Genomic DNA, 71,785 nt, shown 5'->3' on the forward strand with positions numbered 1-71,785 from the left:
CTTTCCGCTGAGCCAAATTATTTTATTAGGGAGTACAATTATATCTAATTAGGGAGTACAATGTAAAAGAAATACTCTATGTCTCAATATATAAAAGAAAAATAAATCACATTTATTAAAAAAAAAACATAATAATTTGAATTAAGTTTTTTTGTGTTTTTAAATATTTTTTAAAATAAGTAAAAATAATTTTAATTAATTATGATTATGGAGAAAACTGAGAGGGTATATTAAACGCAATTTACATTTTTATTTCACCTTAAAAACTGTAAAAATTAATTTTATTACTTATAATTCAAAATTAAATAAAATATTATTTTTCTTTATATTTGGAAAAGGAGGGATCAATTTATTAAACTGAAAACCCATATAACTTTTTAGGAAAAAAAAGAAACAATATTAAGATTATCGAAAAGATTATTTATATAAAATAGATTTTTACGGCAAAAACATGATATGCAAGGCACGTATTCAAATTTGCAATATCCCATGTATTCTTTCTTTCTTTTTGGCTTTCACACTCTGATTCCTAGGGAAAAAAGAGCCCTAGTAATTCAGAATTTCTGTCGAGAAGTATGAGCACTGACCAAGCATTGTTCCCACCTTAGAATTGAACTCGATATTCTCCGGATTGCGTCCTTAGCAGGACCATTTATTCCCCTTTAAAAGTTGAAATTCCGAGCACTTGATTTCCAGGGAAAAAAAAGAAAAGATTTACACAAAAAAGAATGAAGATTGATTTAAACTGTCAAGGACAATTTTTAAAATTGACAGCACCTATATCAATGCTATACTCAAAGGGCAATAGATTCATCTTGTTCAAAGTTAACGTCAATCTACACAAACTGAAAGAATGTGCTAAACAGTTTGTAGAAATCAAAGCAAATGATAAAAACTAGAGTCTTGTTCAAATAATTCATAGGAAAAATGCAAAAAACAATGGTTCTAAGATTTTCAGAGACAAGTACAGTTACACATATTTAACATAATATCCCTGACACTTTAGAGTAGCATATACTCGAAAACATTGCATATCAAATTGAAGCATAGAATACATAGCAGATGAAACAAAAATCATTCCCTATCTAAAAAAAGTGCAAACTACAATGGCAAAAGCATGACAGGACAGGGAATGAACTCAGCAAGCAAATTTGCATCAATATGCTTTGTATGAATTGCTTCCATGCTAATAACTACCAAATCCAAATTAAGTTCATCAGCAACATCACCAATTATTGCTGTTGGCTTGCTTCCATCACCGAGCCGCTCAAGCATTTTATAGTCTTTCAATCCACCTGTATTTTTCATTATTAAATACAAAACATCATGGTGTGACAAATCATGATTGATAACAACTCTTACACCTTAAGTCCACAATGCCATGAATATAACTTAAAAATGATAAAATTGAAACAAATAAATCTGATGGCATCATTCCTAATATTGCCAGCGTATTTGATTAGCTACAAAATAAAGGACTAGGATACCGCAAAAATAGTTGTTCCAATGTTTTAATCAAAAGAGGGTCATTGCATAAGACATAGTAAAAGTTGAAGCCCAGGACAAATTTCTTAAAATGTGGTACTCGATAAACTAGATGATCCTTTAAAAATGAAAATACACCCAACAATTTCTCCCTTACCGATTACTTTCATCCCAAAGTTACTGTCCTTCTTTCATTCCTCTTTTTCCACTCTCTTTTTCCGTTCACTTCCTCGAGTGGCTTTCTTACCCAAGACAGAGTTATGCATGACTCAATTACTTGTATTGTCTAGTTCATCAATGTGTATCAAATACATCTCATATGTCACATACTTATGATTGTTCATCAATAATTACAATTCGTGGTGTGTGAAAATGCTTTTAGGCTCTTAAATCAAATTTATGCTTTCACCACAAATCTATAGGAGTACTTGAACTAAAATACCCAATGAATTTACAACTTCAAAAACATTCTAAGATAATGTTCAAGGGTCTTAACATAACAATATTCAGCTCCTCTAAAGTGATTAATACCAATCATTGATATATAAATCAAGGGTTGATATAATATAACACACAAATACATGATAAATCATGAGCGTTTTGAAATATCAATCATTCCTTTTTACTTTACTAGTTTATTCTCTACTCCTATAGAAGAGCTAAATCCAAAAACAAAAGAGAACTCGGCAAATGATAAAAAGATAAAAGCATTATACAAACCTTCAGATATATGCCATCGGATGCTGGAAAGTTGAGTCTCATGCTCAGGCAGAGACTCCTTCTGCTGTTCATCAATAACTGAAAACCATATAAATAACAAAGCAAAAATGTAAAAAAGATTTTCCTTCACAACTTCGTACAAGCAACACAAGTAAAAATTCATGACATCAACATGAAGTATCCATACTTGCACAATTACACATGCTAACATACCTACAACTGTAATATCAGCTCCATACTTCTTAGCTAAGGCAATGGTAGTTGCTATAGCCTGATAAAAATAAAAAATAGCCACAACCATAAATCAGTGTAGAGTGAAGAAATGCACAAAATTAAGTCAAAGTCTTTATCAGTAAAGCTTTGTTTGGGAGTTTAAGAGGGGAGGAATTTGAAGAAAAATGAAGTATGAAGTGGAAAGAAGGGAGTTTTTTGGGGGGGAAGGGATTTGACGGGTTTATAATACAACGTTTCTTTAATTTGGAGAACTCAAAACATTATATTGCAAAGTGTTTTGGAGAGTTTGGATAAATTCTCAAAATACAATCTATATTGTTATAATACTCTCAATATTAATAAAAGTCAACGATTTATCTATTTTTCTCTCTACTCCTCTACCTCCAAAGTCCTTTACTTCTCTCCCTCTCCTCCAAACTCCTCCAAACTTTCAAACAAAACCAGGGTGATGTTTGGATTGATGAACTAGAACGGAGAGGAGCGGAATAGAACATGATGGAATGGAACATATATTCCATTCCATTGTGTATTTTTTATAATTTGAAAGAACGAACCATAACAAATTAGTTCATTCCATTGCATACATCCCAAATCGGATGGAATGAAAATTGAAGGATTGGATGGAATCAAGTTCCATTCTTCTTCATCCACTATTTACAAATTCAAATAATAGAATCTCACTATTTACCACTTCATTCCATTCCGCTCCATCAGATTTTAATGGATACAAACAATGGAACCTCATTGCATTCCTTTCAGCCCTATTCCAAAAATTTAAGTAGGAAACAATTAAAATAAACATCAAATAGAATGACCTGTTTAGTTCCCTCAGAGAGATAGGGTTTTCTATCAGTAATAGGCAAAAGCAGATGCTTGAATTGTGTAAACGCATCAGTAGCTACACTAACTTCAGGTTCTTGTGCTTTAGCCTTAACTGAATTAAGATACAACGAAACAAAACAAACTTTAGAATTTCTCAATTTTCATATTTTCAATACAAAAAGCGAGAATTACAGAAAACCACAACAATTGCCAATTTGCATGCATCAAAGAAATAACATTTGCTTAGACAGAATGAAGTAAAGTTAATTTTTGAATTGGAAATTTGATTACCGGTGATCCTGCGGAGGGTGGAAATTGAAGAACGGTTATGAAGTATGGAAGGGGAGTTGAAATGGTGGGAGGATGAGGAAAAGGATGGGTTGAGAAATAGGGAGGGTTTTGGGGAGTTGAGAGAGGGTTTAACGAGTTGAAGCGGTAGCAGATGGTTAGCGAAAGCCATAACCTGTTCTCGGAAGTTCGGGGAAGTGTAGAGTGAAGGACAAGATTCTGGTGAATTCCAGACAATGACACGGTGGACAATTATATAATTGGGTAAAGTATTTCTTTGTTTTTGTAAACTAGTATCTAGACCCGTGCGAGGCACCGGTTTTTTAGATAAAAAAATATTTTAAAAACATTTATAATTTAGAAATTTTACTTATAATTAGATTACTATTTTATAGATAAAATGCCATTGTTATTAATAGTATACATAAAAAAAGTTAATTTAACTATTTTTTTTTAATTATAAAATAATTTGAGCATTTCTAATTTATTAATAATTTGTGAAAATTTTAAAAAAAATTAATTCGTTAAATAAAAAATACCACAAAAACACATAAAATTATTTAGTTTATTAATAATTTAATTATATAAAAATATATTGATATAAATAATTGTGATATAAGTTGCATTTGTAATTTAAAATATAAATTAATTATTTTGATCTTTTATAATATTATTTAACTGTTTAAAATAAATTTAGATAAAAATATTAAATACAAAAATATCATTTATTTATAACATCAAATTAATAATTAGAGTATAAAATAAGTATAAATGTGAAATTAAAATAGAAAAATAAAAATTTTTATAAATGGTAAAAGATAAATAAAATAAATAATTAACTATCTTGATGTTTTAAATTTAAAAAATATATAAAATCCCAAAAAATCAGATATGGATACTTATCTAAAGTGGTGTAATGCAGACCTTCAAATATGTTTTATAAAAAATATATAAATTTGTTTATATTCTTTTAGGATTTTAAAATATGCATTAATGAACTTTTTTTTTATTTGTAATTCCTAAGAATTATTTTGACAATATACATAAATTATAACAATAATCAATATACATAAAGTGGTGTAATGCAGACCTTCAAATATGTTTTATAAAAAATATATAAATTTGTTTATATTCTTTTAGGATTTTAAAATATGCATTAATAAACTTTTTTTCCATTTGTAATTCCTAAGAATTATTTTGACAATATACATAAATTATAATAGTAATCAATAATTAGTATTTAATTTTATAATAATGATCATTAAATATCTATTGATTTTGTAATCAATTGAAATGGTGTAAATTTTTTTTATTAAATACTTAAAAAATCTAGCCCTTTGTATTTGAATATTGAAAAGACTAAAATTAAACCTAATTTTTTTTTTCAATCTACACATTTACGGAACATATAATTGACTCATATATAATAAAATAAAGTACTATAAAGTTAATAATAAAATTATTTTATGTTATTTTTAACTTATATTTAAAAATAATTATAGTGATAAAATTATTTGATTTATCCTCTATGATAAATAGTAGAAACTAATTTACCTAAAGATATTATTCATCACAGATGGAAAATACTAAGTGAATCTTGATCATAAATTTCTAAAATTATAATGTTGCATCAAAAACTAAGAGTATGAATATGTTATAAATGACGAAAGCATATATCGTTATTCATAAACAATTATCAAAACAAACACTTTATTGCATAGCAATGTAACATATATAAATTGCATTAAAATACATATAACATGGTTATCTATAATACTTTATCCTAACTGAAAATGCAAAATAAAAGGGAAGAAAATTCAATCAATCTGTTATACACCGCATACCATGTGCCATAAATTACACATTAACAGATTACAATATACAGAGACACACCGTTGTCATGCTTAGACACCCCCAAAGAAAGTAGAGATTCGGTTAATGCAAGGGCATACTGAACACCTGATTTTGCTTTCACAATAGTTGACTTTCGATGTGCCACACGACATATGGTGCCTGCAAGGATAAATTTCATTACCCGTTAGCATTAACACTCGGTTGATGATATAAAAGCTTATGCAATTATAATGGGAAACCTTTCAAAGTTCTGAATTCTAATGTGACTGAAGGCAAATATCAAAATATGCTAACTTTCATACATCAAGATCCTTCATTGAGATCTCGATCTTCACATCCGCGATTATAACCTTTGTTTCAGTCGCCAAAGGTAAACATGAATTTGTAACTAATTCAAACCCAAAATTATGAATTTGTAAGTGTTTGTGTAGCTTGACCCAAAGAAGGACGCTCGAGTCAGTCCTGACTCATGAGATAAAAATCAATACCTAGATTAATTTCTAACAGCTTCTATAATAATAACATAATATCAACGTATAGCCCAAGAATTGAATCACATCAATATATAGATAGAGTTTAGATATTGAAGATGCACAGGTACCTGGACTCAAATATAGAAATGACCATCACTTGATGCTGGATAAAACTCAGGCGGTCGCCAATCCTGCAAGGGTTCTGGTTTTGCAGTATAAGCTCTGATAGAAACATAGCCCTTATTATATTTCACAACATTACCCACATTATTTAAAAGTGTTTGCATAAGCCGTTTTCATCACTAATGGCATGGTTGGGTAGATCAGGGCCATAATTAAAGTAACAGGTAATTTTTTCACAGATACAATAGGCTCTATCATTTCAATGAACAACATATAGATAGAAAAACAATCACAAATGGTGTTCATGGCAAAAGCTAATGAATATTTTGAGAACATCTCAATTAATTAAAGCTTAAACATAAGGATTAAACAAATAATGTTAGTTCTTACTGGTTTTCTGAAGTTTTTAATCTCATCTGCCACCAAATTCAGGAAGCGCCATATTCCAATGCTTCATCATGACATACCTAAGGTTCCATGACATATAAAAAATCAGCATTACACAAAACATATATAAGGCAATCCATTCATTTTAAGAAACTACTCACATAAATGGAAATTAAAACTGAAAAATGTGAGAATTCAATTCAATACCTAACCGACACAATATTTCTTGTTGACAAAAACCACGAAAATAAAAGAAAAATAATAAAAATTGGGCATCGTCGAAGCTCCAGTGTTTATAAAGTTTGACTTTGATCTGTGAGGAATCTGAAACATCATTATATATTAGAATGAATATAGTCAGTTGAAGCATTAATCCTGAAGAGAGAAAAATGAGAGGCAATGAGTACAAACTATAATTAATTGATTGAAATTGATTGAAATACATATGAATGACGTTACAAATTTCATAATATTTATGAACATAAGTTGAAGATTTCAAAAGTTTCTGTTCATATGAAGGAAGACAAAACATTCTTCACTCCTTCATGTATCCAGAATCACCACATTCACTCCCCTTTCCAAAAGAATTTGGATTGCAATTCTCAGCAAACTCCTTGCCCCATATATGTAGGAATAACTATGTCTTCCTCTGTCTCTTTGTCTAGCAATACTACATCAAAACCATGCAAAACAAAAACTTAAAACTACAAATAATACTAACCTTGAAAGGTATTTGGAATACTGATTGACATGAGAGAAAGAGAAATACAGAATCTGCGACGGTTGGTTCATAGCCCTTTCCATCTTATACGAAAAATCGAAGATCCCATTCAGATTCCCCTCGACAGAATGAATCTCGTAGCTAACAAACCACATGATACCTTTGAAGTCACTGATCAGATCCGTTATCGAAACGTGGCTCTTCCGATGAATTTGTCGCTGAGGATGACAACGCCGTCATGATGAAACTCGAAACATAGGAAAATCTCAGTGGGACCTTAATTTGAAGAGAGGAAGGATAAATTGAAACGCATATTGTGGTTCCATTCGGGTTGGTTCCATCTTCGTCGGAGTTTCTGTGCGTTGGTGTTCTTTGTAGCTGTGTTTGTTGATTAAGTTGAGTTGGATTTTAGCATATGAAATATGAAGGTTTAGTTAGATGCAACATTTTAATAATGATTTTGCATAGGTAATGTAAGACACAACTAAACTTTTGATTCTCTGCACGTGAACAACTCTCCATTTAATTTGCCTTGGTTTGTGATATTCAGTATTGATAATAGAGTTAGCAGTAAAAAAAGTATTGATAATAGAGTTAGCAGAAAAAAATTAATGATGGTTAGACAAAACATTAAAATATTCAAAGAATTTAAATAATTTTGAAATAAGGAATATAAATAGTTTTAATTTGGTTATTTTTTGAAAATGATGGTAATCAGTTTTATTATATTAATAAATAATAAAAATAGATTATTATATTAATAATAGATTTAATAAAATAAATATAATTATACTAAATAAAAGTTTCCTTTTATAGCATATATAAAAATATAAGAATGCATGAGAGAGTGCCAAGTGGCAAACTTGCCAAAGTACTCATCTTGCATTATTCTATTGTATGATAAGATATTCCGCTAATTTTAGCAATATAAAAAAGATTTTTCAAGGTTAATTTTGATCTTAAAATGGAGTTTTGAGTATGCTATCTTCTAATATTCCGCATAATTGCGCTTAGTGTTCTATCTTGTTTTTTATAAGATAATTGTAAGTGAAACAAGTGTTAAACGATAGGCTAATGATCTAGAGGGGGGTAAATAGATCAACATAAATTTTTACGGTGTTTTTAAAACTTTTGGTTAACGGAAGCGTCTTGGAATCGACTCTCGTCTATTCCGAACCGCTATTGGTAAGATCAGATATGCTACAAAAACACGAAGAAGTTTGATGTGCTAAAGGATTTGAATAATAATCAATTATGTTTTTCAAAAGCTTATTCGTTTGAATTGATACACTTGATTACCTACTTCCAATGAGAACAAAATTGATAAATTGGCTAAGATAATTTATCAAACAACTAATGTGCAATCAATTTGCTGCACAGACAAAACAATAAACACTTGGTGTGCAGTAGTTAACTTGTCAATGCAATTTAAGTGTGGTTGATCATGATATCCAATTGTAATTACCAATTACAATTATTTTATACAAAAATAGTTTTATATCACAATTTAACACTTAGACTACTTTCCAAATTAACATTTGAGAACCATGATTAATAGCAAATAATAGAGAAGTAAAGGAAGAAGAACACAAGGATTTGTTTAGGCAGTTTGCCGTTCGTCCTAGCTACGACTATGCCTGCCCCCAATTTTAAACGGGAATTGAGATAGTTTTTATTATTACTTTGAAAATGTTATTACAAGAGAAGTTAAAGCAATGAACAAACAAAATCAGTTTAATGTTGATTCTTTATCTTCTCTCTCCTTGATCCTAAGCAAGATCAAGTCGACCCAAGAGCTTTCTTTGATCCTCCGTCTACCGTGACTCACTTAAATGAACTCGTGTTCTTCAAGACCTTCACTCGGCAATCTTCACCAAAGCCTCTTGTTAATAACCCCCAAATCACCTTGATCTTGGATAACAAAATCCTAAAGATTTTATTCAATGGAGCCACCACAATCTTCACCCAAAGTAATACTCAATTCTAATCCATGGATGTTATCAAACTTGATCGTGTACCCGCAACACAAAAATGATTGTGTAGTTGTGTTATAAGTAGGAAGAAGAATGAAGGTGGCAAGACTTGTGTATCTTTCAAGTTCTAATGTTGCTTGAAAAGTTGTGTAGAAAAAGTATGTGTGCGTGTGTGTGTGAAAATTGGTGAGCTTAAACAACAATCAAATGCCCAGAAAGTTTGTTTTTTCCAGCGATGCGTCGAACTCCTATGGGTTATGCGTCGACCAGAATTATGAAGAGATTTGCAGTTGGGTGTCTGATAGTGATGCGTTGACTTACCTCTGCTGTGAGTCGGCCAAATTCTTTCAGAAAAAACAAGGTTGACATCAATGTATTGGAGGTCGACTTGGTGAAGCCAATGAGTTGATCTAAATGAGGCAATGAGGCAAGCTTATTTTTCAACGTATTCGAGGTCGGCCTGGTGAAGCTAATGAGTCGACCTAAATGGGGACAGTGAGGCAAGCTTGTACTTCTTATCTTCATGAGTCGACCTAGCCTTGTTATGAGTCGACCAGAGTTGACAAAAAGTTTTACTATTGGCTTTGTGTCTTCTTAGATGGACTTGTACGAGATTTGACATCTTTGAATATTTGACATCATTCAAAACACATTTATGAGGTATTCATGCACTTACAACAAGAGTAGGCCTTGAGGTACTAAAACAATGCTCACGCGCACGCATACACGCACAATATTTTTAAAACTATCATCTTTTTGATATAACTTCTTAAAACCCGTCAAATTATTTCATAATACTAATTTTTAAATTATTTAATAACTATTTATTTGGCATGATTTGATTTGTTGAATCTATAAAAAATATTTACACATTAGTGCATAAATATTAATTTCATATTGAGATTAACATTTATGCAATTATGGTGCAATTTGTTTTACAGATGCTTAAGCTTTTGCTATCTCTATTGATGGTCTAGACCATCATTTGTCTCCAATAGAGTATTATATTGTCCTTAAATATCAACTTATGACTTCTTTATTTTCTATTGATTAGGTTTGTTCAGTTTGTCGTAAGGCGTGCTTATATACATTAGGGAAACACATCATTCATTGTAAGGAGTTTCGAGGATTCAAATACCGACGTGAATTTGTTATGGGTGCCTCATTGTAAGGAGTTTCTTTTTTATTGCTTATTATTATTATTATTATTTAAAAATTTATTCTCTATAATTTTATTTTTCTTCACTTTTTAATAATTAAACTTTGAATACAATATTTAAAAAATCTTAAATATTTCATTCAACTTATGCGTAATTGCAAATTATTTTGACAAAACAAAATAGACCACTACTTACTTAAAATAATAAACTCTTTGGCCAATAACTCTCTCATAGTTAAGTCTCAAAGTTTAACAATCATATTAATCATATAAAATTTTAATTTTTTATAAGAGATATTGCATGTTTGTCCGTATATTTTAAAATTAATGAAATATTTAAGATTTTCAAAATATTACTTTCAAAGCTTAACTATTAAAAAGAGAAGAAAAATAGAATGGTAAAGAAGAAAATTAAAAAAATAAAAAAACAACAAAGAAAAAGAAATTTAGTCTACATGTCATTAGGGGACTATCAAATGTAAAAAGAGCCATACTTGAGGGGCCAAAATCAAATAATTGAAATTTAGGGGGATAAAATTAAATAATTAGAAAACTTAGGGGACCAAAATCAAACAATTGATAAATTTGGGAGGCCAAAACTGTATTTAAGTATATTTACTAATAAGAGTTAAAAGGTAGTGCACTGACAGTGTAAAATAGTTTTACACTGTCATCCAATAAAAAAACCATCAATCTGCCATGTCATTAAACTTTTTTTTAAATAAAAGAATGGTTTAATTGGATACATGGTGGTGATTGGTTGACAGTTGTAGTGCATCACCCCTTTTCTCTTCTAATAAATGGAAAAGAGTTATTTTTTATTCGATAAAGAATATTAGTAGTTGGTTGATAAGTTAACTAATAATTTATAGTTTATAACCGATGGATAATGACTGATAGCTTATGACTGATTGATAAGTTAATTAAATAATTTGATAAAATTAAAGGTTCAATTAACTTATAAATATAAAATAATATAAAAAATATTTAATACATAATTTTTTAAATTAAAATAAATTATAAAAGATAAAAGTGGACTTTTGTTAAAATAATAATAAAAAGAAGAAAAAAAAAGAAGCTATAAGCTATAAGGTACAACGCTATTTGTAATAGCGTATGATAAATAAATTATAAGTTAACAAAATAAGCTATAAATTTATGATGAAAAAAATAATTATCAAACAGATATAAATTGTTATATAAGCTTATAAACTATAAACTCAAAAATGTGTCTTATCAAACAAAGTCGTTATTGATTTAAGAAAAGGCTAAAGATAGAGTAAGAGAAGAGAGAAATAGAAAAAAGCGACGGAAGAAAAATTTCAATAAAATTCATGTTTGGTTGAGTTCAGAGATTTTTAAATGAATTTATCCTTTATTTTTAAAATTTTACAATATTTATAGAGTTTAAAGATAGAGGTTATAGGTAGTGTACTAACAGTGTAAAATAATTTTACACTATTATCCAATTGGGATTCATCAATCAGCCAATGTTACATAGTTTTTTAAAAATAACAGCGTGACTTGGCACTTAACGTGATTGTGATTGGTTGACAGTGTAAAATTATATCTATATATATATATATATATATATATATATATATATATATATATATATATATATATATATATATATATATATATATATATATATATGAGGAGGGATCAAATTACGCCCGAAGAGTTACACCACGAGTTACACTCGTTCAATAACTACATCTCGAATTAATATTTTATAAATTCAACCGTTGGATTGAAACATAATATCATATAGATCATACCTATAAAGTTTGAGCTTAATCTATAATGATTTACTATGTCATTGAATTACATTAAAATTAACGTTATATAAAAGCTCATTTTGACGTCAATCTTTGGATATCTTGATGATATAGTAAATCATTATAGATTAAGCTCAAACTTTATAGGTATGATCTATATGATATTATGTTTCAATCCAACGGTTGAATTTAAAAAATATTAATTCGAGATGTAGTTATTGAACGAGTGTAACTAGTGGTGTAACTCTTCAGGTGTAATTTGATCCCTCCTATATATATATATATATATATATATATATATATATATATATATATATATATATATATATATATATATATATATATATATATATATATATATATATATATATATATATATATATATATATATATATAGGAGGGTTATATTGACTCCAAGAGTAAGTTATAATAACTTACTACACATCTTGACCATTAATTCTTTTCAATCTAATGGTTAAAAACAATGAGGAATAGTTTTCTCTTTCCACATTTAATGACTTATTATTTTTAACCATTAGATTGAAAATAATTAATGGTCAAGATGTGGAGTAAGTTATTATAATTTACTTTTGGAGTCAATATAACCCTCCTCATATATATATATATATATATATATATATATATATATATATATATATATATATATATATATATATATATATATATATATATATATATATATATATATATATATATATATGAAGAGAGATATTCTTCCTCCAAGAGTAAGTTATCAAGAATTACTCCTCATCATGACCATTGATTCTTTTCAATCTAATGGTTAAAATTAATAAGTAATTAAATATGGAGAGAGAAAAATAATACACATTAACTTTAACCATTAGATTGAGAAGAATCAATGGTTATGATGAGGAGTAATTCTTGATAACTTACTTTTGGTGTATGAATATCCCTCATATATATATATATATATATATATATATATATATATATATATATATATATATATATATATATATATATATATATATATATATATATATATATATATATTCTCTTAAAGATAATGCTTGTAAAACAATTTTTCATATTTGTCATGTCATTTTAAAATTTAAAAAATGGAAATATGAGTTGTTGTGATACATGTCTCTCATTAATTAATAGTGTAAAAATATTTTATATTGTGAATTTTATTTTTTATTTTCCTTCATATTTATATTTAATAAAATAGTTATACAGACCAATATTTTTATTGTTAAATAATTATTGATTCAAAAAAGTTAAAAAATATAATGGATGTAAGTTGTTAGCTCACTTTCAACTTTTTTTAGTTAATTTTTAATTTTGTTTAAAAAATATTTTTTATTTTATAAATAATAAATCATTTTATGGGTTTAAAACAGGGTATTCTTAAAGCCACTGAGGGAAGGGCCTCTCCCTCTTAGATACTTAGGTATCCCTCTTAGTAGTAGAAAGATTTCTATTAGGGTCTGTTTGGTTGGGAGTAGATGGAGGGGAGGGGATATTTATAAAAATATGTGTTTGGTTCATTTTTTATAAGGGGAGGGGAGGGGAGGGGAGCAAAATCTCTCCTAGACTCACTTTTTGCTCCCCTCCAAATTGGAGGGATTCGGAGGGGAGGGAAGATTCAATAATCAGAATTTTATTATTTTCCCTATTTTAACCTTAATTATTTTTTAATTCCAAAATTGTCCTTATTGACTTATTAAAGACTAGATCTTTTTCTCTGTATTATTTCACGTTTATTTTTTTTCTATTGTGCGGTTGTTATTTGTGCGTTGTTGTTCTCAGGTGAATTTTTTTCTTTTTTTATTTTGTTGAAGTTCCCTTTTTGATATTAGGTTTTTTTTATATAATAATAACATACTTATACTTATATTTGTACTTATTTATAATATATGATAGTAATAAAGTTTTTTTATTATACTATTAATAATAATAATAATAATATACAAAATATGCAAATATAATATATTTATGTTATAAACAAAAATTTTAACTCTAATATTATTTGTTCAATTTTTTTAATATTCTAACATTATTTTATTTATTTTTAATTATAAAAATTGTTTTATTGGGTTAGATGAATCATATGATCAGATAAAGGTTTGATTTGCGTTGAAGATATATAGTTCAACTAATGTGTGTTGTTGTTTCCGGTTATATTATAGTTTATGAATGAACAAGTTTTTATTTGGTGAAATTTACTCAATACTATTGTTATTTAGAATTATTTTTACTAAGTACAAATAATAATATTTATAAGAATAAAAAGGTTAATTGATTTTAAAATCCCTCCCCTCCCCTCGTGAACCAAACATACTTTTGTTAAAAATCCCTCCCCTCCCCTCCCCCTCTTTGAACCAAACATATATTTAGTTAAATTCCCTCCCCTCCCTTCCCCTTCATTCCCCTCCCTTCCCCTTCATTCCCCTCCCCTCAATTAAATTCCCTCCCCTCCCCCCGTTGAACCAAACGGACCCTTAATAATTGTATGACTCTAGTGGATTCTATTGTAAGTAGAATTTGGCACTGGAGTGTCCAATTACTGAGTATGGTTGGTAGGGTTCAATTGATTAACAGTGTGCTATTTACTGTTAGCAATTTTTGGTTGCAGTGCATTCCAATTCCTAATCAGGTTATCCAGAAGATAGAAGCAACGTGCAGGTTGTTTATGTGGGTAGGGTCAGATGTGATAACCCGAAAGTCTCCTATTTCGTGGCAGCAGGTTTGTAAGCCTCGAAACAAGGGAGGGCTCAACATTATTGTGCTGCAAGACTGGAACAAAGCTAGCATGTTGAAGAATTTATGAAACATGCACAAGAAGGCTGATAGCCTTTGGATTCAGTGGATCCATAGCTACTATTTGAAGGGGGATATACTGGATGTTAATGTGAAACAGTCCACATCATGGATCATGGATCATGAAATATATGTTGAACCTTAGATCGCAGGTAAATAATATTCAGAATTGGCATATGATTATGAACCAGCACCAATACAATACAGTACAGGAAAGGTCTACAGGTTAATTAGGGAATTGGGACAAGATATGTCGTGGAAAAAAGTTATGTTTGGGAATGCTGCAAGGCCCAGATCAATTCAGGTGTTGTGGATGGCTTGTCATGTGAGGCTACCCACGAAAGCGAGGCTGCATAGGCTGGGATTTATAGCTAACACTGAGTGTATATTTTGCAGGAATGTGGAAACTCAAGATCACCTATTGTTTGAGTGTGCTGAGATGAAACAGATATTGGGTAGCATTCTTAGATGGTTGGAAGTCTTACATCAGCCTGAAGAATGGAAGAAGGAAATACACTGGATAACTAGCTTGTGCAATAACAAAGGGAGTATAATGAAGATTCTTCAGTGTTGGAGGTTTAGGAACCAAATCTGTTTTGGGGAAAAAACCAGCCATGAAGTTGTTGTCTCGAAGATAGTTGATGCCACGGTGTACCGATGTTGGGCAAAGCCTAAGCTTAGAGTTTCTCTTAATGTTATTGTCTTAGGTCTGTTTGTTGTTTATCTTGTAGACTGGCTTGTTGGATCCATTGGATCACTTGGGTGTAATAGTTTTTGAATCTATTAATAAAGTTGTTATTTGATTTTAAAAAAAAAGAGTTATATCAGTATTTTAAAAATAAAAATGTGATTTAATGAGATATACATTTTTCATTGATTCATAGGATAAAAATATTTTACTCTGCCTATTCCATTTTATTGTATTATATTATTTTAATTTAAGAGACTGTAAAAGAGGATTAAGTGTGTGTTTGTTTCAGCTTTTTTTCTGCCGCTACCGTGCGTTTGCCTACATTCCACCGTCATTTTGTGAAGCCACTATTTGTAGCTTCCCTTGCAACGTGATTTCTGACCGTGGTTTTTAGTTTTTCCAAACATACCATAAATAAAAAAAGTAAGGAATAAATTGAAAGAAAAGACCACAAACTATAAGCTTAAAATTATTTCAATATAGCTTCTCAGACAAACTTACTCCACAAACTATTGAGATAAACATAATATCATACCTCAACTAGAATTAAACTAATTAAGAAAAGCGTCCTAATTAACCATTCTACAGTCCTTCCTAATCTCTTGGCCACCATTGATGCTACTCATTTTGACCATAGACTTCACAAAAGCCTTATAAAATGCATCTTGTGAGGTAGCAAACTTTGACACAAGATCTTTAGTATATGGAGCATTAATAAGAACTTGATCAGAAGAAAATATGGCCTTCCCTTGGAGGATCAACTTGTAATATGTATTGTCAAATGTAGTTGAAGAAGCATCCAAGGTGGTGCCTGCATTCTTTATCTGATTTTTGATTGGACAAATTGATTTTAGCTTTGATGCAAATGATGGATTCAATGAAGGGTCCACTTCATGTGTAGCATTGAAGTTATGGATTCTGTTTCTGAAGGATGAGCAGTGAGAGAAACCTAAGGTGTGTCCTCCTACATAAGGGTAAAAAGAGACATCACTATAAGCCATACTCATGTATATGCTTATTCAGTTTATCTTAGTAAATGGAGAAGTTTTGGTCTATGAAATTTGTTACCTGATAAAGCTACCAAATCTTCCAATGACAGACCTCTTTGAGAGAAGCTCTTCTGTAATTGCGATACGTTGAAAGATGGCGATGGTAACTGTATGGTTTCACTGGCCTTGGATATTCTTCCATCCTTTCTTCCTTTAGGAACATCCCAACCTGGACCTCCAGACTGTAACAATATCGCGCACATGTAAACCATATAGGATCATTAGTTAGTTATGTGATGATAGTTTTTCGAAGTTATTATTTTTCTTTGTTTATATTATACCAGAAATACAGCATCCCTTGCTGCTAGAGCTAGGATATCAGCACAAGAGACTACACCAGGACAAGCAGCTTCTATTGCTTTTTTTGCGTTATCAATGATAAAGAATGCATGCAAAGATACATTTGGTGGTCCATCTTTTTCTGCTTTGTTGCTTCCTTTTGAGTTTAGCAGCACAGATGCATCACATCCCTTCAAAAAATTTGGAAAAAGCAAAAAAATCAGATATAATACAATGTGTATATATGCATGCATGATTCACTTTCTTTTTGTAGCATTACCCGAATGAAGCAATCGTGGAAGTGCAATCGGAGAAGCGCTGCGGGGACAGTTTTGTCTGAAGCAGTGGCATCTCTCACTGTCTTGGCAACAATGAACTCTACATCAGGACATGTCTTTTGATAATAGTTATAACTAAGTGAATTCCCTGTTGAAACTAATGAAAACAAGAGAATGAAATTCAAGAATAATGCAACCATGAAAGCCATGCAAGCCAATTAAAACTACTAATTCAATGTTTTTTAGCTTATAGTTGTGGAAATAAAATATGAACAAGTTGGTTTTTATAGAGTGAAAAAGAGAAATTAGTTAGTTATTGACATGATGTAGAACAAGACAATATCAATTTGTTAAGCATGATTGTCAATGTAGTAATGTTAAAGCATTTTCCTTACCAAAAGGCAATCATGTTTTTTTCTTTCTGGTATATATATTATCCTATTCCTAATATGAGAAATGAAAAGTTATGTGTGTCTGTTGGCTCATTTATGTTAATTTGATATTAGGCCATGCCAAAGTTAGATTACAATTTACAGCCATCTTAGTTGTTGCTTACCAACAAGGCTAGACACACTTCAATTAAGGAAGAATCTAAGATGGTTATGGTTGAGCTATCTTTGTTGTTGCTTTTGCTTCCTAAACTTGCATTCTAAGCCTTTTAACTTTGTTAGTTATGATGTTGACAAGGTATTTCTAAAGACATAATTATTGGAGCTTAAGTGGTAATTTGGATTGTAGTCCAAAGGGTGCTTATTAGAAACACTATTATTGAGAATACTAAATAGGAAAAAAAAGACAAAAGTAATTGCCTTTCGTTGGTTCATAATGTGAAGATCTTTTAGATTGACAATTAAAGATATAGATATGTAAAGTGTTTTAAAAAATCTACCATGTTCATATATGAATGAGACTAGTTATAATTATGTGATTAAGCTGCAAATTAAAATATGCACATTGGGTTGTAAATTTTTATATTTGTTTTCTCTACTTACTCTAGTCTCCTTCAACGTGATATGTCTAGTACTTCTCTAGTCACTCTAGAGAATTGGTTCTTCCTCTTATATGGTAAATGTCATCCTCTAAAGTGACTTTTTTTCTACCAATTTCTTTAAGAGAGGGTTCCTACTAGAGATAATATGTTTAGGCGTAAGGTGTTTGTGGATCTTGAGGGTGTTTTGTGTCCGATATGTAGAGAAGAATAGAGTAAGTTACTCATATAAATGTGATATGTGGTCTTACATCGTATGTTTGATATGATATATTTAGGTGGTTGGATCTTGAGGGCGTTTTGATATCTTAATTCTATTTTTTCTAATCCTCATGAGATAGGCCTAGGGTGAGGGGGTGGTTCGGTTTTGATATGACACACAGTTGTTTTGTCGATTTGAAAACTATATAATGATATCGTTTTTTCAAGTTCTTCTAGCAGTGTGAAGGATGTTGAAGATAAAAGTATTATTTTTTTGTTTGAAAATGATATTTTAGAAGACATATTTAAATCTCTTGTACTTTTCTGTGTAACTTGGGAATCCTATTTTTTGTCTGAATCAATAGATAAGTGTTGTTTAAATCAATAGATAAGTGAGTGACTTTGACCTTAGTGGAGGAGAGTTCTTGATGATTACTCAATATGCTTTTTTTTTTTTATGATGGTGGTTCTTTCGGACCGAACGAACTTTATTTTCTTTATTTGTCATTGAATTCCCGCTTTGTTATTCCTTATACCTAAATGGATTTTTAGTTGTATCTATGTTTTAGTTACCTCAATATTTTTTTTATTTTTTTATGTATATACTATTATTTACCTTTTGAAAAAAAGAAATTGTTGAAACTTGGAAATGAAGTTAAAAGTAAAAGTAATATAATTTATTTAAAACGTCTGAATTTTCTCCATACACTAGAGTCATTTATCAAACTCCTGATCACTTGTTTAAAGGGTCTAAATTTCCTGCTACTTAGATTGATTTATTGTTGATAGATATAATGTCTTTTATTATGGGTTCATGTGAAATACATACATTTGTTTTTACCTTAACTTTTTTAAATTTTTTGCCAACATTTATTAATATTGAATATGTGCTATTGCAATGTATTAATATTGAATAAAAAAATTTTAAAAAAAAATGTCAACAAACTGTCGTATAATATATTAATGTACAGTAATATATAACATGAGAATGGGAATTTCTGTACTTTACAAAACACAATAAGCTATTGCTAGGTGTTATTTACAAACCCATGATCCAATTAAAGCTATTAAAAAAAGGAAACAATATTACTTCTCCTATACCAAAATTAAAAAGCCCTATTAATTTAAACAAATGCACACATAATGGAATGCCAGAAAGAAGCTAAAAAATGGCTATAAGTGAAAAAAGGAGCACCATATATGCAAAAGTAGGCTTCATCCTAAATGACTGACTAGGTGAAAATCTGCTAGTATTGCTTGATGATGGTTCTGATCTAGCCACAGGATTCACAGCAATAGCAGGGGAAACAGCAGGAGAGTGAGATTTGTTTATAGATCTTGTATTGGATAGCACTTCATCAGTACCTGAGAACAATTTCATGTCTTAGATTTTCAACTACAATCAATGTAGAAGAGATGTAAAATATGCCAAGATCTTAATGCTTAAGAGGTGAAATTACTCACAGTTTGATTCCTTCCAACCAAGATTCATGTTCTCGCGATCAAAAACTATACGGTAACCAGTCATGAAGTTTTCTGCATCAAGTCATACATGTTTTTATCGTAACATTGTTTCAACTAAGAATAAAGGATTCGTTTGTATTCAAAAAAGGTTTTACACATGCATATGTTTTTAGCACATCCAATGACGTGATAGCATGTGTAAAACCTTTTGTACAATGACGATGTATATATAAATTAAATCTTTATCATATATCCGCTATGAAGAAATGTTTTTTCTGTTATATACTTACGTCCGATGATATTCAAATTGTCACTTTTCTGTATTCCCAAACAAAGAAGATTTCCTTCAACCTGGATAACAGAAAAGTAATTTGAATTTAAGAAGGTAAAAGAATCATTACGAATGATAAACCATAAAATTTAGCTTATGTTCTCACCTCATTAGAAACTGGCACTACTGGATCCGTGACATAGTAATCATCTCCACCTTTCATGGTTAGATTTAAAAAGGGAACTTCAATTGCCTGGTCTGGACTGCAGGTAAAGTGGAATTCAGTACCTAATAATTGTTTGAAAAGAACCAGAAAATTTGATGGTTTCTTTCAAACTTTTATTACCTTATGTCGTAACAATATTCAAAGGGGAGTTCGGAGTCAGGTGACAGGGGTGAATGTCGAACAGCTTTGACTAGAGAATTAAACTGAAAACACAGTGAATTATTTTAACAAATCGAATGGCATGAAACTCCTTATTCTGTATTAATAAACTATAAAATTGACTACTTACCTTCTCAGAAATTAGTGTATAAGCTGGGTCGTTTAGGTACGTGAATGAGGTACCAGAGTCAAAAATTGCATGAAACTCACGATCTGTGGCATATCCTCCCACAACGATTTGTGTAATGGTGACATTATATGTTGGACTAGCAAGAAATATGCAAGGTCAATTAAGTACTAATAAAGTTAGACCCATTTTTTTTCCGTTTATATTTTCTTTTTCTTAGTTTAGAGCACAAGTAAGTGATGATAGCTTCTTGTTTAAAAGAGAAATGAAGATAATCAAAATATCCACTTACTGTGATTCCCTGAGGTTGAATGGAGTTTTTCCTTGACCCGAGCTGCCTGTATCCCCAAACGTGATTCTTCCAGAACCATCAGATCCAAAACACATTGAAAATGAGTCTGAAATAAGCCCCTTCTGAGCTAGGATGCTTGGAACAGATAGATTTTCCATACCAAGTCCAAATAAACCATTTGGAGCTGCACCATTCAGAAACACACCAGTCTGAACCTGGCCACAGCTGCGATAGAGTCAACCCCAAATTTTGTAAATTGAAGTTAAGAAAACACAATCTTAAGGGTATTAATATCAAGAATATCATAAACATTGTAAACCAAAAGGTTTGTTGTAGAAACAAAAGTTCGAAAGAGAATCAAACAGAAGCAATGATGTTGAAATATTAGTAAAAGAATCAGTGCATCAGCTTCTGTATACCATTTCATATTCCAACCTTGTTAAAAGCAAACTGAAAGTGATTTGGCCAAGAATTCAATGACGCTTCAAAATATATACACAGTCAATAAAATTTCTCAGTAAGATTTTGAGTATCATACCCAATAGTAATGTGTGTGTCGACATCTTTTGTTTGATCATTATCTGTAATCAAGTGTAACACATCTTCTATCAAGAACCCAGAAGATGAAGTATCATTTGAAAGATACTCAACTTCGTACCGACAGCTGCTACGAGATGAAGGGCATTGTGTTTGTTTACACAAGTTGCTACTGCATGGAACACTGCTCCTCGTAGACGACTTATCAAGCTCATAGACATTAAGATCAATTACCTGCCAAAGAAAATTTCGTAAATATAACAAAATTAAAGAGAGACAGGTTCAATTTAGGATTCACAGAAACCATAGGCAAAAGAATAGAGAATCCATTTAACCAAGATCAACCATCAAGATATCTAACAATTAATTAAGATGAAAAAAAATGAAGTTTCATGTAAGCTCTTCACTATTACCACCAATCAAACACAGCTCTAATACAAATATTTTGATCAAGAGTTCTGCTATAATCAAAAACGAATCTAAACCGGCAAAATAGACAGTGCAAAGTGCAAACCTTTCCAGTTTGTGTCTTTAGACCGCGCACGCAGCTGGTACAATTACAAGGTAACCAGAACAAGTCACTGCCAGTATCCAATGCCACCAAAAACCACAAAGGTGGCGTCCCAACCGAAACATTGGCAAAATGCAAACTGAAATCCAAATAACCAAATGAAATTGTTACTAACATACACAACAACATAGAAAATACTCACCATTAACTCAAATATGTATAAGCAAAAAAACATGCCATATTAGGCAAAAATTCTAAATAATTTCACCCTATTTAATGTTTTCATTCTAAATACTTGATTATTTTTGCTATTATAAGTACTTTATCATCTATGTTTATGAAGCACGGATATCCCAAACACCATACCAACACTAATCTAGTAACACCAGTAATAATTTAAAAAAATAAATAAACTAATTAAACTTAATCACAAGTGGGATATGAGTTGGAGATGAGCTGGCATACAATCCGAAAGCAGCAATCCGATGAGTTTCATTGCCGGCGGCGAAAGTAACCGGCGTGTTGTAATCACCAGCAAGTCGACGACCGTGAAACACGCGATCTCTATGAACCATAGCAGCGTAGTATTGAGGAGTTCCTTTATGAGGCAGCAATTCATGATCATCAATGCCTAGAATCTCGGTAACTGGATCCGAGAATCTGTGATGGATATCCAAACCGAATGTGCCGAAGCAGTTACAGCTCCGTGAAGATAAACTCAACAACAACAACATGAACAGTGATCTTCTCTGTATAGAGCCATGGCTATAGTTACAAGCCATGAATTCAAATTGAAGGTGAATTTTGTTGGAATGAAAGAAGATTTAATTTAATTTAATTTGTTTGGTAGAAAATTTGCATTGATAAGATAAATGAGAAAAAAAAATGAAAACAGATTGTATTTGAGAAATGATTGTGTTTGGTGGAGGATTTTAATTGTAATTAAGTTGTTGATTTGTGTTGAATTAAAGTAAAATAGGTTGTTAATGTTAATAAGACTTTAGTCTTTTGGTCAAACAAATAGTAAGTCTCTCGTTGTTAGTCCTTACCCTTATGAAATGGGACTGGGGATCATTCTTGACTCCACAGTCCACACGTATAAATGTGGACCACCATTATTGAGTACATTCAATTTATTTTGTATTTTTATGCTATTATTAAGATGTTGACCCTATTAGGTAAAGATTAGGAATGTAATTTAAAAATTAAGGGACAGCTAAGTTTTCCATATGAATATGATGATGTCTTGAGTTTAACTTTAAATTATCATGAAATTGAAATGATCGAATCTAAAAATTGAGTTTAATATGATTAAATCTATAATATAAGAAAATTATATGTTGTGCTAAATATCAAAATACTCCTATTGCTTTTCTATTGTGCCACATGGATGGTTTCTTCATCCAACTTATCTTTCTTTCTTACTTTTTTTCTTTGTTTCAAATTCACAAATAAATATATTTAATAAAATAACTTTTTGTATCAATCAAATCAATCTTCACATTGTCAATGCATATACCAACTTTTACTATACATTGTCAACTCATTCACCTATACATATATAATTATATTATTAAAATATTTTATTTCAATTTTCTCTTTCTTCATAAATTCCAAATTCAAATAATATTCTTCTACTCTTAATGAATTAATATATTTTCCTATCTTTTATTCTTATTTTTAAATATTCTTTTATTTTTTATATTAATAAGATTTCTCTTTAATTTTTTTCATACTTTTTCATTCAAATTTTTTTAGCTTCTATTATTCGCATATTTTATAACAAAATTATATTTTTTATTAAAAAAATCTTATTGATATAAGTGTTTTTACGGGTATCAGACATTTTTTTATACATTCAATTTTTTTATGGGTACCGAAAATTTTTCTATACATTCAATTATTATTTCTTCACGGGTACCAGATATTTTTCAATATATCTTCCTCTACTCCTAATGAATTAATATATCTTCCTATCTTTTATTCTTATTTTCAAATATTATTTTCTTTTTTATATTAATAAGATTTCTCTTTAATTTTTCTCATACTTTATCATTCATAGTTTTTTTAGCTTCTATTTTTTATTACATTTTTTTAGCTTCTATTATTCACATATTTTATAACAAAATTATATTTTGTATTAAAAAATCTTATTGATCTAAGTGTTTTTACGGGTACCAGACATTTTTTTATACATTCAATTTTTTTTACGGGTACCAGAAATTTTTTTATACATTCAATTACTATTTTTTCACGGGTACCAGACATTTTTTAATATATCTTCCTCTACTCCTAATGAATTAATATATATTCCTATCTTTTATTCTTATTTTCAAATATTATTTTCTTTTTTATATTAATAAGATTTCTCTTTAATTTTTCTCATTTTTTTTTCATTCATAATTTTTGTAGCTTCTATTTTTTATTACATTTTTTAGCTTCTATTATTCACATATTTTATAACAAAATTATATTTTGTATTAAAAAAATCTTATTGATCTAAATGTTTTTACGGGTACCAGAATTTTTCTATACATTTAATTATTTTTTAAGGGTACCAGACATTTTTCTATACATTCAATTATTATTTTTTCACGGGTACCAAACATTTTTCTATACATTCAATTTTTTTTTACGGGTACCTGACATTTTTCTATATATACATTCAATTATTATTTTTTAACGGGTATCAGACATTTTTCTATTAAAAAATATACATCTAAAACAAATGCGCGTCCCGTACCAGAACCCGTGCGAACGCACGGTTTGTTACTAGTTAGTTTTAAAAAATTGAAATAAGTTTTTTTATGTTACTGTATTTATTTTATGTCCGTATCACACGTATGCTTTTTATGCTGCCTGTTTCTGCTGTCCATATGAGTATGACCTACCGGCACAGCCAAACTCCATTTCTATATAGGTTGGTTGCGTTTCTTTAAGAGGTACATAAACTACTCCCTCCGTTCCTTTATAAGTGTCACTTTTGGCAAAAAAATTAGTTTCTATTTAATTGTCATTTTATAGGTATAAAGTCAATTATATCCCTGCTTTTTTAATTGACACGTTAATTGAGGAGTGTTTATGAAAGAGAAATGATAAAGGTAAAGGTAAATTAGGAAAAAAGTTAGAAATAATAGTTCTTTTTTGGTTGTCTTGGTAATATAAATTTTGGCAAGTGTGACATTTAAAAAGGAACAGAGGGAGTATTGAACAATCATGTTAATTTTTTATTCTTATTCTTACAAGATCATTGACATTCATGTCTATTATATTATGGAATTTCAACGAGCGACACCTTCTCCTGTCGTTTATGCTGAGCAACCATGTAGTACTCCTGTTGTATGATGAGACTCTGACAAATGTATGGCTTAAATATCAGCCATTAAATATGCTAAATCTAATCAATACACCATGATGGCTCTTCAGCAATCAACACTCCTAACTGCCACCGCCACATTGAATTTAAATTCCATGCATTCAGCTCTCTATCTCTTTCTACCATTTTTATTTATTTTATTTTTGTTTCTTTTGGAGTATTATAACTTTTCTTTCTCATTTATGATACATTAATGCATCATAAAATGAAAAGTGAAAGTGATGGTGTGGTTGCTTATTTGAGCCACCGCATTCTATAAAATAGACCTTCCAACTAAAATGTTTGCGTGACACGAATACAAAGGTAGAAAACTTTCCCTTTCAATGATAATAGGAAAGAAAACTTAGATATGGCATTTACACTCTTGTATGAGAAAAAATCTTACACACTTTCTACACAACTAAACTATAGAGTAACCTATAGAGCAGGGAAAGGAATGGTGCTCTAATATCAACATGTAGATCAATCATTATATGAGCTGAATTTATCATATACTATCAACGGCTCATGCAAATGAATGATCATAGAACATATAAATAAAACCAAATACAAGAAATTAGAAATCCAAAGCAAGTCAGAAGCAAAGTGTGGCTAAAAAGCAGCAACGACGGTGATGCATTTGACTGTTGAGATTTGTATTTGGAATTTTTACTTGAATCAGGAGCAGGGTAATGGCCAAGCCCAGCAGCGATTGCGGGAGGCACATTGTCTGAGTGTGGTCTTGTCGGGACAGCATTGTTATGATCCTCAATGTCATAACCTGTTACAGGCTCAAAGTATATGAGTATCAATCTCAGCATATAGCCAATAAACTGAAAAACAGTAACAATGAGATGAAAATAGACTTACAATCTGATTTCTTCCATCCCAATGTGAGCTTTTCCCGGTCAAAAACAACACGGTAACCAGTCATGAAGTTTTCTGCAATCAACATCAAAAGGTGAGGAATTAGAATGAATATATATTACACATCATGCTGATTCATGCATCATTTCAATTCCGGAAGCCACAGTTAAAAGAAAACTTATTTCTCAAGAAAGTACAAGAGACTTACGTCCAATTATGTTCAGCTCAGCACTCTTGACCACTGCTAGACAATATACAAGTTCACTCTGTAGAAGCAATAGAGAAAAGAACATGTTTGTTATATGTATATCCCCAAAGCTTAACAATTGTTAGATTCATAGATTTAAGAGGTACCTGCGTAGAGATGATAATTATTGGATCATAAACAGCAAAACGGCTTCCACCTCCCATAGTTAAACTCATGCTAGGTATCAGGCTAGTATTTGCATCAGGACTGTCGAATCGTAAGAGAGAATATTAAGATTTGTGTGAAATAATAACAAATGATTAAAATAAATAGTAGTACTAGTTTTATAACCTCATATCATAACAATATTCAAAAGGGATCCTTGAATCGGATGGACGTCGTGTATCTTCCACTTGGGAATGAAACTGCAACATAAATACTTCAATTGTAAATGTTATCTTCAAATAACATCTAGCTAAATGAAATCAAACTTTGTCCCTTTTTAGCACTTACACTCTCAGATAGCCTTGAATAGGTTGGATCAACCAAATATGTAAAAGAGGTTCCAGAATCAAAAAGCGCAGTGAATTCCACGTCGATTAGAGTTGTTCCTACACGGACTTCATTGACTGTGATGTTATAGGTAGGGCTGTGAGATGCATCCAAGCATAAGAGATGTATTCGCAAGCATTAAAATATACTACTTCAGATTCAGATTATCAGAGGAAAGTAACAGGGAATTACCACTTACTGTGATGGGTTCATATTAAATGGTGTCTCGTTTTGATCAAGACTTCCTTTGTCTCCAAAACTTATTCTTCCGACGCCATCTCGTCCAAAACACATGGAGAACGAATCTGCTGTAAAGCCCTCCCTTGATAACACGCTAGGAACTGATATTTTCTCCATACCAAGTCCAAACAAACCATTTGGAGCAGCAACATCTAAGAACGATCCACTCTGAACTTGTCCACATCTGCGAAAAACATGTATTGAATTTTATTCCTAGTGTTTATCATCAGATTACATGATAAAATACGAGCCAGAAATCTTAAAGATATCAGATAAGCATAATACGAATCTGTTTGAGCAACTTAACAAAGAAACTTACCCAAATACAACATTTGCCTCAACAAGGTCATGATGATCATCTTCTTGGGTTAAATGCAGAACGTCCTCCACAAGTATTCCAGACGTAGAGGTTTCAGCGGAGACATAAGAGACCATGTAAGGGCAGTTGCTAAATGTCCCAAGGCATTGATTGCGATGCGTGCAGAGACTATTGTTACAAGTGACCTTTTTACTTGTCGAAGATCCATTAGGATTATACACGCTGAGGTCAAAATCCTACCATAAGAATGCATTCCATCAGAAACAAACCAAGGGTAACAAACACACAGGAAGCTTTTCAGCTTATTTTTATAAGTTCTTCTGGATAACTTATGAAAATAGCTTATATGAAAAAAACTTAACTATATTGTATCTTGCTATAGAAATAGTTTATGCATAACCACTAATATGCTAATGGCTTAACTAAGTTGTTTATCCAAAGCCCAAACAAGGCATTGACATAACATGGAAATCTCACTTAACTGAATAGGTAATCATTAATTCATTATAGTATTTCTAACATCAAAGAATCTAGGAAACAACGTAACTTGAGTCACAAGACAAAACACCAAACAAAGAGAAGAGTTGAGAGCATACTGAAGCCAAGGCAGAAAATGCAGAACTATCCGTGGCTGCACATCTTGTGCAATCACAGGGTACCCAAAAGAGGTCACTTCCTGTATCAAGTGCCACCATGAACTTCACTCCAGGTGTCCCTAGCTCAACTGTTGTATAATGTAAACTTCATTCAAAGAACACAAGACAAAAAAAACTAGTTAAATAAAGAAATTCAAGTAGCCAATTCCAAGAACAAAGACTGATCAAAACAGTTTCCAAAATCAACACTTTCTAAAAAAGGGTTGGCTAAATTTAAACCTAAATGCAAAACCATTTAGTTTCTTTCCATTCTCCTTCAAAACAGTTCAATTTTATTCCAATGTAGAAAATGATAAAAATTCAATTTTTAATAAGAAAAACGAAGAATTAACTGTGAGAATGAAATGAGAAAGAGGAAAAGGAAGAGGGGTTTACAATCCGAGAGAGCTGATACGGAAGGTGGAATTTCCGTCGGAGAAAGCAAGACCAGCGTCGAACTGGGAGAGTCTACGGCCGCGGAGGAAGCGGTCGCGGTCAGCTAACTCGGCGTAGTATTCGACGGTGCCCTTTTCCGGCCATGGATGAGAAGGAGAGGGTGCGGAGAGGGACCATTTCTTGACAGGTTCGGAGTAACGATGGTGCATCGTGAAGGTGAATATGTGGGCATCACAGTAGCTCCAATGGAACAACAGCAAGATGATTATGGTGATGGTGATTTTGCTGAAATTGAGCATTTTTGTTCTTTCACTTTGCGAAACGTAAAGCCCCTGGAAGAAGAAGAAGAAGAAGAGAAAGAGAGGATCTTGGTGTTGGTGTTGATGTGAAAGGGAGTGAGATCTTGTGAAGTTTAGAAGAGAAAAAAAGACAGAAAATTGGATCTTTTGATTATTAGGCTACTTTAGATGTAGTAATGTGTAGAGTGAAGTGAGTCAGTATAAACTTGACTGACCCACATGCATGTGTGGGTCATATCCATGTGACTGGGCCCCACATAACTCCTTTTGTTTTCACAGTTGTTGGCAGTTATGCCATTTCTCTTATTGATCTTCTATACATGCCAATCCAATTCTGCGTCGACGCGGCTATGAATTAATCTGTGTGTAAAAATTTTAACGGTTTTGTCTTTTAGAAAAGACACATCGATGAATTTAGATGTAAGAGTGTTGTATATGATCAAAACAGTTGTCCTCTAATCGAGGCAGGGAGACACAGTGTGAACGTTGAGTTATAGTCTTCTTTGGGTGTGAAAATTTTCACAGCTTTATCCTTTAGAAAATATATATTATTATCAATCAATTAAACCAGTTCAATTGATAATTGTATAAAATTGATAGGTGTGCGAAGAGATTTGACTACAAGGATGTGAGTTAAAATACCTGACATTTCATTTAAGGGTGAAATTTCAACCACTATGTTACTATACAAAAGATAATATATTCGAGTATCAAGATTTCCAAGTTTCTCATCATTTTATTTAATGAAATTTATTTTAAAGTTTTTTATAAGTGAAGAGTCACTCAAGAAGAGTTATTATAAGAAAATGTTAAATTGGAGATGGAAAAGAAGTCTAACATTGAAATATTGGAGATTCGAATTACTTGGTTTCGAAAACAATGTTGTCATATTGGTTTACACAACAAAATTTGTTATATACAAAAAAGGAAAAACATATCTTGAGTATATGAAACTCACATATGTATTTACATTTATATTTATATACTAAGCATTACTAATTACTCTCTACAATATAATAATTTCTCAAAATTTAATTTCTACACTACTTAAATTAATCATAAACTCTTCTTCCCTTTTAACAAAAGCTACTTTCCTACTTTCACATCGTAGAAGCAGGGGTAATACTAAATTTATCAGAAAATTTAGTTCGTGATAATAATGGTGAAACAACTTCCATTTGATGAAGAAATTCAACATCATGAACCAATGGATTCTCTGTTCTTCGTGGTGGAGAGCCGGAATAACAACATGGTAAGCATCCATTACATATTGATTCCATTCTATCTACATTCTGCATAAATTTTCACAAACTCTATCACCAACCATTCACACCTAATAAAAATTTATTAAGTTAACAAAATCAAAACCTTTTCAATGATCATATTCAGTACTCCATTCCTTTCATCAATATTTTGCTGACTGGTGAAAAGGTATAGCAAATCATAAGCAAGTTCACCAAAGAAAAAAAATTAAATATCATACACAATACTAAAATTAACGTGTGAACACATATGTGTATCTGTGTCAGAAATTAGATATGCATTAGATCAAAAGTGTCAATGCTACAACACCATACTAGTACTAACAATATTATACGTTGAAAGAAATAGAATCAAACCTGTGCTTAGAACACTTGATTGGTTTGAGGAAATCAGGTATGGAAGGTGAAAGCCTAATTGGTTTAGGGCAAATAGGTTGATCATAATTTCTTGATCCAATCATTTTTCTATCTGAACTCAAATCAACAAAATTGCTTTTCACTGCTTGACGATGCATGTTGTTTGTTTTTTTTTCTCTCACAAGTGAACGAAGCATATGTAACTTGTGACTCGTTATTCAAGCTATTTATCCTCACGTTGAATTAGTTTTAGTGTGTAGAGTATGAGTAAATACAATAAAAAAATAATAGCCACACAATTTTTAAAGAAAGTTACATGTAACATAACTAGAGATTAGTTGAGCCACAATGTGTCAGAATTCATAGTATATTTGAGTGAAATGAGATCTATATTTGTTTGGATGAGAGTAAATATAGATTTGGCATTTGACTAAACTATATTATAACATCAAAATGCTTAGGACCTTAACTAATACTTTTTTTAAGAATTAATTAATATTTTCTTAAAAAGTACTAAATAATTTCAGATAAAGTACATTTGATAAAGTATCTTTTATGCATGTTTTTATGTATTTAATGTAATTAATTAACTATATTTAATCAATGAAAATATAACAAATTTTTCATGACAATCAAATTTTCAATAAAAGATTAATATTTTTTGTGAGGCATGTTAGGTATACCTCGCTGAATTATGAAAAATATGAAGAAATACATACTATCTAAATATTCTATTTATATTTCGCTATACAGAAACATATATATACCTAATAGTACATGTTAAGCAATTTTGTTTGACCGAGACCAAATATAATTGTATTAAGAATTTTGAGTTGTAAATATTTTATTTAAATTTTGAGTTGTATTGATATCCTTCAATACATCACTGATTGTATCCGTTTTTTTTTTTTGTTTAAAAAATAAAAAATAAAATTTTGATACATTCTGATATGACAGTGATACAACACGATACGCTTACGACACGTCTCTAATATACTGTGGATAGCGACACGTCTCCAACACGTTGCTGATACAGCTAGTTAATCTAATGACTATTCATATTTCTAGAACATGAATCAATCTTCCTCATCCTTAATTCTTCTTCTCTTAAATTTAATTACCTCATCACTTTCAATTTTTTCTATTTCAAGAATCAAACTTTTCTTTTAATTAGTTTTCTCCCAACTTTAACTATATTTTCTTTTTCTCATAATTCCTTTATCAATTATTATCAAGTTTTGCAAATTCAATATGATTAACGTATCTACGTATATCATATCTGATACACGTACTATATCCGTGCTTCATTGTTTCTAAGTGTACATCTTAGCTTTTTGAAGACATCAACACTTTTGCCTAAAATATCTCTTCTCTGTGTAACTTATGCTTAGGATTGTGTGTATTTCAAATCTTTTAGGCAGTTATAACTGACCAGATTCCACCTTTTTTTTTTCATAAGATCAAATTCTTTAACCGCACAAACCTGTTAGAACAAGATTTGTTCTTATCAATTATCTTAGTTTTGATGATAACAATAATATGAATTTTGCTTAAGATAATATGGTACTCTAATCCAATGCAATTTCCCTTTCAGGAAATATATATAAAGAGTACGCATAATTCAGCGCTCAGAAGATGTGTCTCAAATGGTTCAGCATGCAACATCAGAACATGGTCTGGCAAGACATCAGAAGATGGTCGAAGCAGAATCAGAACATGGGTCTATGGAAGCATCAGAAGAACATGAGATCAGAAGCACTGAAGATCAGAAGATGGTATCACGCTCAGAAGCACTTCAAGGTCAGAAGATCAGAAGATGCTGTGCACCAAGCTGTTTGACTCTGATGATATTCAAACGTCATATTCACAAACATCAGATCAGAAGGAAGTACACGTGGCAGACTACGCTGACTGACAAAAGGAACGTTAAAGCTACTAAAGGCTACGTCAGTAGACACAGCGTGAACAAGGCTCGAGGTAGTTGACAAAAGCGTATAACATTAAATGCAAAGCTGTACGGAACACGCAAAGCATTAAATGCATTCAACGGTCATCTTCTCAACGCCTATAAATATGAAGTTCTGATGAGAAGCAAGGTAAACGATTTTCGCACCAATACAATTCAAATTAACTTGCTGAAACGCTGTTCAAATCTAAACTCAGAATCTTCATCTTCATCAAAGCTCACTACATTGCTGTTGTAATATCTTAGTGAGATTAAGCTTAAATTGTAAGAGAAATATCACAGTTGTGATTATCGCTTGTAAGAAGCATTTGTAAACTCTTGAATAGATTACATTAAGTTGTAAGGAACTAGAGTGATCAGTTGATCAGTATACTCTAGGAAGTCTTAGCAGTTAGCTGAGCAGGAAGTCTTAGCAGTTAGCTGAGCAGGAAGTCTTGGCAGTTGGCTGAGCAGGAAGTCTTGGCAGTTGGCTGAGCAGAAAGTCTTAGGAGTGAACTAAGCCTAGAGTGATCGTGTTGATCAGTAGACTCTAGAAAAGTCTTAGGAGTGAACTAAGCAGTTGTTCCTGGAGTGATCAGGTTGTGATCAGAAGACTCTGGAAGACTTAGTTGCGGCTAAGTGGAAAACCATTGTAATCCGTGCGATTAGTGGATTAAATCCTCAGTTGAGGTAAATCATCTCTGCGGGGGTGGACTGGAGTAGCTTCGTTAACAGCGAACCAGGATAAAAATAATTGTGCATTTTATTTTTATCGCTCAAGATTTTAAGTCACACTTATTCAATCCCCCCCTTTCTAAGTGTTTTTCTATCCTTCAATTGGCATCAGAGCGCCGGTTCTAAGGTGCAAGCACTTAACCGTGTTTAGAAAAGATTCAGGAAGAGAAAAACGCTTCATCTAAAAGATGGTTGATGAAAGTGAAAGGACTATACCTACACCTGCATCTACATCTGGCTCTGCTGAGCAATACAACGGTAACAATGGTTATACTAGACCGCCGGTATTTGATGGTGAAAACTTTGAATACTGGAAAGATAAACTGGAGAGTTACTTTCTGGGTCTAGATGGTGATCTATGGGATCTTCTGATGGATGGTTACAAACATCCAGTAAATGCCAGAGGCGTGAAGTTGTCAAGGCAAGAAATGAATGATGACCAAAAGAAGCTTTTCAGGAATCATCATAAATGTAGAACTGTTTTGCTGAATGCTATCTCTCATGCTGAGTATGAGAAGATATCTAACAGGGAAACGGCCTATGACATATATGAGTCCTTGAAAATGACTCATGAAGGAAATGCTCAAGTCAAGGAGACAAAAGCTCTTGCCTTAATCCAGAAGTATGAAGCCTTCAAGATGGAGGATGATGAAGACATTGAAAAGATGTTTTCGAGATTTCAAACTCTGACTGCTGGATTGAGAGTTCTTGACAAAGGATACACCAAGGCTGATCATGTAAAGAAGATCATCAGAAGCTTACCCAGAAGATGGGGTCCGATGGTGACTGCATTCAAGATTGCGAAGAATCTGAATGAAGTTTCTCTGGAAGAGCTTATCAGTGCCTTGAGAAGCCATGAGATTGAGCTGGACGCAAATGAGCCTCAAAAGAAAGGTAAGTCTATTGCATTAAAATCTAATATCAAGAAATGCACTAACGCTTTTCAGGCTAGAGAAGAAGATCCTGAAGAATCAGAATCTGAAGAAGAAGATGAACTGTCCATGATTTCCAGAAGGCTAAATCAACTCTGGAAGACCAAGCAAAGGAAGTTCAGAGGCTTCAGAAGTTCAAGGAAATTTGAACGTGGAGAATCTTCTGATGAAAGAAGATTTGACAAGAAGAAGGTCATGTGCTATGAATGCAATGAGCCTGGACACTACAAGAATGAATGTCCAAATCTTCAGAAGGAAAGTCCCAAGAAAAAGTTTCATAAGAAGAAAGGTCTTATGGCAACCTGGGATGAGTCAGAAGATGATTCAGAAGATGAGCAGGCCAACTGTGCGCTGATGGCGACAGAAGATGACGGATCAGAATCTACATCAGAATCAGATTCTGAAGAGGTATTTTCTGAACTTACTAGAGATGAGTTAGTTTCCGGTCTAACTGAACTTCTGGAACTCAAGTCTCAGATCAGTCTCAAATACAAAATGCTGAAAAAGCAATTTGAATTTGAAACAAAGAAGCTTGAGTTGGAGAATTCTGAATTAAAAGAAAAACTTTTAAAACTATCCAATAATGTTGGATCTCCTTCTGATTCAGAAAAATCCACTCCTAGTCTGAACCATATTCTGAAAGAATATGATTTAAGTTTCAGAAAGTTCTTATCTAGAAGTATTGGCAGAAGTCAGCTAGCTTCTATGATATATGCTGTGTCTGGAAACAAAAGAGTTGGCATTGGTTATGAGGGTGAAACCCCATACAAACTTGAACCTGTTGATGAAATGAAAATTACATACAAGCCATTGTATGATCAGTTCAAGTATGGCCACTCACATGATATTAGGCACACCTCACATGCACAAAGTTTTCACATTACACACACTAAGAAGCATGTGACACAACCTAGGAAATATCATGAAACTCACATTAAGAATTATCATGCTGTTCCTCCTATTGCTTACAATGTTAAACCCAAGTTCAATCAGAACTTGAGAAAATCTAACAAGAAAGGACCCAAAAAGATGTGGGTACCTAAGGATAAGATTATTCCTATTGCAGATATCCTTGGCTGCAAGAAGGACAAAGCACAACATGTCATGGTACCTGGACTCTGGATGCTCGCGACACATGACAGGAAGAAGGTCTATGTTCCAAGACCTGGTGCTTAAGTCTGGAGGAGAAGTCAAGTTCGGAGGAGATCAGAAGGGCAAGATAATTGGCTCTGGAACTATAAAATCTGGTAACTCTCCTTCCATCTCTAATGTACTTCTTGTAGAAGGATTAACACATAACCTTTTATCTATCAGTCAATTAAGTGACAATGGTTATGATATAATCTTTAATCAAGAGTCTTGCAAGGCTGTAAATCAGAAGGATGGCTCAATCCTATTTACAGGCAAGAGGAAGAACAACATTTATAAGACAGATCTGCAAGATCTTATGAGTCAGAAGGTGACTTGTCTTATGTCTGTTTCTGAAGAGCAGTGGGTCTGGCACAGGAGATTAGGTCATGCTAGTTTGAGAAAGATCTCTCAAATTAACAAACTGAATCTTGTCAGAGGACTCCCTAATCTGAAATTCCAATCAGATGCTCTTTGTGAAGCATGTCAGAAGGGCAAGTTCTCCAAACCTGCATTCAAGTCTAAGAATGTTGTTTCTACCTCAAGGCCATTAGAACTCTTGCACATTGATCTGTTTGGACCAGTCAAAACAGCATCTGTCAGAGGAAAGAAATATGGATTAGTCATCGTAGATGATTATAGCCGCTGGACATGGGTAAAATTCTTAAAACACAAGGATGAGACTCATTCAGTGTTCCTTGATTTCTGCATTCAGATTCAATCTGAAAAAGAGTGTAAAATCATAAAGGTCAGAAGTGATCATGGTGGTGAATTTGAGAACAAATCCTTCGAAGAATTCTTCAAAGAAAATGGTATTGCCCATGATTTCTCTTGTCCTAGAACTCCACAGCAAAATGGGGTTGTAGAACGAAAGAATAGGACTCTTCAAGAAATGGCCAGAACCATGATCAATGAAACCAATATGGCTAAGCATTTCTGGGCAGAAGCAATAAACACTGCATGTTATATTCAGAATAGAATCTCTATCAGACCTATTCTAAATAAGACTCCCTATGAATTGTGGAAGAATAGAAAGCCCAACATTTCATATTTCCATCCTTTTGGATGTGTATGCTTTATTCTGAACACTAAAGATCATCTTGGTAAGTTTGATTCCAAAGCTCAAAAGTGTTTCCTTCTTGGATATTCTGAACGCTCAAAAGGCTACAGGGTATACAATACTGAAACATTGGTTGTAGAAGAATCAATCAATATCAGGTTTGATGATAAGCTTGGTTCTGAAAAACCAAAGCAAGTTGATAATTTTGCAGGTTGTGATATTGACATATCAGAAGTTGTTGAGCCAAGAAGCAACGCATCAGAAGCAGAGCTCCTCAGAAGCAAAGAATCTGAAGATCAAGTAACAGCTTCTCTGGAGGATCTAAGTATTTCTGAAGAACCATCTGTCAGAAGATCATCCAGACTCATCTCTGGTCATTCAGAAGATGTCATTCTTGGAAAGAAGGATGATCCAATCAGAACAAGAGCATTCCTTAGGAACAATGCAGACTGTCAATTAGGTCTTGTATCTTTGGTCGAGCCAACTTCTGTTGATCATGCTCTAGAAGATCCAGACTGGATAATTGCTATGCAAGAAGAACTAAATCAGTTTACAAGGAATGATGTTTGGGATCTTGTTCCTAGACCAGATGGATTCAACATAACTGGTACAAAATGGGTCTTCAGAAACAAGCTCAGAATGAGAAGATGAGAAATTCTTACGTATGAGTATCCTTTGATATGAAATTTTTTTAAGAAGTTCTGATAGAAATCAATTAGAAATTGTGATTCAGTTATTACTAACGTTTCAGTGTCTAAGTTGATTCAGAATCTCTCTTCAAAGCAAAACAGCTGTAACTGGCTATCCAGATGGTAAACACGTGTTCACTATTCCTGGACAAGCGTGCGTGCAGTTGAGGGGACGTCTTCTTAGGTAACTGTGCAAATCACGTCTTTTGTCATTATTATCTCTCCTCATGTCACGTAACATTAAATGCTTTTCATCATTTACTCTCCTTTCAGTTTTCTTTTTATACTCTTCAAACGTTTCTTTTCCCTCTCATATTTCTCTCTCTCTGCATTCGGTTTCTTTTTCATCTCTCTCTTTTCATATCATAAACCCTAGCTATTTCCATTATTTGAAAGTTCATCATGAATCCATCGTCAGGCTCTGGAAATCAACACAATGATAAGAAACAAAAGAGAAAGGCTTCTGCTGAACCTGAAACCAAACCTAAAAGAGTTAGGATCTCCTATGACCCTCTCAAAATATATCAACCCCTTGACGATTCTCGTCAATCACCTCCCTCTTCAAAGACCTCCACCACCTCTTCCTCCTCATTCATCCTCTCGGAACCACCTTCTTCACCATCTGATATCTCCTCTCCTTTAACCCTTCCCTCAGATATTTCTTCATCCCTCTCATACCCTTTTCCCACCAGAACACCTAATCCCTATAGTGTTGTTCTTCCCGACTCAAGGATCACTGTCAACCCTCCAACCCCTACCACTCAAACATATCTGGAGCTCTTACATGCTGATGTAAGTGGCTGGTTGGAGATTCTTGGTGCTGCTCACCTTAATCATCTGGATGAGTATGCTACAAACAACCTCTGGAATACCTTTCGTCAGGATTTTCTGGAGAAGGCTACAGACACTCAGAGAAGGATTATGTCTGAAGCTCCTGGTGTTCGTGGTCTCCGGTTGGAAGTTGGTGAGAGCAGTCATCACTGTCTCATCAGGAACAGAAGAGTTCTTGAAGAGAAGATACCTGCAGATGAGTTGGAAGAAGAAAATCTCTGCAGAGATATCGTGGTGTGGAAACCCCGGTCTTCTGTGCTCTGGTTTCCTGTGCTGACTGGAGATTTTCAGTGGCTGTTCAACTGGTTCAGAATGAACCCTTCTGAAAATGCACCTCACATGGTCTTTCCAGTAGTGGTTTATCGTGCTGAAGTTGCTGGTCCTACTCCTCCAACAAACCTTGCAGCTATTCTTCAAGCATTGGAAGATGGAACTTCTGAGCTGCCTGAACCAGAATATGCTAAGGCTCTTTCTGAGTCAGACTCAGATGAGGAAATGGGAGATGCACAAGCTGAAGATCTTCCAGAAAATCACTCTGCTGAGATTGCTGTCCCTCTGGGCAGAAATACTGGTGCCTTTTCTTCGGGTGAAACCTCAGCTCTGATGGAGACCTTGGAAACTCTTCATCAGAATCAAGATATGCTGGCTTCTCGTTTGGATGCGCAAGAAGCAGCCAATGCTGAGTTTCGTTCCTTCATGACAAGGCAAGCTGCAAGCACTGACGGGATTCATGCTGTTCTGGCGCGGATTTTGCGTAGGCTAGGATCTTAGTCTTTTAGTCTTTGTAGTCTCCTTTCCTTGTTGCATCTGTTTTCCTGCATTCCTGTCTTGTAAAACTTTGATTTATCAATGAAAAAGTTTCCTTGTGTTTTACATTCCAGTAAATGTTTTCTTTTGTCGTCTTATACATCTGAATCTTTTTATATACTTTTTGATGTTATGACAAAAAGGGGGAGAAAGATAAATGATAAATGATTTGATTAAATCTATCAGTTGCTGGGTAAAGGCTCCCACACATTCACTAACATGAACTGCAAGTTCTATATGGTTTAAGTGTTTTGCAGGTACAAAGAAGTGAAGTGAATCTTCAAAGCAAACACTAGAAGCAAAACCATTGAAACTGAAGCAAGCTGAGTGCTGTCAAGCTTCAGAGATCAGAAGCAAGAAAGAAGAATGAATCAGAAGCACTGATAATAGAATTTGAATATCATTGTCTATCCTGTTCTGACAAAATTCTATTTGCCCTGATACACATAATGTTATGGCTCTGATACATTATTTGCTCTAATACATGTTTTTAGCCTAAAATGCTCTGATACATTTGGCTCTGATACATATCATGTATTTGAATATACATTTTATGTTCTAACTCGTTCATGCTGACTTTTGTCGTTTAGTTTTTGTTCTGTAACATTTCAGGATGTAGAGATGCTCAGATGATGCTCTGGCACATTCAACAATGTTCTGATACAAATCTAGCATGAAGTGATGTTAGTAGACATTCAAAGTTCTGAAGCTATCCGAGGGAAGCAGAAATCAGAAGATGTGAATGTTCTGAAGATCCAGGAATTCAAGTTCTGAAGCTGTCCTGAATGGAAGCAGAAGTCAGAAGCTGTGAATGTTCTGAAGATCCAGGAATTCAAGTTCTGAAGCTGTCCTGAATGGAAGCAGAAGTCAGAAGCTGTGAATGTTCTGAAGATCAAAGAATTTCAAGTTCTGAAGCTGTCCAATGGAAGCAGAAGTCAGAAGCTATGGATTCTCTGAAGACAGAAGCTCATATGATCGTCTCTACCGAAATAATCAGGGAAGTCTTTTATCAAAGTTCTTCGAGTATTTATTTCAGGGGGAGATTATTTATCTCAGGGGGAGATTGTTAATCTCAGGGGGAGACATATTCATATGCTTATGCTATAGCTGTGTAATTTGTCTTTTGCCGTCTACTCTTTCTGATCGCAAATTCATATCATTTATATATGTTTTTGTCATCATCAAAAAGGGGGAGATTGTTAGAACAAGATTTGTTCTTATCAATTATCTTAGTTTTGATGATAACAATAATATGAATTTTGCTTAAGATAATATGGTACTCTAATCCAATGCAATTTCCCTTTCAGGAAATATATATAAAGAGTACGCATAATTCAGCGCTCAGAAGATGTGTCTCAAATGGTTCAGCATGCAACATCAGAACATGGTCTGGCAAGACATCAGAAGATGGTCGAAGCAGAATCAGAACATGGGTCTATGGAAGCATCAGAAGAACATGAGATCAGAAGCACTGAAGATCAGAAGATGGTATCACGCTCAGAAGCACTTCAAGGTCAGAAGATCAGAAGATGCTGTGCACCAAGCTGTTTGACTCTGATGATATTCAAACGTCATATTCACAAACATCAGATCAGAAGGAAGTACACGTGGCAGACTACGCTGACTGACAAAAGGAACGTTAAAGCTACTAAAGGCTACGTCAGTAGACACAGCGTGAACAAGGCTCGAGGTAGTTGACAAAAGCGTATAACATTAAATGCAAAGCTGTACGGAACACGCAAAGCATTAAATGCATTCAACGGTCATCTTCTCAACGCCTATAAATATGAAGTTCTGATGAGAAGCAAGGTAAACGATTTTCGCACCAATACAATTCAAATTAACTTGCTGAAACGCTGTTCAAATCTAAACTCAGAATCTTCATCTTCATCAAAGCTCACTACATTGCTGTTGTAATATCTTAGTGAGATTAAGCTTAAATTGTAAGAGAAATATCACAGTTGTGATTATCGCTTGTAAGAAGCATTTGTAAACTCTTGAATAGATTACATTAAGTTGTAAGGAACTAGAGTGATCAGTTGATCAGTATACTCTAGGAAGTCTTAGCAGTTAGCTGAGCAGGAAGTCTTAGCAGTTAGCTGAGCAGGAAGTCTTGGCAGTTGGCTGAGCAGGAAGTCTTGGCAGTTGGCTGAGCAGAAAGTCTTAGGAGTGAACTAAGCCTAGAGTGATCGTGTTGATCAGTAGACTCTAGAAAAGTCTTAGGAGTGAACTAAGCAGTTGTTCCTGGAGTGATCAGGTTGTGATCAGAAGACTCTGGAAGACTTAGTTGCGGCTAAGTGGAAAACCATTGTAATCCGTGCGATTAGTGGATTAAATCCTCAGTTGAGGTAAATCATCTCTGCGGGGGTGGACTGGAGTAGCTTCGTTAACAGCGAACCAGGATAAAAATAATTGTGCATTTTATTTTTATCGCTCAAGATTTTAAGTCACACTTATTCAATCCCCCCCTTTCTAAGTGTTTTTCTATCCTTCAAAACCCATCCAAATAGTGCGAATAGGAGTGCGGAGCACATGTCCACTGAAAGGCAGGTAACAGTTCAAACATACTAGTGGATTGAGTAGAAAGATACTAATTTTGTTCACATAAGGGTCAATCATTTACCAACATATTATTCTTATGATGTGAAGACATTGTTTAAGTTTGCTAAGCATGTAGTAATTTGTGAATTACATGCGTATTTAGAAATTTTAAATAATTACTGAAAAATTATATTAATATCATAAAAACATGCAAAATAAATTAATATTAAATATCTTGATAGTACGTAACATACATATTGGTAGATTGAGGCTTATGTGATGCTCATGATGTCTCGTATGCAACAAATGGGTAGTGAATGATAATTTTTTTATATACGTAAGAAGAAGAGAGAGCAATAAAATCAAATGGACATGCTAATGGTATTGCTAAAGGAGACCATCAATTTCATGCTCCTTATAGATAAATAGGAGTGAATAAATATTTATTAAGAAAATGATTTGGATAATTTAAGATACGGAATTTAAAAATAGAATGGATTTTAAAAAATAGATATAAAATAAATAAAAATTATTAAATATTTATTGAGCAAATGAATTGAAGAATTTGGATTAGAGAATTGAAAAATTGAATGGATTTTGGAAGGTGTCAAATAAAAGTGAATAGGGAAAAGGTTGCGAAGGATTCAGGTCCTAGAACTTGTATTTATATGATATTTGATTGATGAGGTCTCTCTTGATGATTTGGGATCTAGTGTGTGTTCAAAAATTTTGCCCCTAACATTACTTTTTTTTAAACAAAGAGGGCCTAAGCCCAAACAACTGAAACTACGCACAAATGACTCTAGCTATCAAAATCCCTCTAGCATCCTCATTTAAAAGTTGCCGCAAACAAACAGGACTAACTCATCAGGGTAAAATCCTGCCTAGAATTACAACCAATATTAGCTAAAATATTTGCACAACGGTTAGCCTCTTTGAAGGTGTTCCCAACATTTACTCTCGCAAACTGACTCATCAACCTTTGAATATGGGAAATAATCGCCAAACTTTCTCGAGCATTAGAGTAACCTTTATTGATAGCTCGAACCAATAATAAAGAATCCAAATGGATCTCAACCTCCTGAACTCCAAGAGAAATAGCAGATTTAATAACTTCAAAGACTCCCCACAATTTTGCCATAAAGATGTTACTGCTACCGAGATTTTTAGCAAAACCCCTCACCCAACTACCCTTGTCGTCTATAATCAATCCCCCACAACCAGCTTCCTTATTCTCCTTACAAGCTTCATCGACATTCAACTTCATCCAATTTCTATTAGGCAGAGACCACATTATCCCCTTAGTGATCTTCTTTGTTTCCATAACAATATTGTTCAACTTAGCGGCTTCTTTGTATTCTTTTGTTTTCTGGTAAATAAATTTTGCCGGCGCATATAATCGATCAAAATCTTCAACATGCTCCTTTCTATTGCGCAAATTCCAAAGGAAGTAACACCCCATCACCCAATAACAGTTCCAATCAATATCATTCCTCAATTTAGCATTAATATTCACTTTGAACCATCTGTTAATGTCCAGGTGAAAGAACTGGTCCGCTATGTCAATTGGGACAACATGATTCCAAATCTGCATAGCTTTCATGCAGTCTTGAAACACGTGAATTGTATCCTCACAAACATGACCACATAAACTACACGTTGCAATCCCTAATCCTTTTCTATTCTTGTTGAAATTGGTTAAAAGCTTAATATGTTTTAGCAGCCACAAGAAGCTTCAAACCCGTTGAGACACGTTCAACTTCTAGATTTTCATCCAATCGGGATCGATATCATGATTCACACTATCCACAGCTAGAACTTTATACATGTAATTAACTACGTACTTCCCTGAACTAGCTCCTACAATAAATAATTTATCCTCTTCATAATCCTCATGTGGAGGAATAATAGCATGCAGCTTATTCAAAAGACTTGGCGGTAACCAATTCTGCAGCATACTCCAATGCCACTCACCATTACCATCCAACAAATCCCATAATTTGGCACCATGCATATCAGTTGGGATGGTAATGTCATAATCATTAATACAGTCCCCATGAATTAACCAGCTATCATTAATATTGTTTCCGTTCCCCATGCTCCAAAAACCAGTCTTAAAAATTGGATCTAGAGTCTTGTAGATGGTCCCAAACACCTAAAATAATACTTTTGTATCTTGGCATCTCATGAAATTTGACAGTCCCATACAGATCTTGCAGCACCCGGATCCACAAGTCACTCGACCTATCAGCCATTTTCCAACTTAGTTTTATCAAGCAGGCTTGATCAATCACATCAAGTATCCTTAAGCCTACACCACCCATACATATTGAATTCTGAAGAGTAACCCATTTCACCGCATGCAGCTTATTTTTCTCGTCTGTATCCCCCCAAATGATGTTTCATTGCAGCTGGTGTATCTCCTCTACACAAGCTTTAGACAACAAATTCGTCATTATAGGATATATGGGAATTGCCTCAATAATGTTTTTCGCCAAGGTTACCCTACCTGCAAAAGACAAAACATTAGTTTTCCAGCTCGCAAGCCTTGTCGAGACTTGATTCATCAATTACTGGTAATCGGCACACTTGATATTTCTTCCACTTAAAGGCACCCCAAGATATCTCCAAAAATTATTTGTTTCTCTAAATCCCGAAACCTGACACATCTTCACCCTCACACTTCTTGCCACATTCCTAGAGAACATCACGCTTGTATTTTGATACTAACCTCATGGCCTAACAAATGCAGAATTTACAAAGAGTTTGCATTATACAGTGCATCTGATTCTTTGTAGTTTATCCAAACAACAGTAAGTCGTCCGCGAACATAAGATGCAAAATGCTAGGCCCATTCTTCCCCATTTTAATCTTTTTCCACTTGTTATTCATCACCTCTTGCTTAATAGGATGCGAAAGCTTATCCATGCATAAAACAAAGAGGTGTGGTGAAATAGGATCACCCTGGAGGATTCCTCGTTGAGGTTTAAAAAACTCACTTCTTGCTCCATTCCATAAAATGTTTGTCTCGACACTGCTGACAGAGTGCATGATAACATCCAACATATTTACAATAATATTAACTTCAGTCAACACTTGAGCAATAAAATCCCAACTAAGCTTATCATAAGCCTTGGAAATATCAATTTTAATTGCCAAGACTCCCTCCTTTCCCTTCTTGTTATGCATTATGTTCATGGCCTCCTTAGCAATAACTATGTTCTCATGTATCAATCTATTCGATACAAACCTTGATTGATACGAAGAAACCAACTCAGCCATACAAACCTTCAGTCTTTCAACTATAACCTTGCTAACAACTTTGTAAATCGTGTTGCATAGCGAGATAGGCCTAAAGTGGCCAACTGTTTGGGGGTGATCAACCTTTGGGATCAAACAGATATCGGTTTTGTTGACATCCGCAATGCTCCCAGGATTGTAACACACTTTCTTCACAAAATCATAAACACTCTGACCCACTGTATTCAGTGACTTCATGTAGAAGCCCGCTGGAAATTCGCCGGGCCCAAGTGCCTTCCATGACTTCGTCAAGAAAAGAGCACGTTTCACTTCATCATCTATTATAGGGGCTTTAAGAAACTCTATATCTGCCTCCTTCAGGCTAGGGAAAGAGACGTTGGTATGCTCCATGTGCCTCCAGTTATAATTAAACCTGAAAAGGTCGCAATAGAAGTTGTTAACTAACTCTTTCAACTTATCTTTATCCTCAATCCAAAGGCCACTTTCATCCTTGAGCATGGTAATCCCATTCCTTTTCCTTTTGTTTATAGTTTTTAAGTGGTAGTATTTTGTGTTTCTATCCCTATAAACAAGCCAATTTGCCGCTAGATCGTTGATGCCACACCAGTTCTTCAATTTTAAGGATGTTATTAAGTTCATCCTAAAACTTCTTTTCTAATTCCCTGAGCCCTTGCCTATGAAAAGATCTCTGCAAGCTAATTTAGATACCATTCAATCTAGCCATAAGCTCTTTCTTCTGCTTGATAACTTGATTGAATGTATGAAATTTGCAACGTTGAATTTCATCTTTGATAGTCTGGAGATTCGTATGTACATTCTCATTAATCTTCCAACAACTATTAATCATTTCCTTGTAGCTCTCTACAGTCATCCATGTACTCTCAAAGAGGAAAGCACGAGCAACTATATTGCAAATAATTTTCACCGGAGTAATTAAGAGAGGATGGTGGTCGGAGAATTCAACTCTATGAACCACTTTAACCTCAGCATCATGGAATGCTAAATTCCAGAAATCATTACTCAAAGCCTTATCAAGCTTCTCATAAATCTGCAATCCACCAAGGAATATTGGACCTTTCCAAGTGAACTTAGGGCCAACTGCTTCGATATCAATAAGTTTACAGTAATGAATTCTATCTCTAAAATTTTTTCACTTTCTCCTCAAAGCTTGGGCACCTCCCTTCTTATCAGCATTGCTAGTAATATCGTTAAAGTCACTGCCAACAGCCACGGCTCCTTAGCATTTATCGCAATACTTTTAATCTCCTCCCACAGGTCCTTTCTATTATTCTCATTTAGGCATGCATATATGGCTGTAAACAGTCAACCACTTCCATTAAACTCATTAATACTGTCATGGATATATTGGGCCTCCTACTGCCACAACTGCACAGTTATAAGGCTCTTCTTCCACGCCATCGTTATTCCACCTGAAAATTCTTGATTTTCCACAGTTAAGATATCATCATATCATAACTTCTTGAAAATTTTACTCAACTCTGATGGATCACATCTAGTCTCAAGAACTACAAACATTGTTGGCTTATACAAGTCAATGTAATGCTTAATATATCTATAAAATGCTTTACTGTCAGCTCCCCTACAATTCCACACCATAATTTTAATGAATTCACTAATCATTAAAAACAACTATATAAAGAATGGATAGACCACAAATCCTCTCGAACATAACATCCCGACATTTGGGTCTCCTTAACAACCTCTCCCATTTCAGAACTTGCAGAAACTAAGATTTGATTCCCTCGAGAGTTCAAATCATTCCCTGCAACTCCAAATTCCATTTTGTCCTTTATAGTGTCAATCAATTTCGTAGTAGGTGTGGCTTCCAAATTGTCATATGGAGATCTGTTTCTATTATCATAATTATGGGCTTCATTATTCGCCCCACTACAACTTGTCATGATGTTCTCTTGTAATATCTTATTTTCACTTTCATGTTTTGATCCTTTTTTTTACACTGATAGTCTCATGCCTGTCTCTCTTGTCAAAGCTGAGAAATGTTGACTGCTTTCTTTGTTTTTTGCTCATTTCCTTTTCACATGTCAATTCCATGCCTTTCTTATTAACTTCACTAGATTTTTATTTAAAGCAGACTCCTCTATGTGCCGCTAGTTTATTGGTTATATTTTTTTAACCCTACCACACTTTTCCCTTTTTTCTCACGTGTTGTACTTTTCCTCTGCCTCCAATAACTGCCTGCACCTCTTCCCTATTATTGTCCACTTCCTTATTTAGATTAAGCCTAATCATTGATGTCATAAATCCATCATTGACTGCCTCCACACCCGCACTTTCTCTCTCTTCTTACTCAAGATATTCTCCACTTGTACCTTATTCAAATCCACCAATATTCTTGCCTCAGTAGTCTAATTAAAATTATCATTAATGATTGCATCATTATTGCAATTATTACTAATAACTTCTTCATGGATTTTTGGTATCTCAGCATTTATGGCAATAAATCGAGACTTTCCCCATCTATGCTCCTCATTAACTTTCGTTGGCATACTGTTTTTCCGGCCATCCACAACTTTCTTTCCCCTCCTTTGTTTCTGCACCACCTTCCAAGGACTTTCTCCTTCCTCTACCTCTGTATTCTTCTCCTTGGTCATTGAAGAACCAATACCTGCTGCTCGGTATTTTGTTTGTTCCTCCATTCCAACCATACCCTTTCCTCTAATAATTATTGGACAACCTTCCTTGTAATGTCCATACCTTCCACATGACAAGCATAGTAAGTGAAGCTCCTCGTATTCAATCTTGTATTTCCTACCCTTAATGTGGAACATATCAAGCAAGGGTTTGGATAAGTTAACAACAACACAAAGTCGTGCATACTTCCGCCTCTCATACTGCATTGTATTCTTATCAACTTTTACGGAACGACCAATCCTGTTACCAAAGGCCATAACTTTAGCATCGTAATATTCTATTGGTAAGCCAACTATCCTTGTCCACATCGTAACTTCCTCAATAGTATCAGCACCTGGTTGGAATTAGGGTTTCACTCCTTAACAGTAAGGTAATGGTCATAGATGAACCATGGGCAATCCACCAATGTCGCCCTCTTATCATCCTCATGTGAAAACGCCACTAGGTAGTATTCATTACTTAGATCGATTATATTGATGACCCCCTTTCGAACCCACGTTTGTTTAAATTGTGTCTCAAGAGCTTTATATCCAATTTTCTTGCCCAGCAGCTTGACTATAACTCCTCTTTTCCATGGTCGATGGATTCTTTTTTCCTTTATTTCAGATAGGATAAAAGTGGGACATTCATACCCTCTTATGCTCTCCTCTTCCACTATCAGTTCTCCCTCCTCTCCTTGTGAGATTTGATTCAGAAAAGCCACATCCGTTTCTATCATACCTTCCTCTTCGTTCACACTCCTCCCAACAACCATATCTCAGACATGAGTTTCATCGACAATTCTTATTGGTCAATGATTGCATCGTTGGTACTTTTGGAACTCCCATCTTTGAGTGCATCGTCATTCAACTGGCTTGCATGGTTTGCATGAGTTTCGTTCACAAACCCTAGCAACCCTAGCAAAGGGTTTGAGATGGACATTTTATCTATAAAGTATTTTAAATTCACGATTTGATTCCAAGTTTCGAATACCTAGGCCCCTAGCATTACTTTTTTTTTGGTTTATCAAAATCGGTTTAGTCCGGTTCGGGGGTCAGTTTTGGCATCAAGTGGTTCCAGTCCCCTCCCGATCACAGTTGCGGGGGATCGAACCGTGTTTCTCCCTACCAAGTCTAGCGTCAATCACCACTAGACCAATCATCACACTCTATGCACTAGCCCTTTTGTCAATTCATTAACGGGCAGAAGCAGACATCATTCAATAAGAATGTGTGTATGAGTTACGCCCTTCCGAGAAGAAAGCAGAAAGCTAGTCTTTGAATCGCTTAGGATATGCATTGGTTGTTCTTCCCTCAATAGACAGATGAAATATAGAGTCCATATATCCTTGTGGTTAGTGGAGAACAGCCATCGGACCGGATTTGTCATAAAATGGAGATTCTTTTGTTTCCTTCCTTATCAGAGAGGGGCCCCTTCTTAGGGAGCGGGGCTTCCTTCTTGAAAAAGGGGGAGTGAGAGGGGAAGGGAGAATGAAAAGAGGGGTGGGGAAGGTCCGGAAAGCCCTAACTTTATTGATGGGAAATTTTGATCCCCTTTTCTTTCCTCTCCCCACCGGTTCTGGTTCAGGAAAGGGTCAACGCAAGGATCTTACTTCGAAGCAATCTCTGGAGTTTTCCCTTATCCGAACGGGTCTTGATTTCATATTGAGCTCCAAATAAAATCACCACATAAAATCACCACTAGACCAACCGTGTTTCGAATACCAAGGCCCCTACCTAGCATTACTTTTGTAAAAAAGAACGTCACTTTGATTTATAATATGTAGCTTTAATTGTTTATTTTTCCAAAATTATATTCTGATCATATAACACTAGAGTTATTATTCTCCATTTTACATTTATTATATTTATGAGAATGAAATTACATCAATAATTAATAAGAGTATATTAGTAAAACCACCATTATCTTTTTTTACTTATCACAACATGCGTGAAATTAATCTATGTAAAATAGGGGTTATCACAAAACAAAAGGATCATATAACACAGCTAAAAAAGAAGCATGTTGATAAACGTGTCACTTAACTGAAAATAAATACTTCTATACATTTTTTCCCAAATCTATATCGCCTAAAAATCATGGTTCTCTAACTAGTAAGCTAAGTTTTTTGATAATAAAAAAATAGATTGGCATGCACATCAAATTCTTAGCAAGTAGACTGTGGGAATGGTCCAGCATGTGCTCTGAAGCTTGACTGGAGTAGAAGGAACAGGCACTCACCGCTATTTCTCTGACGAAAACAAGTCCATCTTTCCCCAGAATTTCCCCATAGAGATGAGCATGTATATATAAAAAGTGGAAACAGTACAATCGCCCCAAATTTGCACAAAGCTGGGAACTTCCAGAAATATCACATGGTACTTTCATTAGCATTGTGGCCAATCTTTGGAAATAGGTGACAAGTGGAACAGATGGTAGAAATGAAGCGTGTTATCAGTTAAAGAACCCTTTTTCTTGGCTCTTGAGAGTGATCCCTCAACCCCATCCCCTACTTTTCTGAGTTACATGCTTTTGTACGAGAACAGGTACAACTCTATTTGACAGCAAGAATAATATCAAAGCTTGAATCACCTTTGGGAGGTATCCCAATCAAACCTGGGCTGCGAAAATATCTCGTAATCAATGGGACTATTTACAACATTATCAACCGTTTGAATACCCTCCAAAAGTGTTGATTGTAAACTATCACTACGGGAAGGAAGTAATTTATACAAGACTAATAGTCCAAGAGTGAAAATAGCTTGCAGCTTCATAGAGTCCCCTTGCACTGAAAAGAATAGGAGCATGGCAAGTAAGAATAGATCAATGCAAAAACGCATGATGCATATTACAGTATCCATTAACCTCCCGTCGTTGCCTGCAGGAAATCCCCGAACTCGATAGACAAACAGAAAATTGTACTTGTCCACTACATATCTATACCCAAAATAAACAGCACCAACAGGAACAACAAGTGGACTAAACGAACAGTATACCAGAGTCAGGGCAAATATTGTCAAATTAAAGGCATAGTACTGTGCAAAATCGAATGTTTGTTTTGGATTAGGCGAGCTTCCTGTCATTGGATAGACAGAAAGATCTTGTCCCTCTTCACTATCCCCGTTGGAAGTTTCATAAGCATTTGCACTGCCGTGAATTAGTGGTCTCTGAAGACTATCTCCGTCCTGATGTTCTAACGGGTATTCTTCACTTTGTTCTGGAACTAACTGAAGCATGTCATTCTTCCGAAACTTCTGAATGTTTCTTTTGATCCAAGGAATGGGTGCCAAGAGATCATAAGATATCCCCAAGAAAGTGCTTGTGATCAGAAATGCAAGAGACGAAAGGCATGACTTCGACAGGAATGATGCACTCATATATTGCTCAATCCTCTTGCAATCCTCTCCATCCAAATAGCACCGTCCCATTTTCAGGATGGCACTCTCTAATGATGATTCGACCAGACCCCGCAACAAAATGAGATTTACAAGGAAGAAGCAAACCAATTTCATGAGTACAGCTCTTTGTTCACCAGAAACCGTCAGATGACGTTCAAATTTTGATAGATAAGAAAGAGCAGATGGTATTATTATATACATGCTGACAAAGATGATAACATTGGGTAGAAATTGAAAAATAAGGCTTCCAAGCCAGCTAGAGCTTTGTACCCAAGCCAGCCACATCTGTGCACTATCCATAGCTTCCGCATTGAAAATCCTTCCAGCACTTTGAACAGCACTGATCAAAGCAAGCGGGGAACTAAAGAACAGGAGCATCAACAACAAACAAGTATTCACAAACACTCTCCGCAATTTCAACGAGAGCTTTGGGGTCCCCAAATTTTTCCAGTAAATGTCACTCGCCAAAGGTGCACGCTCAACTTTCCATTGGTTTCTCCTCAAACGCAACTCCATGAGAGAAAAGAACTTCCCAACCCGCCTCTTCTTTTCGTTCTGAAAATCCTGAACAGCCTTATTAGCAGTGTACACATCCTTGAACATAACAAAGGCAACGCCAGCACCCGGCGCACGCCCTTCTTTGTAAGCAGCCAACTCAGTCTCCAGCTCAGCCCTCAGCTCCTGCAATTTCCTCAACCTCTCTTCATCAGTGTAACCAAATCTAGCCATAATATCAGCAAAAAAACCTTTCAATAGCTTCCGACAAGAAACCACCCAACTCCATAAACCCAGAGGCACACTCCCACCAACACCACCCTCCTCTTCACAATCATCCGGCAACAAGCGAGAATCCATCCTCGCCACCAACCATGAAATCTCATCCCTCACAAGAAGCAACTCGGTCGCCAAACCATCCAACGCACACAAATCCATTGGCACAATAACCTTATAAACCTTACCAGGATACCTATATTGAAAATACTCCTGCAACGCAGCCCTATCAGCTCCTATAATTTTAGGTAACCCCTGAACCATTATAGTAAATATAGCACTAGAATTCACGTTGGGATCACTCAAATTACCATAACCATCCCTAAACCTAGTGATTCTCAACCGTTCTTCCGTGGCAGAAATGCCGAAATGAAGCAATACAACTACAACAACAGCGAAAATGAAATGAATCCAAAGCAGAGGCGAACCTTTAGGAATATGGTTAATAGTCGTCTTAGAGAATTGATCGTCCAACACCGAGGTTCCGGCATGGAGGTTAACCGGAAGCAAAACAACGAGAGCAAGAGACGCAACGGACAAGAGAACGGCGCAGCTTCCACCTTCGATGAGAAGAAACTGAGCAGCATCGGCGCCGCAGTGGCGGGCGATTTCACGTCCAGTGGCATGCCATACGGCGAGAAGCTTGCTACCAATGGCGGCGGGGCCAGGCATACGGCGGTGGTCGCTTCTTAACTTCACCAAAAGGAAGATCAAGAGACAGAACAAAGCGCCGATCGCCGATATATTGAGAAGGTAGTCGATGTTGCCATACCAAGAGCCGTAAGGATCGCCGTCGTCGCCGGAAGACGGCGGAGGAGAAAGGGGATCTCGCATGAAGATGCGGTGTCGCCGGCGGGGTTGGAAAAGTAGGGTTTTGTAGAAGCGGAATTCAGCGGTTTTTGTTGCTGAGAATTGAGACGAATCGATTCGAATTGGGATTTTGTTTCCTTGATTGAAGAAATTGGATGAGAAATGGAAGGAGTGTGTTAGGGTTAGCAAGATTTTGAAGGAAAATTGATTCGCAGAGAAGAGAAAGAAACAGAGGAAAATACCGATAGGGACATAGATGGAAATTTTTATTTGTTTTTATATTTCTTTTAATTATCTTCTGTTTTTATCGTTAACTCCACGGCCAACTTGTGTAGAATAATACGTCAATAAACTAAAAACAATTATGGTAAAAACTTAATGTTTGCTCTTGAATCTTGATTGAATGTTAAACACTATGATTACTAATATAGAACTAAAGAAAATCATTTTTCTCCCTTAATGGAGGCACATTACAAACTTAATATGAATATGATTAAAATTAGAAAGAAATACTACGCACTAAAAATTAAAAATTAAAAATCATATTTAAAAAAAAATTAAGAGTAATTTTTTTTTATTGATAAGAGCATTTAATTCAAGTGTTTTAAAAACTGGACCGAATCAACAAGTCAAATTGAGAACTAAAAAAATTATTGATCGGGGATCTGATAATGGATCAAATAAGTTATTAAATCAATAGAAATCAGCAGGCTAAATGTTTGATTTTTTTCCTCAAACAAAACAATGTCGTTATTTAAAAAATTAAAATATAAATATACTTTATTCACAAATTATTTATAGCAACTTTTCTTTCTTGAAATTAAATTTATCAGACATTACAGTTATTTTGTTATTTAAAATATATTTTAATTAAGTTTTGTTCAAATTTTATTTAAATTTGTATTTAATATTATTATATTGCTTTGTTCAAATTTTGTTTAAATTTGTATTTAATATTCTTATAGTGTGTTGACTATGTTTAGAATTTGAATTTAAAGAATGAACTTGTGAAATTACGATATTTTAAAATTTTGTAGGAGTTAAGATTTTTTTTAAAGACAGAGTAATCAAGTTTTACCGATTTAATAACTATATATTTTTGTTATAGAAACCAATTTATTTAATCGAGTTATTTGGTTTAGTCATGTTGTTCGACCAATGAATCACTGATCTGATACCCTCATCGGTTTGATGACTGGTCTAATTTTTAAAACATTGATTTTATTAGTACTAAAAGAAAATTTTAGAGAGCATAACAATATAAAAACAACAACAACAACAACAACAAAGCCTTATCTCACTAGGTGGGGTCGGCTACATGGATCAACTTTCGCCATAATATTCTATCAAAGATCCTGCTTCTATCCAAATCATTAATCTCGATATCTTTCTTAACAACTTCTCTTAAAGTCTTTTTGGTCTTCCTCTTCCTCGAATTGTTTGACTTCTGTCCATCTGGTCTACTATCCTTACTAAAGAATCTACAAGTCTTCTTCTACATGCTCCAATCACCTAAGTCTATTTTCCACCATCTTCTCTATTATAGGCGTTACCCCGATATTCTCTCTAATATTTTCATTTATAATTTTATCCTAGAGTCTTACCATATGTCCACTGTAGCATCCTAATCTCTGTTACACTTACTTTATTCTCGTGTTGATTCTTAATCGCCCAACATTCTGTCTCGTACAAAATCGTAGGTCTTACCAAAGTCCGATAAAACTTTCCCTTTAGCTTGAGCGGTAACTTTGTATAACGTAAAATAGTTTATTCCTTTCTCCATTTCAACAATCCACCTTGAATTCGATGGTTTACATCTCCTTTTATTTCTCCATCGTTTTGTATTACAGGCCCAAGATATTCAAACCGTGTGACTTAAGGGATAATATAGTCTTTATCTTTCACCTCTATGTTAAAAACACTTCTTCTTTTATGGAACTTACATTCCATATACCCTGTCTGAATTTTGCTCAGGCGAAAACCATACATTTCTAAAATCGTCTCCAAGTTTCCAACCTCTCAATCAATCAATGTCATTGCCCTTTCATCTGATTGTAACCTCTGTAACAATTCTGATGGATGTTCATTACTATCTTTTATATGTGTTTCATCAAGATTATTTAAGTGATCAACTATTCGTATACTTATTGTAATTGTTAATTATGGTTGTGGATAAGCCATTCATACCAGGCTTATACCCTGCCATATCCTCGTACCGATCACGAGACTGACTGAACTCGCATTCCACGAGTTTCCTAACTATCTCATTATTTCCTATGCAATCCTTTTTTGACCTTTATGTATGTATTGCTGAGCTCGGCAATCATGAAATGATTAATATAAGTTGGTATAAACATATGGATACATAATCCTTAAGCATAAACCTGTAAAGGCGAAGTGCTTTAGTTCATAATGAAACCAGACATACCGAAGTCGGTATAAACATACTGGCCCACAATCGCCAAACACGAGATCTATTAGGGGAAAATGCTTTAGTTATGTCCCTCATACATATTTCACTCCTTATTGAATTAATTTTAGTGGTATGCAAACACTTTGCATTCTATTTATACTAATGCAATGATTACAACTCTTGAGAACACACGCCTTTAAACACTAGGGTTTCAGACCCTAATGACTAGCTTTCTTCATGAAATGTAGGACATGTTAGCCATTCATTTGTCCTATTTATAAATTTCCACCTTCCTTTCTCCCTTTGTGTTAACTTTACTTCTTCTTCCGCGCTCATGTATTTTCCTTCTCATATTCTTTATTTAAATCTAGGTATATTTTTATTAGAGAGTATGATTCCACACGCAAGATGGTTGAACTGGGAACTATTTATGAGCGATGTGATTTATGAACTCATTGTTTAAATAATCCAAAATAGGGTGATGGCAAAAATTGATTGGAAGTTTGTGGAAGAGAAAATGTTATGAGATTATGAGAGTTTATCTTGTGATAGTAATGATGCTAGTAAAGCTAGTTTAATATCTTCTTCCTCATGATTAACGAAATTTCTCATGCGGTCACCATTTTAGGAACGGGCTCTTTCTATGATAAAGTGACAATCATTGATTTGCTTTATAAAGACAAATACTTGATCCAATTTTTTCAGATTGGATTAAGTGTATCTAACACAGGAAATGAGACCGCCTAATATTAGAACCTTGTTTAAATGGAGAAAAAGTATGCATGTGGGTAATGAATACTTATGTTTCTATATGGGGGTAATAATCGACTTTGGGATTGATTAACATTCATTTTTCTTAGGCGGAGGTTTTAAGAGTTTTAAATGTTACTCCCTTTCAATTTCATCCTAACAGTTGAGCTCTTGTCCAATTCTTTTAGACTATTTCTTGTGCTCTTGATATTACCCCTATTCTGGATATATTTGTTTCTTTAATGAGACAAAAAGGGATGAAAAGGGCCACTAAGTTTTCGTGAGTGCGATCCCCTGAAAGGGACATTCTTACCTCGTATACCTCCAATTATAAAAATTTAAAATATAAGGTCATTCGAGTTCGAGACAGTGCTAACTGCTCAAGGCCATCCTTAATGAAAATGGTACTTATTGGATTTCTCTTAGTTGTGATTAGGAAAGTGATCAGTGATTTATGTAACACCCTTCTAACCCACAAATAATATTCGCAATATAACACAAATTAATTCAATATAAATCATACACACAAAGGTGTCACCTTTATAATAACTTCACAAATGACGAGTCATGCTCCGTAACACGGGTTCTCAAAATTATATAAAGTATTTACTTATTTAACACAATATAATGATATCAATTTATTTCTCGCAGCAAAATTCATAACTTAAAAACATCTTTATAAAACTTCCTAAAAGTCATCACACTTCATTGTTTCATGATTCATAAACCAAAGCACCATAATACCATAAAAGTACTTCATCGTGTAAAAATAATTTATATGAACATAATATTTCCAATACACACGATAAAAAAGGCTCCATGAAGCTATCCTATAACTTCAGCGGACTACTCCTGATTACCTGCGTGTTACCCATGTTGAGGCAACTTTCAGACAAAAAGGGTGAGTAAATCACAACCATTATAAAAAGCATAAGTAATAGATATAGTAGTCATAGCATAGGAACAACAACAATAAAACATCATCTACCACGTCAATGGCCTAATCAACAATCGCCAACTTTTCACATCCAAACACTCTAACTCAAGAATCACATCAATTACACCACTTCATTCAAGTATTGTGCAATGTCACAAATAATGAGATGCAACATTAGTAGACTCATGCATGTGGTACCAAAAACATTACTGATGACTTAGTCATCGTTATCTCCAAGGATCCCCACCAATAGGATCGGTTCACGCTTGGAAACGGAGCATATCACAAGTTGCACTCAATCCACACTATAGGATTGAGGCCATCACTGGACCAAAGCGTCCTAACATCACCGGATAATTACCTTGCAAACTTCACTGTACAAAAGTCCTACAAATGCTATGAATTCATGATGCACAACACAATATAAAATACGACCACTGCTAGCGAAAACACATCACCATTCATCATATTCATAATCGCATGTTTCATAATACACATATTATCACAAAATTATCAAAACATCATAAAACACAAGTCAAGTAATGACACGACATGGTTAATTCGATTTCGTAATAAAAAGCATACTCGCTATTAATCATCACAAGGTATCATCGTGTCTTCATAGAACAGTTATTAGAAAACTATATCACATAGCTCATTTTACCCCACCAGAGTATATATCATTTTATTAGCTCTCTTACACTTCGAACGGTGCGTTAAACAGAGTCCAGAAACTCAAGTTATGACCTTTACAAAATTTCAAGTTCAGGCACCATTCGCCCGACGAGCTCCCGCTTCCATTCGGCGACTAAAGACAGTAGCCAACGTCTCAGTTTTCTTAAGACTCTCACCCGATGAGTCCTTCTTTTACCCGAAAGTCAAGTCAGTAGCCAACACCTACCCTCGCCTGCACCATTTTCTCGACGCGTTCTGAATTGATCGTCTCGTCCAACGACTAGGTTGATTCGCCCGACGAATCTGCGCGAATAGGGTTTTCTTGTCGCGGTTTCCTGCATAAACTAGTCCAAATCCTTGTGATTTCTTCACATTACAAGTCATAAATCATCATCTAAACTCAACATTTCATCTTATAATCACCACTCAGGCTATGTTTGGGAGTTTGGAGGGGAGGGGAGGGGAAAACTTTCAAAAATGAAATTTTAAAAAAATATAGGAAAATATTTGACATTTTTTGAAAAAATGATTTTGTTTAGAATGATAAAAGAGTCATTATCATTACTAAATTTTTAATTTTCACAATACTATAACAACCTAAAAGATATTTGGAAAATTTATTTAAACCCTTCAAAACCCTCCAAAACCCTCCTTCAATACAATTTTTGAGTTCCCCCATTTTATGGGGTTTTTGGTGTTATTAATAAACTCAAACCCTCCAAAACCCTCCAACCCAAAATCCTTTTAACCTTTTCACCCAATTCTTCCTATTTTCCAAAGCCCTCCCCTCCCTTCCCCTCCAAACTCCCAAACATAGCCTCAATGTATTATACATTACGGGTATTGTTCTATTGCAAATTCAAATTTCTAATTTCATCAATATCCTTCACATCATCAACAATTCATCATCACCCAAAACCCAAAAACCAATCCTACAATTATCTAACACTTAAGACAAATACAATAATTAGGATAGACTCTCTTACCTTAGATTGAAGCTCGATCCTAATTCCTCTCCGCCTTTTACAAAACCTTCAAAGTTTTCCCAAGCCCAACTCTCCTCTCTTTCACGCTTCTCCAAATTCTACAATCGAATGAATACCTCTCTTTCTTCTTTTCTCTTTTTACTCTCACTTAACCTCTTGAATTGACTATCTCGCCCTTATCATCTCTAATACCAAAATAATTCTATTTATTTTAATAATAACTATAAATGATTAACTCTAATTATTTAAAATACTCTTATTTACTCAATAATCTTCATAATACCTATGCATCGCAAATAAATCATCGAAACATCATACATCATCATCAAAACAACGAATATCATCATTAAAACATCAAAACTTCATAAGGACTCATATATTCATGCTAAATTAATTAAATAACTAATTAAATAATTAATTTAGATTTTCGGGGTGTTGCAATTTATATATAGAAATATGAAAAAATTTAGTATACTTCGGTTAGATAGATTACATATTTATGATTTTTTAAATATGAATGGCTAATTTAAATGATACTTTTGAAGAATATATAGTAAATTAGAATATATATATATATATATATATATATATATATATATATATATATATATATATATATATATATATATATATATATATATATATATATATATATATATATATATATATTCAAAAAGTACATGTGTGTGTGCGTTCCTCCTGTAAGGGCGGTGGGACTCAGAAGCCATGTATAATGGTGTTGTACGATGGTTTTATGAGTCCTACTCACGTAAGGTGAGAGGCTCTGTGGATGGACAATATACTTAGGTATAAGATGATGAGGGATATGGTCCTTATGAGTTATGATCTGGCTAAGCGTTATGATTTACGGTGTAATGATTTGTCTTCTCCCCTTGAATGAGATGTCTTTATATAGGTCTTTAAGATATATGGTTCCCTTATGAAAGGTCATCTCCCACTTATTCAATGGTGGACTATTGAATCCCTATTTCTAAGGAGGTCGTTGATTAATTAATGAACCTGACTTCTCTCTGCCCTACGAACGTCTTTTCTCATGTTTCCCATGTTAGGGCGATAAGGAGACTTTTCGGGGCAAGGTGATACCTCCCTTTTAGGCGACATGTTATTACATCTCCTTGGGCGTCCTATAACAATCACCATAGTGGAGTCCTTTCACGAATATAAAACTGTGTAGTCCCTTAAGAATGGGCCTTTTGATAAAGGACGAAGTGTTTTTTAGATCAATGCTTAAGGAGTATCCCGATGACTCGGGCTTCTTGAGGACATATTTATTTTATTGAAGTTTCTATCACTTGAGACTATAAGGCCCTCGTGTAAAATTATATGTATCTCGGATGATGAGACTATAAGTCCCTCAAGCGGGGCATTTTACCTCTAGGACGGGTATCTCATCGAGCCTTTGGGTAAGATTTATGATCATGTCTCTTAGGTTTTATATCGATTGTGCATCTTAGGCGTGATTCCTGATTATGATCCCGCCCAAAAAACATTAAGTCCTTCAGGGGAGATTTTAGTTAGCCTGTGGAATCTAAGTCCTTTAGATGAGATTATATGTATCCCAAATGATGAGACTATAAGTCCCTCAGGCGAGGCGTTTGACCTACCGGGTAGAACTTCCATCAAGCCTTCAGGCAAGACTTGTGATCAAGTCTCTTAGGCTGGATATCAATTGTGCCTCTTAGGGCTGATTCATGATTATGATCTCTCCCAAGAAAACATTAAGTCCTTCAGGTGAGAGTTTAGTTAACTTGGGGAATCTAAGTCCTTCAGGCGAGATTATATGCATCCCATTGGACTTACGAGCACACAACAAAAATTAACATGGGGGAAGGGGTATTCAAGCATACGTCAACGATTAGCAAGTAAAAAAGAAATAAATTGGAGCCTAGAGGTACCAAAACAGATTTACTCCAGCAAGCTAAAAAATCTCCGATAAGAAGCTTAACTCTCTCTTTTACTTCTTTTCTCTACCTGTTTGCCCTCCTTCTACTTGTTCTGACTCTGATTCTTTCTTCTTTTGCTCAATTTCTCTCTGGATCCATTCTCTATTTTTATTTTGTGTGAGGTGTTAGTGGTAGAGTAATAGTTTGCAACAATGATGGTGGTGATGGCACAAAGCGAGTTTCAAGTGGACAATGGAGAATCGCAGAGGTAGAAAAGGTTCATTAATTGGAATTTAATTCAATAGGAAGAACAATTCCTTTAGGTTTCTCATATATGAATAGTGGCCAGGTTGTAAAGTTGAATGCTTAGGCTTACATAGGATAGAAATTAAGCCTGATTTGGTGAGTGTGTGTGAAGTTTCAAAATTGTGAAGATATTTTGTGAATTTTGTTGTAAATTCACGTGGTATTTGAGTGAAATTGATGAGTTGTTATGATCAAGTGCAAGACGGAAATTTGAGTGGGAATTTGAGAGATTTTTTGCTAATTTTATAGGGAGTGGAGAAGAAAACCGTGTGTAATTTGTTGCTTAGGTCATGTGCTCAACTTGCATTCTCTTTTCTTGTAACAAACTCAATTTTAATGTAATTTCAAATGTAATTAAATTCATGTCAAATTCAGCTTGTGTTTATTTGTGTTTTGAAAGTTAAATTATGATGATGCAAAAGGTGTTGTAAACCTTGCAGCCAAAATTGTGAGATGACAAATAAAAATGACGTATTTAACATAAATAAAAGTTAGTTGAACTTAAAAAAAAAGAAGATGAGTTCTACTCCACTAGAGTTTGCCCCACTATGGTTTGCATCGGCAAACCAAATGAACCAAGATGAAGAAGATGGCCTGAAAGCACGTAGTACAAAGTGAATCAAAGACCGTACACCACCATGGATATCTGCATTCGCAAATGCCCTTGGTAAAAAATGATCAGAGACAAGTTAATGCATAAGGTTTCCTATTAGGCCAACCAAAAGCTGATAATGAAAGCGCCCAAGAGGTAGAAAATGCCTCGAGAACTACGAGCGGTATGGAGAGTAAAGAGAGAATGGCTGAAGAAAAAAATCATGTGTCAATAGAAAAATATTTTAAGGAGATGGTAATGGGAAAATGCTTCAAAATATCAATGTTTCTAGTGATGCAGAAGGCGAAGACAATTCAATGGATATCACTGATGTAAACTTGACCCCTCTAAGAATTGAAGAACATATGGATAAAAAGTATGCTTGTCTCGATTTTATCATCTCCAAACATGAAGAAAGGAGAATCCATAGACCATGACGTATATGGGTGATATTGAAATTTCTTAGAAGGGGGATATGTTATAAGGCTTTGGAGACAAGGCTAAAGCAAATGTGGGTAAGGAAAGGAGTTATCAACATCATTGATCTAAGCAATGATTACTACTTAGTCACATTCTCGCATGAAAATGATCACAGTGCTGCAATGATAAATGAACCTTGGTTCATATATGACCATTACTTGACGGTGAAGGAATGTAGACCTAATTTTCATCCAGCAAGTGACACTATTGAGAAGGTCGTTGTCTGGGTTTGAATATCAAGACTTCCTATTTAGTATTACGATTCTAGGGTACTAACTTTCATTAGTAATAAAATCAGAAAATCAATTAAGGTATATAAAATACCCCGATGCAAGAACGTGGCAAATATGCTAGAATCTATGTGGAAGTTTATTTATCCAAGCCTTATAAGTCATGTTCAAAATAAAAGGAAGGAGGTATATAGTGGAATATAAAGGTTTGCACCTGCTATGTATTAGGTGTGGAAATTTTGGTCATTATCAATAAGGTTTCCTAGAAAAACATATACAAAATGACCAAGATGACAAAGTTATGGAAGAATCTAATTAGAAGCATGTTGGGCAAGGTGAGCATAAGGAACGTTGCACTCAAGAGGACAATCAAAAGAAAACAAAATGTCTTCAGAGTCTGATAGTGACCTATCAGAGTTTCTTGATCCTTGAGCTTTGACTGACTTCAGGTTCCGAGTATTCAGAAGGTGAATCTTAGCTTCTGATCCTTTAGACTATGAGTCTTTAGAGGTTGACTTAATGTTCAGAAGTTAACTTCTTCACAGTCTGCATCCTTGAATGGTTGGGTTTCTTCAAACTTTGTTCCTTAAAAGTTAACCTCTTCAGAAGCTGGTTCTTTAAAGTTTGACCTTCACAGTCTGCATCTTAAAGCTTTGAATGTTCAATGCAGTATCAGAACTAACTTGGAATTAGAATTTTGATATTTGTTTCTGCATACTTTGAACACACGGTAGTATACTTAGTTGTTCTCTAAATACTTTGTTATCATCAAAACCCAAGGGATATGGTACAAACCAATTTTGTTCCAACAATATTCCCCTTATTGATGATGACAAACATAAGTATTTAAGAACAATGGTTGTTGATTTAATTAACCAATTAACTTGAGAGTCTGAGGTTTGTAAGCCTCCCCTGAGTCTCGTAGTCCTAAGGGTGAGATTTTTAAGATCCCCCTAAGTCCTATCCAGGTTAATTAAATTTATCATTAAATCACAAAAACAAATCTTCAGATATGAAGCAATACAATTCTCAGCATATCAGATTCAGATGCTTAAATACTTATTGCTACTACTCCTTTTGTCATAAGAAAAGAATATAAAAAGGAAATAAGAATAAATTCTGAAGAAACTATTTCATTAACCAAAGTAAACGAGAGTCAGATTTCTAAAACATGTTCAAAAAGATAAAGACAATATTGAAAAGGATTGCTAAATCTAAAGCCTGTGGTTTATGCTTCAAAAGCTCCAGAATAGCTTTGAGATCAGAACCCATTTCATTTTTCCTTGCAATCATTGTTTTCATCTGATCGTCCATCTGTTATTACTTAGCAACCATAACTTCTTGAGTGGCAGTAACAGAAGCCAATCTCTCTTCCAAGTTCTCATGCTTTCTATTTGGAATAAGCTACATACTCAGTTGAGAAAGCTTTGAGATTTTGCAGAATTATAAACACAAAGGTTCTAAGAGTGTCCGATTTGGTTGTAAAAGTAATGGATCAGATGCAGTGAGTCTCTCAGTAACCATATTTTGAATCTTATCAAAGATAACAGTTTTAAACTCTTCCATTTTGTATTTGATGTGAGGTGGAAGGTTTAGCTCGAGATTGGGGTGAGGTGAAAAAGGAAAGGATACTGGTACAATGTCAGCTTCTAATATAACATTTTCTTATCTATTAGGGGAAGATTGATGATCAGAAGGTGGAGGTTGGTGGTTAAAGAATATTTCTTGGACAGTTCGGTCTAAAGTGGCATATGTGGAGGTTGGTATTGATGTTCAAGGTCAATTTGAATTACAGTTTCTGGTTGGGGTTGAACATGGTGGTTTTCATTGAAATTTTGGTCAAGGGTCTCTTGCTCAACTTTAATCCAAAGTTCAGATGGAGATTGAGATTCAAATTGGGAATGAACAATATTAGGTTGAGGTTTAGGGTTAAGTTCTGATTGGCCAAGGTTTGTTTAAACTTCTGGTTGTGAAAATTCAGAAGTTATGGCATTAAATGGTATGGAATGAACAGGTACAACATCTAATGGTTTAAACTTTGAGTTATCAAAGTCGAAACATTCAGATGAAAAAGGTGTAGGGGTTGAGGATGAGATTGTATGATATATTGGTAAGGTAGGTTTCAATGGCTTTTCAGAAGAAGGTCCCAAAAGGTTCAGGGAAGGTGGTCCCTTAGATACAGGATCAAGTGTCAGTTGGTTTTAGTCAAAAGTAAACTCATCAACAGTTTCCTTTAAAATACATATAAAGTAGATGATTTGAGAAAATTTTCCAATATCTGAATTATGGTTGGTGATACAAAGGTTGTAGCAGGTTTAAAGGAACTCATAATAATTTATATCTCTAATTTAAATAGTTGTTTCTTTTGGTGAAAGTAACAAGTGTATGAAACATATGATAAAACCCATAGAGACAAAAAAAAGTGACTTTGTCTTCTTTTCTTAGCGTGTTCATCCTTAAATTTAAGTAAAGTGTTTTTAAACCGCTTGTCTAAAGCGGCTTGAATTGTCTTGTAAGAGACTTGCATTATAAACAATCAAGCTCATGGTAACCTTAGGTTCAAGTTCTTCCAATTCTTCGTTGCCATTGTTGTGTATCAAGGTAATTCACTTACTACCTGAGGAATCTTTGTTAACATATGCTAAAGCTTTTCTGAATAAGTCGGTTGAGCCGAAACACTATGTTGATAGAACTTGTGAAACTGAGTTAAGGGTTAAATCTCTTCAATCATTTGCTCATAATAATTTGCTGAAATTTATTAGGTTGAAAAATAAGTTTAAGTGATCATGTGAAAGCATTCTATTGTAATATGGTAAAAACAAACATTAGAATAGAAAGCATGTTTAAGGATAGGATGATTCCGTTTACATAGAGTGACTTTGATAAGTATCTTAGTTTGTCTGCTGGTGGTAGTGAAATATCTGGTGAAAGATTAGGTAGCTATAATCGTTTTGATTTTGTAGTGTTTATCTCCAAGTCTACATTTGATAATTTAATCGGACCATATTAGTCCTTATGTTAATATTTTTTTCAAACCGTTTTTTCTAGTTTTAAACCGTGGATGGACTGCCACGTTGAATTTTATTTATTTTTCATTTTTAAATAGTAAATTAATTTTTATTTTTAATTTAATTTACCACTAGATCAGTGTACATTCATGATAAGTAATTCTCATAATTTCTAGTAATCTTAAACAATTTTGACTTTAAAAGAAAAAATACAAAATTTGTATTAATAGAATCTCAAACCCAAGTCCCTCCAAATTAATGGACAATCAATTTACTACAATAGAAATTGATTTGTCTATTTGTAAATGATAGTTACTTTACTAACAATAGAAATTGACTTGTCTAGTTATTATTGATAGTCACTTTACTAATCGTAAAAATTGATTTGTCTAGTTGTAAATGATAATCAATTTATTAACAATATAAATTGATTTGTCTAATTATAAATGATAGTTACTTTATTAACAATAGAAATTGATTTGTCTAGTTTTAAACGATAATCATTTTATCACTTTATTAACAATTGAAATTGATTTGTCTAGTTGTAAATGATAGTCACTTTACTAATAATAGAAATTGATTTGTCTAATTGTAAATAATAGTCACTTTATTAAAAATAGAAATTAACTTGTCTTGTGGTAAATAAGAGTCACTTTACTTATAATAGAAATTAATTTTTTCTATTGGTAAAAGATAATCAGGTTATTAACAATAAAAATGATTTATTTTATTGTAAAGTGAATATCATTTAACTTGAAGGGACTTGGGTTTGAAACCTCATAAATAAAAATTTATGTAAATAATTGGTTAATATTTGTAGAAATCTTCATGGGAATGACTTATCATAAACTTTTGGTGGCACGTCTTTCTATTACTAATATGGACCTCACGGTCTCATTCTGTACCTAGATGTACAATGACTTAGTGGTAAAGAGAATTAATTTAGTATTTAAAATTAAAAAATAAAATCTAACATGACAATCTAGTCACGATTTAAAAGTGAAAAAAACCGATTTAAAAATAAGAAAAAATCGATTTGAGAAAAAATTAGCATAAAGACTAATATGATAGGGTTAAATTTCGTAAAAGATTAAGTCTATTTTCTTGTGAGGGAGTAATTTGACTTCTATAATGTTTGTGAGACACTAAAATGAATCTTTACTATTATAAATACTAACCAAACAATTTTTTATAATAATATTTATTTATAAAAAATACTATCTTAATGATTATTCATTATACTTTTATAAAATAAATTGATCGATAATAAAAATCTATCAAAAAATTATTTAAACTTTATGAAAATAAATTTAAAATCCAAAATAATTAATAAAAAGTTGCAAAAAAAATGAATAAAAGAAACCCCATTGTTCTTTTAGGGTGTGTTTGGTGGAGAGAAGAAGTTGAGTAGAGAGAAAGAGGTGAGAAAGAATAAAAGGTGAGAGAAATAAATGAGAAATAAAATAGATTTGGTGTATTGTTTGGTATAAGAGAATGAAGAGAGAAATAGAAGAGAAAGAGATGATATTATTTTTTAAAAAGACTAAAATACCCTTGAGTTAAAATCAATATATAACTTATATTTAATTTAATTAATAATATATTTTTATTTATTTATAAATAAATTTGTTTTAATTAATTATTACTTATATCCCATAAAAATATACTATTTATTAATAAAAAAATTATCAATCTAAAATCCAATTTTTTTAAACCAACGTGTGGTTATTTTTTTATAATTAAAAAGAAGAAGGAAATAAATTATATTTTGAAAAAGCAATGGCATATAAGACTTTGTGGACATCCTTGCTATTTCTTCTCATTTTAGGGGAGAAAGAAAAAAGGTATGGGTCCCACCATTTATTCTTCTCTCCTCATTTTCTCTGCTTACCAAGCAGAAGAAATCCCCTACTTCTCTTCTCTTTCTCTCTTCCCTATCTCTCTCTTCTTAATTTCTCTCAAACCAAGCAAAGCCTTAGTGTTGAGTGTTGACCATAAGACAATGTTTTAAATATCTGTACAAATAAAAATTATCCAAACAATAAATACACAATTTTTTAAATATATTTTTTTTATTTTTTATTAAACAATACTCTTATGAAGTCAAACAGAAATAAAAGGAAAGTAAAATAGATTTCAATTTCATTTCTTCATGAGTTTCATTTCTCTCACTCTCACCCTATGACTCATCATCATTAACAACACCTTTTCCCTTCAAATCATCTCAATCTCAATCCCAATAACCCAATCTCAAAATCTCTCTTGTTCATCTTCTCCTTCTTCTTTCTCTTTCTCCATATCCCTTTTTCCACCTCACCGCCCCCAAATCACAAAAACCCTATCTCCACTCACTTTACTTTCCAACCATCTCTAGATCTAACTAACACCTGTTCCATCCACCACACCACAAAATCACTAAAATATCACTGTACCTCTCTTACCTATGTTTTTATTATCAATTTTCTTATTTCTCTTATACTTGTATCAAATTATTTATTTATTTATTTATTTATTTTTATTTATATTTTCAGGTGGTGTTTGATTGCATCCAGTTTTGGATGTAAAGTAAACAGTAGGTTGTTTTGGTGGTGAAATGAGGGATGCTATCAAAGTTGATGGACTTTCTAAGCGCCTGTTGGCGGAGAAGATCCTCGGACCGAAAATCATCCGATGTTTGCGGGAAGAAGGAAGGTTTGCTTTGGTACAAGGATGCCGGGCAACACTTGTTTGGTGATTACTCCATGGCCGTTGTGCAGGCTAATAACCTGCTTGAAGATCAGAGTCAAATTGAGTCTGGTCCCCTTAGTTTTCTTGATACTGGACCTTATGGTACTTTTGTTGGTGTTTATGATGGTCATGGTGGACCTGAGACTTCTCGTTTCGTTTGTGATCACCTCTTCCAGCATTTGAAACGTAAATTATTTACTTTTTTTCCGACTTTGTTGTTTTTGTTGTATGTTAATTTGAAGTGTAGATGTTGATGGTTCGAAATATCTATTCTTTTGAGTGATTCACTTTAAATGGGTCATGTAACTGTAGATGAAAAATCAACTTTTGATGTGATGTTACTTGCTGTGATTTGACTCCTATAAACTCAGTAGATAGTGAAGTGAAAAATAAAATCAATAGTTGGTATTTCAATTCACTAGTGAACATTGATTTAAGATCAATGGAGGATATCTATGAAGCACGAACACGAGAAGCATGACACGAGAAACATGACACGTCGACACCAGTAATAATTTAAAATAAATGAATAAATTAGATTGACACTGACATGTCGACATCGGTAATAATTTGAAATAAATGATTACATTAGACATAATCTCAAGTGTCGGTCTTGGTTTCAGACCAAGACGCAGACACCCCTTTTGTGTCGGTGTAACGGAGGTTGATATTGCTCACTTTACAATCTAGAGTAAGTTGCTCACTTTAGAGGAGTTAGATCCTAACTGCTTATATTCGACAACTCATAATTATGGTTACTTGGTTTTCTCATCTCAAGTTTAAAGAAATACTCACTTTAGAGGAGTTAGTTTAATACATGTTCAGTGTTGATTCTCATTTCTTGTTGATTTGGAACATTTGTGTTGTTTTTTTTTTTTTTTTTTGATATGTGTGTGCTTTTGTTTTGTTTTAGGATTTGCGACTGAGCAGAAGTCTATGTCTGTGGAGGTTATTCGGAAAGCGTACCAAGCCACCGAAGAAGGTTTTCTGGGAGTGGTTACTAAGCAGTGGCCTATAAATCCCCAGATTGCTGCTGTGGGATCTTGTTGTTTGGTTGGTGTGATTTGTGGTGCTTCCCTCTACATTGCGAACCTTGGCGACTCTCGTGCCGTGCTTGGACGGACTGTCAAGGCAACTGGGGAGGTTTTGGCAATCCAGCTTTCGCCGGAGCATAACGTGGCCATAGAGTCTGTTAGACAAGAGATGCATTCCTTGCATCCGGATGACCCGAAAATTGTCGTTCTAAAGCACAATGTGTGGCGTGTGAAGGGTTTGATACAGGTATGTTCTTTAGTGACTGGCATATTTCATTTACCTAGAATTTGGAATCTCATTTTGACATTTCCCAAATTCTTCAGTCCCTTTTTACGGAAAATTGAAAATTTGAACATTTTTTTCGCGTATAAAGAACTTGATGTAGTATGTTATTCGACTTTATAATATATATTGTCTGTAGTTTTTCAGTTTAGGGGTATGTTTAATCACCGAGCATCCCATTCTACTTGGCATGGGGCTTGGGCACCCTATAATACACAAACCCCTGTTATAGCACCGCTCCTAAGAGCCGGTAACCCGGCAATTGAAACTCTGGCGTTTTACTTGGCCTTTCAGGGCAGCCCTTCCGTAGGAAGCCCTTTCCCCTTTCCGAGAGCCTCTGACAATCAGCTCTGATACCTATCGGTAAGTATCTAAGCACTTTGGGAATCACCTGTAAAACATACCAATCAATGGCGGAAGAACTAAGTCACTTAAATACTCCACCGATTGTTCCGTACTACTCGACTTGGGTAGAGCTATGCATGGTTAACCGAATTATAGAAACCAATCCACTTTTTAGTGTATGTTTGGTTAACCAAACCATTATTTTAGAAAACCAGTTAAGCCTGGGATTCAGTTTCAAACTGGTTTATAGCCGGTTTTGATTAATACCCAGTTTTCAATCCAACAACTTTCTAATTACATTCAAAAGCCTCATTGGCATCGGAACCATGCCAAAGCCTCATCAAGATGAAGGTAACGTCTCGTCGGCGTCACAACCTCGGATAATAACTGACATTTTTGAAATCTGTTTTTGAAATGATAACGTCGTAGGTAACGGATCCTTGTGATATTGTCATTTCCGAAATTGGATCTACAATTGTTTGATTTTCTGGGAGTCTAGTGACCTTCATGGAGAGAAATAACGAGAAAGGGCGAGGAAAATTATGACAATTAGAAAATTTGGTTGTGTTTTCCTGTGTTGTATTATTGTATACAGTAGTTTCTGAAAAATAGCCAATCAGAAACTCATTGTCACAAATGTACTTCATCTATAAAATGGGGCCAGTTCTTCAGAGATAGAGTATGTTATTACTTGACAATTATTATGATCTGGTACCAATCATGTATGGCATAAGAATAATCGTGTTCTAGATACACACTTCCTCAAACCACAATTGCATCTTTTACAGGAAGATACCCGAAAGATACCAAATATAGCTGGAAATTCAACTTGTATTAAATGTTCATTTTTTATTCCACTGAATTCTGGATGGATATGGTGATCATAAATGTTATTGAGGTAGGGTGTAGACCTATGTTGTCAATTGTATCGCTACAGCAAGCAATTGCAGATTTGCGATGCAGAGGTGATGCCGGGGCAAACTGACCCTATACCTGGATCTGCCCTGCCATGGAGTGGGTTTGGGTGAAATTGCTTGCCCTAAGATTTAGGATGTAATGTACTAGCTTTCTAATCTATCATGTAATTAGGGTTGTTCATGGTACAATTCAGTCAAAAAACCAAGCCGAACTATAGTTAAATGTCATCCAAACCGAACCGAACCATTTTAATTTACCCAGAACCGAAACAACCAAAATTATTGGTTTGGAATACTTACTGGTTTGGAATTTCGAACTGTACCAAATTGCTAGAAGACAGTTTTTCCAGACCAAACCATTTGTTAAAGAACTGAACCGTCATACTTTTTTTCAAATTATTTTTAATAAAAAGTTTTAAACTTGTTTTTAGCATTTTTCATTTTTCATTTTCGGTTCAGTTTCGGTTTATTTGTCATTTGGTTCGGTTCTAGAACTGTTTGTGCAACATGGTTCGGTTCACTAACTAAACATAACAGTTCAGTTATTTTAACTTCAGTTCGGTTGTTCGGTTTGGTTCGGCGGTTTCTTTAAACAGTCCTACCTATAATTGTAGGTTTTATTTAGTATTTAGTTTACATAAAGGATTCAAGTTTCAAGTGAATTCGGTCTTTTCATATGATGGAAAATTATTTGGACTTGTTATTTAGAATACAGCTTATGAATTTTTTGTGTGGCAGATTTCTAGATCCATTGGTGATGTATACCTTAAAAAGGCAGAGTTTAACAAGGAGCCACTGTATGCTAAGTTTCGCCTTCGGGAAACTTTTAAAAGTCCAATTTTGAGCTCTGACCCATCGATTTCTGTTCATGAAATACAAGAGCACGATCAGTTTCTGATATTTGCCTCTGACGGTCTTTGGGAACACCTTAGCAATCAGGATGCTGTTGATATAGTTCAAAATCACCCTCACAGTGTAAGATAAATATACTTTATGTTAGAAAGAAAGATAAACGCAATATATGTCTGTTTCTCTTCTCTTATATGGTTTTTACATTTTATTACTTAGTTACTACACTTCAAATATCAACATAAGAGAGTAAAGGATATATGTATTGTAGACATTACATGTTTTCTATCTTGCAGGGGAGTGCTCGGAAGCTAATCAAAGTGGCTTTGCTTGAAGCGGCGAAGAAAAGAGAGATGAGGTACTCTGATCTGAAGAAAATTGATCGCGGTGTCCGCCGTCATTTTCACGATGACATCACAGTTGTAGTGATATTTCTTGACTCGAATCTTGTGAGCAGAGCGAGCACAGTAAGAGGCCCTCCTTTGTCACTGAGGGGAGCTGGTGTACCCCTACCGTCTAGATCTTTGGCCCCAATGGAACTTCCTGGTCCTGGTTGATGTGACTGTATGATCTGTTACCTTTGTATGTAGTGTTGTACTTGTACCCTTAGCAGACATTGAGCTCTGGTGACCCAGCAGCCTGTATATCCAATTTAACAGAGATTAAGAATTTATACATTGTAACAAGTAACCTGAGGTATGTGGCTTGTGTTGAGTAAAGTATCATGGAAATAGATCGTCGAAGCCAAACATGGGCTTCATTATTTATCATTTAGGGAAAATCTTGTGTGCACATCATTTTTTTTTAAATTTTTTTATGATGAAACTGAAACATATATTCCGGTGAGAAGGGATTTCTGTAAATTATGCGTCAGCTCTTTTGATTGCATAGCTAGTTACATTGCACTTCAATCAATGGTGTTGTAATATGTTGGTTTGGCTTGAGGTTGAGGAATCATTACAGAAAATTCTTAACAGAATTGGCTACTGCAAAATGCGAAAAATAATGTTTTCAAATAGATTGAAGGAGAAAGATACTTTCATTGTCTTTTATTTGATTGAAATGGTGAGGGTAGAAAAATAAGTTGCTTATGGTTATGTGAAAAACATTGCGATTGTTGTGTTGTTTGGGGAATAGGGCGCTGCAGCATGTGCGATAGACTGATATGTACATGTACGTTGCTGTCAAGTGCAGGTTGAAGAAAATACAAAATACTGGGTTTGGACTGATATGTACGTTGCTGTCAATTACAGGTTGAAGAAAATACAAAATACTGGGTTTGAAGTAAGGTGCAAAATAATGGTGCTTGCATATACAATTGTGAACAGAGTTTGACGTTAGGTGCAAAACTAATGGTGCAAATAATGGTGCTTGCATATACAATTGTGAACAGAGTTTGACTTTAGGTGCAAAACTAATGGT

The 71,785-nt window shown here is 33.9% G+C and overlaps 7 protein-coding genes across 8 annotated transcripts; 2 read left to right on the forward strand and 5 right to left on the reverse strand.

Moving 5' to 3' along the window:
- Positions 1-866: 866 nt before the first annotated feature.
- Positions 867-3,802, reverse strand: LOC131608813 (uncharacterized). 2 transcript variants are annotated; one of them, XR_009285857.1, is made up of 6 exons: positions 3,553-3,802; positions 3,255-3,373; positions 2,419-2,476; positions 2,206-2,283; positions 1,035-1,295; positions 867-1,003 (listed from the first exon to the last, which is right to left on the reverse strand). XR_009285857.1 is itself a non-coding variant. In XM_058880381.1 (5 exons), exons 1-5 carry the CDS (start codon positions 3,719-3,721, stop codon positions 1,102-1,104), a joined length of 618 nt encoding a protein of 205 aa, XP_058736364.1. In that variant the 5' UTR covers positions 3,722-3,802; the 3' UTR covers positions 867-1,101. The 2 variants fall into 2 exon arrangements, 1 of the variants encoding a protein (XP_058736364.1); XM_058880381.1 differs by having other exon boundaries at positions 867-1,295.
- An 11,273-nt stretch (positions 3,803-15,075) lies between these two features.
- Positions 15,076-15,603, forward strand: LOC131644933 (uncharacterized). Its single transcript, XM_058915559.1, has one exon. The coding sequence runs from the start codon at positions 15,076-15,078 to the stop codon at positions 15,601-15,603; it is 528 nt and encodes a 175-aa protein (XP_058771542.1).
- Positions 15,604-15,972: 369 nt separating this feature from the next.
- On the reverse strand, positions 15,973-17,367 carry LOC131608825 (peroxidase 64-like). Its single transcript, XM_058880396.1, has 4 exons — positions 17,125-17,367; positions 16,847-17,035; positions 16,585-16,747; positions 15,973-16,480 (listed from the first exon to the last, which is right to left on the reverse strand). The coding sequence occupies exons 1-4, from the start codon at positions 17,329-17,331 to the stop codon at positions 16,086-16,088; spliced, it is 954 nt and encodes a 317-aa protein (XP_058736379.1). The 5' UTR covers positions 17,332-17,367; the 3' UTR covers positions 15,973-16,085.
- A 1,881-nt stretch (positions 17,368-19,248) lies between these two features.
- LOC131608830 (aspartyl protease family protein 1-like) lies at positions 19,249-22,897 on the reverse strand. The gene is made up of 10 exons (XM_058880409.1): positions 22,364-22,897; positions 21,902-22,037; positions 21,389-21,621; positions 20,851-21,075; positions 20,562-20,697; positions 20,393-20,475; positions 20,213-20,309; positions 20,066-20,126; positions 19,776-19,847; positions 19,249-19,676 (listed from the first exon to the last, which is right to left on the reverse strand). Exons 1-10 carry the CDS (start codon positions 22,678-22,680, stop codon positions 19,474-19,476), a joined length of 1,563 nt encoding a protein of 520 aa, XP_058736392.1. The 5' UTR covers positions 22,681-22,897; the 3' UTR covers positions 19,249-19,473.
- A 2,707-nt stretch (positions 22,898-25,604) lies between these two features.
- On the reverse strand, positions 25,605-28,915 carry LOC131640973 (aspartyl protease family protein 1). Its single transcript, XM_058911319.1, has 10 exons — positions 28,450-28,915; positions 28,015-28,159; positions 27,419-27,654; positions 27,059-27,283; positions 26,821-26,956; positions 26,659-26,732; positions 26,475-26,574; positions 26,329-26,386; positions 26,124-26,195; positions 25,605-26,034 (listed from the first exon to the last, which is right to left on the reverse strand). The coding sequence occupies exons 1-10, from the start codon at positions 28,746-28,748 to the stop codon at positions 25,796-25,798; spliced, it is 1,584 nt and encodes a 527-aa protein (XP_058767302.1). The 5' UTR covers positions 28,749-28,915; the 3' UTR covers positions 25,605-25,795.
- A 20,208-nt stretch (positions 28,916-49,123) lies between these two features.
- LOC131640981 (CSC1-like protein At4g35870) lies at positions 49,124-52,199 on the reverse strand. Its single transcript, XM_058911325.1, has one exon. The coding sequence runs from the start codon at positions 51,949-51,951 to the stop codon at positions 49,537-49,539; it is 2,415 nt and encodes an 804-aa protein (XP_058767308.1). The 5' UTR covers positions 51,952-52,199; the 3' UTR covers positions 49,124-49,536.
- Positions 52,200-66,343: 14,144 nt separating this feature from the next.
- On the forward strand, positions 66,344-71,133 carry LOC131640987 (probable protein phosphatase 2C 46). The gene is made up of 5 exons (XM_058911332.1): positions 66,344-66,636; positions 66,740-67,121; positions 67,849-68,216; positions 70,253-70,489; positions 70,660-71,133. Exons 2-5 carry the CDS (start codon positions 66,809-66,811, stop codon positions 70,918-70,920), a joined length of 1,179 nt encoding a protein of 392 aa, XP_058767315.1. The 5' UTR covers positions 66,344-66,636; positions 66,740-66,808; the 3' UTR covers positions 70,921-71,133.
- Positions 71,134-71,785: the final 652 nt, after the last annotated feature.

The sequence above is a fragment of the Vicia villosa genome, linkage group LG1 (genome assembly GCF_029867415.1).
Source record: "Vicia villosa cultivar HV-30 ecotype Madison, WI linkage group LG1, Vvil1.0, whole genome shotgun sequence".
NCBI classification, from domain to species: domain Eukaryota; kingdom Viridiplantae; phylum Streptophyta; class Magnoliopsida; order Fabales; family Fabaceae; genus Vicia; species Vicia villosa.

What these genes read in the sequence shown, in the direction of transcription:
- LOC131608813 (XM_058880381.1), bottom strand. Translation starts at nt 3,721, where the DNA reads ATGGCTTTCGCTAACCATCTGCTACCGCTTCAACTCGTTAAACCCTCT. An exon ending in CACCCTCCGCAGGATCACCG is followed by an intron (nt 3,374 to 3,552) that starts GTAATCAAATTT and finishes ATCTTAATTCAG; the next exon opens with TTAAGGCTAAAGCACAAGAA. An exon ending in AGCTGATATTACAGTTGTAG is followed by an intron (nt 2,284 to 2,418) that starts GTATGTTAGCAT and finishes TATGGTTTTCAG; the next exon opens with TTATTGATGAACAGCAGAAG.
- LOC131644933 (XM_058915559.1), top strand. Translation starts at nt 15,076, where the DNA reads ATGTCGTGGAAAAAAGTTATGTTTGGGAATGCTGCAAGGCCCAGATCA.
- LOC131608825 (XM_058880396.1), bottom strand. Translation starts at nt 17,331, where the DNA reads ATGGCTTTCATGGTTGCATTATTCTTGAATTTCATTCTCTTGTTTTCA. An exon ending in TCCACGATTGCTTCATTCGG is followed by an intron (nt 17,036 to 17,124) that starts GTAATGCTACAA and finishes AATTTTTTGAAG; the next exon opens with GGATGTGATGCATCTGTGCT. An exon ending in AGATTTGGTAGCTTTATCAG is followed by an intron (nt 16,481 to 16,584) that starts GTAACAAATTTC and finishes ACCCTTATGTAG; the next exon opens with GAGGACACACCTTAGGTTTC.
- LOC131608830 (XM_058880409.1), bottom strand. Translation starts at nt 22,680, where the DNA reads ATGGCTTGTAACTATAGCCATGGCTCTATACAGAGAAGATCACTGTTC. An exon ending in TAGTGCCAGTTTCTAATGAG is followed by an intron (nt 20,127 to 20,212) that starts GTGAGAACATAA and finishes TCTGTTATCCAG; the next exon opens with GTTGAAGGAAATCTTCTTTG. An exon ending in CAATTTGAATATCATCGGAC is followed by an intron (nt 19,848 to 20,065) that starts GTAAGTATATAA and finishes GACTTGATGCAG; the next exon opens with AAAACTTCATGACTGGTTAC.
- LOC131640973 (XM_058911319.1), bottom strand. Translation starts at nt 28,748, where the DNA reads ATGCTCAATTTCAGCAAAATCACCATCACCATAATCATCTTGCTGTTG. An exon ending in TGAGCTGAACATAATTGGAC is followed by an intron (nt 26,196 to 26,328) that starts GTAAGTCTCTTG and finishes TGTTGATTGCAG; the next exon opens with AAAACTTCATGACTGGTTAC. An exon ending in GGGATGGAAGAAATCAGATT is followed by an intron (nt 26,035 to 26,123) that starts GTAAGTCTATTT and finishes AGCCTGTAACAG; the next exon opens with GTTATGACATTGAGGATCAT.
- LOC131640981 (XM_058911325.1), bottom strand. Translation starts at nt 51,951, where the DNA reads ATGCGAGATCCCCTTTCTCCTCCGCCGTCTTCCGGCGACGACGGCGAT.
- LOC131640987 (XM_058911332.1), top strand. Translation starts at nt 66,809, where the DNA reads ATGCTATCAAAGTTGATGGACTTTCTAAGCGCCTGTTGGCGGAGAAGA. An exon ending in GTGTGAAGGGTTTGATACAG is followed by an intron (nt 68,217 to 70,252) that starts GTATGTTCTTTA and finishes TTTGTGTGGCAG; the next exon opens with ATTTCTAGATCCATTGGTGA. An exon ending in TTCAAAATCACCCTCACAGT is followed by an intron (nt 70,490 to 70,659) that starts GTAAGATAAATA and finishes TCTATCTTGCAG; the next exon opens with GGGAGTGCTCGGAAGCTAAT.